At 41.5% G+C, this 72,089-nt stretch overlaps 1 protein-coding gene across 1 annotated transcript; it reads left to right on the top strand.

Annotated features, from left to right (window-relative positions):
* Window positions 1-13,017: 13,017 nt before the first annotated feature.
* Window positions 13,018-71,015, top strand: Cdh17 (cadherin 17). The gene is made up of 17 exons (XM_004657030.2): window positions 13,018-13,065; window positions 15,942-16,040; window positions 31,059-31,193; window positions 32,006-32,144; window positions 36,348-36,506; window positions 36,605-36,804; window positions 38,841-38,972; window positions 39,279-39,429; window positions 41,304-41,519; window positions 44,828-44,904; window positions 49,609-49,800; window positions 55,825-56,069; window positions 58,140-58,270; window positions 60,527-60,766; window positions 67,573-67,689; window positions 67,829-67,942; window positions 70,609-71,015. Exons 1-17 carry the CDS (start codon window positions 13,018-13,020, stop codon window positions 70,707-70,709), a joined length of 2,496 nt encoding a protein of 831 aa, XP_004657087.2. The 3' UTR covers window positions 70,710-71,015.
* Window positions 71,016-72,089: the final 1,074 nt, after the last annotated feature.

The raw sequence follows: 72,089 nt of genomic DNA, 5'->3' as shown, positions 1-72,089 counted from the left end.
ATTGTCAAGTCCATTTCCCTTTCTCTCCCTCTCTCTCTTTCTCTCTTTTGAGGTAGGGTTTCACTCTAGTCCAGGCAGACCTGGAATTTACTATGTATGTGGTCTAAGGGTGGCCTCAAACTCATGGTTATTCTCCTACCTCTGCCTTCCGAGTGCTGGGATTAAAGGCATGTGCTACCACGCCCAGCTCTCATTTCTTGAATTGTATGGGAGAAAAAGGCCTTGGTTTGTGCTTTGGGGAAAGCTTACAATTGGTAAAGTTTCATGTTTCTGTTTCACACAGACTTTGAAGGGTACTCTTGACTTTCAGGAGCAGGTGCGGCTTGCTCATGTCTTTGAGCACCCCTTCTTGTGGCAGATTGTCAATGAACTGCCCTGTTGCTCTGACTTGGTGCTCTGTGCTCTGTCTTTTGTGTTTGCCATGGAATCTCTACACATATTTGTTGATTGGCTCTCCTCTGTAGATACCAAGCTAGGTGTTGGGGGTGCAAAATATTAAGGAGACTCTCTTTGGTGTCACAGAACTCACTTTGCACGGGTGGTGGGCTTCACAATAAGCTTCTCCACTCTATCTCTCCTTGTCTTCTTATTTTTTCATCTCTACTAAAAATTCAGCAGCCTGTTTTCAATTGTGTTTTCTATGAATGAAACTTCTTCTGGTATGAACTTCTTTCTTTCCTGGACTGAATGTAATGTTGCCTTTTATGATACCCAGTGGTTCTCAAAGATCAATGAAAATATTCATGGTTAATGATTGACTGGAGGCAGAGGGAGAGGCTGGGGACACAAAGCAGGCAAAGGGAATGTGCCCCAGGATCCTCTAGTCCTAGCAAGCCTCTCCACAGCTGAATGGAGGAAAAGAACTTTTAAGCACCATTTTGCTACTTTCAGAAAGGTAAGGGTAGATATGTCTTAAAGATTTTAACAACATTTGTTTTTCAAGAATGATAATTTAGATAGGGGGTGGACTTAAGAAGTTTCTGGACAAATTTATTCCTTACAGTGGACCATGGACACTGTTAGGAAAAGTCACTTGCTCCTGGTGTGATGGGTTTGTTTGAAGAGCACAGTCGCCTCCTTTTGTCGTCCTTCCCATGGGTCTATACTTTAGAAATTCATTTGATGAAGTGGCTGTGGTTGAACTAAGGTTGGTAGAATTAAAGGAAAGTATGGGATATCTTACGTTAAGTAGCGTACCCATGCTTTGTGATTCACATGTAAAAATCTTGGACTTAAGACATTATGGACCACTTGTGTTCCAGAATTGGGGTTAGAATCTCATCCTCATATGTTGTGGCATTTCTCAGATTCTATCTTCAAAGACTGAATGCCCTGTCTACTTTTCAGAAAACAAAATTCATTTTGGGATTCTTAGGACTGTCTAGGACACAGTAGGAGAGAGGTACAGAGGAGAAGAATCGCCTTTTAAAGAAAGTACTGGAATAAGCATTAGCAACAGTGTCTACCTGCCTGCACAGGTGGAAAGGGAGGCTGAGGTTCTGGTTGGCTGGGTTCTGGCACTGTCTTTGGCCTTGTTGGTAAATGAACTCTTTGCTAATGAGTGATTTTTGAGGCTTGGGTCATGTGGCACTCCCTGGGGTCTTCATAGTTCTACTCTGCTCCCCTGTCTTGTTTGCTCATTGCAGATGATTTTATAGGGGTGGGATGGGTGCCCTTGGTCATGGGACATATCAAGAAGGAGGCTGGGAGGAAAATGCCTTTCTGATACTTCCTGTCTTTATTTTTCTTCAAAAACTTAACTAGCAGTTGAGGCAGTATTTGAACGAAGAAAGTATATGTTATATGACAAGGAGAACAGACAGCATTCAGCTCTCACCAGGAGACACAAGGAGTCATTTTACCTGAGAATCTACAGTGGATTGTGGGGCCTGGCATTTATGAGTCCCTGGGGTTGGTCGGATGGGCTGGATCGATTCATGACTGAGTGGACAAGGGGCACTGAGCACATCACTTAAATCTCTCTGAACCTTGTTTTCATCTATATAGCAGACAACCTGCCTAATTGAGCATGAGAACCAAGTGAGATAAGTAGTCAGGGAGTTGACCACACTGCTTGGCATATGGTAGGTAGATGTTTAATGAACGTTAGCTCTATTTTCCATGAGAAAGTTAAGACTCAGGTCAATCTTTTTTCTGTAGAGAAAGAAAAGACCTTGCTTTTTAGCCTAGGCTACTCTGATTTTGGGATTTTCCTGTTTCAGCCTCCTGAATGCTAAAGTTATAAGTGTGTGCTACCACTCCCTAATAAAAGCATAATTTTCTATTGTGCACACACACACACTATGAACATGTGATCCAACAAAATAAAAAGGAATGAAAAATAGGGTTTGAATGATAACATCTGAGTGTTAAAAGTTCCTCAAATGGTTACTATGTAAATTTTCAGGTGTATTGTGGGTATAGCAGCCCTCAAACTTCACTGAGTTCTGTTCAAGGTGAAGGTTACATTGCCAGTACCTTCTTGCCCTTACAAAAGGTCAATTGTGTCCTGTGTTTTACCAAAGGAAATTTCCAGGAAGTAGCACCTGCTTCACTTCTGCATCAAGGGAAGTGACTCTGAGAAGCAAAGCTGGACATGGTCCTGTTCTTTTCTGAGAAGGCCCACAGGTAAGCATGCGTATAGATGCTGAGCTTCATATGTGGAAATAGGTCTGTTTATTTGTTGGTATAAAACCATTAAAAAATTCCTGGTTTTAACTTAAGAATGGGGCTTGTGGCTGTTATTACCTGCACAAAATCTGCTCATTACCAGGCCTATCAACATGTCATCATGGATGATGGAGGAGGAAAACATAAAAAGAATCATCAAAATAAAAGAGGGAATAGTTGGGAAGAAGGGGTTCAGTGGAAAGGGGAAAAGGGATAGTAGAAAGTAATGGGAGGAGATTGTGATCAAAATACATGATGTACGTATATGAAAATTGTCAAAAGAAAAAAAGAGGCTAGTTGTTCTGTGACCTACTAAACAAGTAAATACAGGCTTCTTTTGTTGTTGTTGTTGTTTGTTTTGTTTTTCGAGGTAGGCTCTCACTTTAGCCTAGGCTGATTTGGAATTTACTTTGTGGTTTCAAGGTGGCCTCAAACTTACAGTGATCTTCCTACCTCTGAATTCTGGGATTAAAGGCATGTACCACCACACCCGACCAGGCTGAATTTTATTATGGCATATCTATCTGCCTATTAGTTAGTTGCAAGAACCAACAGTAATATTTACTTAGATATGAGAAATATTGATGTAATAAGATCAGATATTTACCTACTGGCTGAATTATTAATTATATCAGGGCTGATATATTTTTTTAAATTTTTGTTTATTTATTTGAAAGCGACAGACAGAGAGAGAGAGGGAGAGAGTGAGAGAATGGGTATGCCAGGGCCTCCAGCCGCTGAAAACGAACTCCAGACACATGTGCCCCCTTGTGCATCTGGCTAACGTGGGTCCTGGGGAATTGAGCCTTGAACTGGGGTCCTTAGGCTTCATAGGCAAGCGCTTAACCACTAAGCCATCACTCCAGCCCTAATATTTTTAATTTAAGTAGCATGTAATAGAATAAGCTGTACTTAGTGGTTGTGGTGCAAAGAAAACTTTGTTTTTCTTGAAATATTCTATGAGACGGACATTTGGGATTTTTATCATCCATGATATTTTGATTTCTTACCATACTTAAGAACATTAGGACTCATAGGATTATTTTTTCCCAATGATAGTGATCAAACCTAGGGTCTCATGCATGGCAGGCAAGCATGATGTGTAGTTCTTGAGTGAAGAGAGTCAAAATGATAGGTTCATGTTTTTAAAGATGTTTAAAAATGACTACATCTTCCTCACATGGAGGCCACCTAGCCTGTGGCTCCTTGTATGGGGTCTGCATTCAGATCAATACCTGTCCTTAACTTCTCTGAGTTTAGTTTCATGTCTTGCAGGAGAACAAGACTGACATTATAGGATTATTGTGTTTAAATGAATAGATTGTCCACATGTTTAGTCAATGTAAGCTATTAAAATATTTCAATTAAAAACAAGTAAATCACGATGAGGTTTCATAGTAATAGGGTGACCCTTGTTAGGAAGAATTAAGTTCATTTTCCCTTACTTTCCTACTCTTAGTCCTCAGTTATGACTTAATTACAGAAAGGAGAAAGTTAATCTGCTCTACATGAGCATGAGTATACATCTTGCTATCCTAACACTTGTTTCAGGGTCACCTCACAAATGAGCTGGTATTATCGCAAGTGGGAATTTGTTTGTATCCTTTAATGTCTCACTCCTATGGGATGGAATCTAAGTTACACTTACCTCTTGCTGAAATCCTAAGTCAGACAGTATTATCTTAATTATCTTGGCAAAGTGCTTATCTGTACACTTTGTAATACATAAGGAATACTGTACACCACAATAAATGGACTCCGTCACACATAAATTAGCCAACCTGTATGAGAAATAGAAATTTCTCATTCTTCTTCAGGTCAGAGGACCCTTGTGGTGGTGTTCTGGTAGAAATGTAGGAAAAACAGTCTTTCCCCTGCCTCCTTCAAAGTGTTCCTGAGGTGTAGTCCTGCCCACCTCAGGGAATTCAGCGCTAAGGTCATTTTTGTCTGTTTAAGATGGGATGGAAACATTGTCACCCCACAGTGGAGCCTCCATCCCTCCTGCCTGCTGCCATCTATTCATTCAGGACTAGCATGTCCTGTGAGACTTTGAGTTGAGGACATTTCTTCCCAGTGGGGCAAATCTTTGCTCAGTTTTGGGGAGTGCTGAGTGGAATAAGAGTCAACCAGAAAAGAGCATGACCATGTATCGAAAAATATTCCTCAGAACACTATCCTTTAATAATAATTATGCTAGCCATCGCTGCTGTTGTAATTGATCATGTAAGTTGAAGCTATTTGAAGTTCTTAGGAGAGCCATCTATGCTCTTAAGAATTCATCTATTCTATTGTGAACCTACCAATAAAATTATCACCCCAAATTTTCATAAATGTAAATCCAGATTTTCATGTTTGGAGAGATCAGCATATCTATATCATAAGTTTAGTGAGAGACAAACAAGGGTACATTTGTGTGGGGTGGGGTATGGGTGAGGGTGCCTTCTTTATCTCTTTTCCTTTCCTTCAACTCATGGTTCACCATGCTACTGTCTACCTCCGGTGGAGTCATCAGTCTGCAGTGTGAGGCAGAAGCCCTGATTTTATGCCTGGGTGATTGTTTCCAACTTATTAAGAGCCACTTTAATTGGGTCCCTAATTTGTCAAAAGTGCAAATTGGCCAGCTTCTCCTGTTGTCTTCTAAACCTTAAGTGATATAATTGGTGCCGGTGATTTGTGAGCCAGAGCAGTAAGATGGGCATGCTTGACCTGAGCATTGCTTGCTGAACAATGCTATGAGCCAGCTTTTACTCTGATCTTTATTCATATCTGGCCTTGCCTTATAATTTATGCTGCTCTTAGCAATATACAATGCCAGTGCAAAATAAATGACACAGGATATGTGGCACCGCTTGCTTCTGATGCTATTATGAATTCTAGTCACAGCCTTTCCTGCCCACACAACCCTATGATATTTGAAAAGTAATTTGTAGTCCTCCCTTCCAGAACCTTCTTGCTCTTTGGAGTTGCATGGCTCAGCCTCAGTGCTCCAAGCCTATTGGTGGTGTCAGACCCCTCAAAACCAAAAACAAACAGGCAAACACACAAAAATGATAAGCAATGATAGACTCTACCTAAGATTTGTCTAACACCTAGTTCTGTGTAAGAGTTAGAGGAAAGAAATGCTTGCATGTTGATTTTGGAGATAGGTTTGGAGATCTGAGATCTGTGCGTTCTCTATCATTATTCAGATCAATGGAGAAATGACAAGAGTATCTAAAAACTGTCTTAATTTTGGAAGCGTTGGAGTCTAGCAGGAGAATCAATCACACTGCAAGTGGTCCCTGTGAGATGCTGCGACACCATGTGTAATAGAGTAAAGTTCCCTTTGAGGTCGCCTCTTGTCCTAGGTTGGCAGTGCATTGCTCAGCCAAAGCCAGAGTTGTTTGGTAGATTAATCTGACATGGCAAACTAAGAAAATGCCACACAACGAGAGGCTGAAACAATAAAAATTTATCATCTCAGTGCTGGAGCTAGAAAAGCAAGGTGTCTGGCACTCCTCGTGAGAGCTGCAAAGGAAGGCTCTGTTCCAGGCCTCTCTCCTTGCCTCACAGATGGCTGTCTTCAGGTTCACACGCTGTTCTGTCTCCATGCTTCCTCTTCTTATATGGAAGGCAGCCATTTTGGATTAGGTTCTATCCTTATGATCTCATCTTAACTTCACTATATCTGTCAAGATGCCAAATTAAGGTTACATGAGGAACTTGGGAGTCGGACTCTGATGTGTGCATTTGGGAGGAGGATACATCATTCAGCCCATCACTTTGGGCTTGACTCAAAATTGGGAGACTGGGGCTGGAGAGATGGCTTAGCGGTTAAGCGCTTGCCTGTGAAGCCTAAGGACCCCGGTTCGAGGCTCGATTCCCCAGGACCCACGTTAGCCAGATGCACAAGAGGGCGCATGCATCTGGAGTTCGTTTGCAGTGGCTGGAGGCCCTGGCGTGCCCATTTTCTCTCTTTCTCTCTATCTGCCTCTTTCTCTCCCTCTCTCTCTGTCACTCTCAACTAAGTAAAAATGAACAAAAAAATTAAAAAAAAAAATTGGGAGACTGCTCAGGTGAAGCTCAGAGGGGAGGTGAAGAGAGTGACACAGAAATATATCCCATGTAGACATGAAATCTCCCTGGCTGACATAGCCCTTGCCTATGCAGGGTGGGGGTGTATTGAGGTGAGATGTTGCATTAGCATATAAAAGGAAGCTATGAAAGAAAGGCAGTCATCTTTTTCATGTACAGAAATATTTAAAGGATGAGATGGCGCGTTGCATCTGGTCATCACACTGTCCATGCTTTCAGGAGTAGAAGAGGATATGATGAAGGACACGGGCATAGACCTAACATAAGTCTTTTCATTGACTTCTGTCTTTTGATTTTTTTCATCTTTAATATACAGATGATGGTGTTGGCTTCATAGGGTCTGAGAGATCAGGAGAACAATTCATATGAAAGTCCCAGAGCTGTGTGGCTTATTTTCAGTAAACATGAGCTGCTTTTGTGTTATGATCCTGGTTGGATTCAGTTGTGGTATAAGTACAGATTTCGGGCTTGTGGTGGACTCAAAGAAGGCGCTTCTTCTAGAGAGGTCCATTTTTGAAGGTTGAGGCTCCTTTCAAAATTTATTAAGAACAACCAGGCCTTTGATCTCTGTCACTAAAGATATGCTTGGCCTCTCAGATAGTCACCATAGGAACTGTCTGTTCATCTTTGCACCTGAGGAGATCCTGGCACATAGCAAAAACTCCAAGCAGGTGATTGGGTCAACTCTTTCAGGTAGGTTAGATAAGATGTCACTGAATTACCTAAAAATCTACTCAAATCCTTTCCAAGTTGTATCTGGGAGGAGATCTATCATACGGATGTCGGGGTGGCTTTTGACAATTTGAGTTGTGAACAGTGGTTTCCTGTCAGCATACTCATGACCCAGGGCCTGATAGTCATTAGTGAATCATGTCCCTACAAAGAGGAAGTAAAAACAAGGCTTGTTTGAGAGAACAAAGTTCTCCTCAGCCACAATCCTAGCACTAGTGTAGTTTGCGCTGAATCATTGAGGGGAAGGCTGTGGGGGTTTTCTTTAATGGTGGCTGAAAATGGAGGTGCCACGGAGGCAAACTCAGGTTTCAGAATGACAAGCCATGTTTCAAGAATTAACTCCTTGATAGCAAAGGGGCTCTCACTGTCCCCTCTTTTCAATGAGTAAATGGGACCATGAAGCAGTGAAGGAACTCAACCAGGACTCAAACCATTCAGTCTAACCCTTCCATCCAGGTGTCTTAACAACTGCACTGCACGGTGTGGTGGTTTGCATGGGAGTAGAAAGAGTTACTTCTGTGTCCTACTTGTAACCTTCCTGTGGTAAGATTAGATGTAAATGACAAAGAATGGGTGTATTTCTATCAAACCAGCTCTGACAAAAATAAGACATTCATTTTATTTATATTTGCTTTTCTGTCATTCAACTTGTATTTCTTTGGAAGACTAAAGGTTCTAAGACTAAGGTTCCTTCAGTGAAAGGTGATGTGTTTCAACCATTTTTCAACCACTTATCAGAGCGAAATATCTTAGTGCATTTAACAGAGAAATAACCCCTTTCATCAACAATGAAAACATATTGTTAATGCTGTACACCAAAATTAAGCTTTGCACCTCATTATTAGTTTTCTTTAACTATTAAGTTATTTTTGTGAAAACAATATTCTGAAAGCTTATAGATGAGAATATATCAATAGTTTTTCCATGTTTGACATGATAAATGTTTTAGAATTTCACAAATATCTGTTGAGGGTTTAATATATATGAGATATGATTTGAACCACTCTGGGAGCCCCAAAATAATAACAACATTAAAACGAGGCCTCTGCCCTAGAGGATTTTATATGTATTTTATGTAGATACCCCAACACTAATTGATAAATAAGTGCTAAGTAATAGAAAAAGACAAGGAGGTTCAGGAGGAAGAGGCCTGTGACTGAAACCAAGGAAAACTCCTGAAGAAAGTGGAATTTGGATCCTGCTCTGCGAAGACAGATCCTGTGCTCCTTATTTTGGTATCTCAGTTCTTAGCACAGTATCTGGCACCTAGAAGAAGACTCCATTTTTAATAGATAAATGAATAAGCTGGGCTTAGGTGATAAGCAGCGCTGAGGAAGGGCGCTCTCAACTTGATTTCATTAAGTACATACTCTGTCTTCTGTTCCGCAGGCCTGTCTGTGCCAGGCGGGGCCACCAGCAGTGTGAGGCTGGGATCCAGGAGTGCAGGTCAAAGTGCATTGCAAGGGAGGGCAGGGGCCTGGGCGTGGGGAGGGAGTGGCAGATAAGCCAGGGAGCTGGGAGCAGCCTGTGAAGATTTTGAATGCCCAGGAGTTGAGTAGAGGAGAAAGATCCTGGATGTGCCTTCATTGTCTGCATGACTCCTTCTAGTAAGCAAATGTAAGCTGATGGCTGGCCATGTACATTTGGCTAATGTTAAAAGTTGTTAGATTTTTATATTTAAGAATACCAATGTATTCATTTTTCAAAAAATATTTAAGATACAGAGAGAGAGTATGTGAGAGTGAGTATGGGTGGGCCAGGGCCTCTTGCCACAACAAATAAACTCCAAAGTATGCATTCTGTGGGTCTGGCTTTATGTGGGCACTGGGGAACTTAATCCAGACCTTCAGGATCTGCATGCAACGGCCCTTAGCCACCAATCCATTTCTCCAGTCCTGTGATCTAGATCTATTCTTTTTTTTTTTTTAAAGTTTGGGAAAAGGTCCCAGTAATAATATATTTCTTTATTTCTTTCTTTATTTATTTGAGAGCGACAGACACAGAGAGAAAGACAGATAGAGGGAGAGAGAGAGAATGGGCGCACCAGGGCTTCCAGCCTTTGCAAAGGAACTCCAGATGCGTGTGCCCCCTTGTGCATCTGGCTAACGTGGGACCTGGGGAACCAAGCCTCGAACCAGGGTCCTTAGGCTTCACAGGCAAGCGCTTAACTGCTAAGCCATCTCTCCAGCCCTCTATTCATTTTTATATGCAGCCATCCCTCAGTACTCATGAGAATCCTTTTGGTGTCCAGGACCTTGATACCCAAACCCATAGACATACGAGGGTGTGGAAGCATTTGCAGGTAACCAGCCACAGCCTCCTTCACACTTTAAATCTTATCTAGATGACCAAAATACCTATTTTTTAAAAAAGACTAAAATTAAAAAAACAAAACCATTTCTTACAGTTAGCATCAAAGTAAGGGGTGCATAGTGGCATCTTTGTATGCGTGTGAGTTGTATTTGGTTCTCATTTGTTCTCTTCTTCACTGCCCTCTCCTCCCCCTCAAGCTGGTCCCTTCCCCAAGTTAGCCCTCTTTCTGCTTTCCTAGTCCATATATTCCCTTATCTTTTTCCACCTCTCCTGAGGTTTTCTCCCTCTCTGATCCCCTTTCTCATTTCTAGTGATCTGCAAACACACACATGTAAATACTCAGGTATATGCATCATTTGTCCTTTTCTTTAAAATATTTTTATTGGTTGTTTACTGGGAGCCAGAAAGAGAGAGAGAGGGAGAGAGGAAGAGAGAGGAAAATATGGGCACATGAGGGCCTTTTCCACTGCAAACAAACTCTAGCCACATGTGCCACTTTGTGCATCTGGCTTTATGGGGGTATTGGGGAAGCCAACCTAGGCCTTCAGGTTTTGCAAGCAAGTGCCTTTAACTGCTGAGCCATCTCTCCAGCCCCCATCATTTGTCTTTTTGAGGCAAGTTTATTTTACTTAGCCCAGTGATAACCAGCTTATTCACATTAATAGCAGTTTTTAAGAATATTCTCTCTCTCTCTTTTTCTCTCTTAGTACTAGGGATTGACCCTAAGAATTTGCACAGGCTAGGCAAGTGTTCTCTCACTGAGGTGTATCCCTAACCTAGTGCTTAATTCAATATAAATGCATATAGTAGTTGTTATACTATATTGTTTAGGAAATACCTGACAAAAGTCCCTAAATTGAGTCCAGACATATTCACTCTTCCCCCTGTCCCAAGTATTTTTGATCTATGGCTGGTTGAATCTGCAGACGTGGAATTTGTGGGCACAGAGATCAGGGTGTATTTCATCTTGCCATATTTAGGAAACTTGGGTTACTTGTAATCTGTTTCTGTGTTTTTCCAAACCAAATAAGCACTTTACAATTATAAAATAAAGTTTGGTTTGTGTTTAATTGTAAATGAGTTTATTCTAAAATGCTGTTTGGATATGTCCATCAAATTTATTCTGTTACAAAAAAACTAATTATTAAACACTCAATAAATTTCTCAATCTGAGAGTTCAGAAGGATATTAATCTGACCATTTATTTATTTGAGAGGGGGAAGAGGATGGATGGATGCCAGCTCCTCCTGCTGCTGCAAACAAACGTCAGATGCACACACCACTTTGTGCATCTGGCTTTACATGGGTAATGGGGAATAGAACCCATGCCATCAGGCTCTGCAAGCAAGTGCCTTTATCCACTGAGCCATCACGCTAGCCTCCTACCTTTGTCTTTAAATAGCTGTGGAACCTAAGAGTAAGTTTAGGTTGCATAGCATAGTTCATATGAGCATGTGCTTTATGTGTGTTCTCTACGTCTGTACCTGCATCTATATGTCACACTACATAGGACATAGGCGAGAAAGCTGAAAGAGGTTTTGGAGTTTGGGATCAAGAGTCCTAAGTGATGTCTGACAATGCCACTCTTAGCTGGGAGTGTTTGTGCTCATTGCTTAACCTTGAGCCTCCTTCTCCTCATGTATAAAACCAGAATAACAATTCCCTTATATGCCTTATTCAGCACTTATTATTATGTAATTGTTAGGTATTTCCATGTGAGGAAACTGAGGCACAGAAAAATTAAGTTGCTTGCCCATGGTCAAGGCAGAGCTGGGCTGCAGTTGAGGCTGGCTGTCTCCGCCTCCACCTCCTGCACCATTCTGTGATAATGTTTTTAAAGGCCCCTTCACTGGCCTGCCTCCTCCGAGGTGACACTTATTTTCTCCCCCAGGGCATTTGTGAGGCTCAAATAGTCTGGCATGTTCATCTTTTTGAAGTTCAAATACTGGGTATCTGTGTAAAGCATTTAAAAGTTTCAGTAGTGGTTAAAGTTTTAATAGTCTTTTTCTACTGACAAGTGATATATGTTCTGTGTAGAAAAACTTAAAAGAATGAAGTAAGCCAGGATTATCCATAAATAGAACAATAAACTGTTTTGGAATTTTGGTGACCTCAAATGTATTTTTTGATTACTTCTTTTTTTCGTTTTTTTCTCCTTTTTTTCTTGACATTCTAGTAAGCAGTGATGCTTCCTTACAGGGCATGTGGAATTTTTATCTCATATGTTGAAATCAGTCGTGACATGTGTCAGGGCGAAAGTTAAAACTCCTGTGAAATATAAAAAGCCTCAAGGAGCAATTGAGAGATGACATGACCGAAGGTGATGTGGGCAGTTTGGACGCCTACTTCCTCTCCTTTGGAATAACCTGTTTGCATAACAACACTTAACAGCCAAGGGGGCAGCTGATGAGGCTTCTCCCTACCTGGGGACTTGTTGTATACTTGAAGCTTTGAGCCAGAAATGCTAAAGTTATTTTGACCTAGTTACCCTGATCTTTGACAAAATATGTCATCCTCCTTAAATAAAATAAATAAAATATATTTTATAAATTAAAAGAAAGCTGGGCCGTGGTGGCATACAACTTTAATCCCAGCACTTGGGAAGCAGAGATGGGAGGATTCTTGAGAGTTTGAGGCCACTCTGAAACTACGTAGTGAATTCCAGCTCAGCCTGAGCTGGAGCAAGACCCTGTCTCAAAAAAATACAAAAAACACACAAACAAAAAAAGGTAATAAGAGCCCCTTTCTTATCACTTAAGATTCTCAAAGGAAGTGTAATAGAATGAAGTCATTATAGACATGAAATTGCAGAACTCATTGGAAGATGCTGACTTGTGTGTTACTGTTGCTGGGATCAGGAAGCTTCTAGAAGATTGGTAGTAGTTTCATATCGAAGAATAGCGGAGAGCGCTGGCCCTTAGTGATCCTTTTTTTTTTTTTTGCTTTTCAAGGTATGGTCTTGCTATAGCCCAAGGCGACCTGACCTAGAATTCACTCTGTAGTCTCGGGCTGGCCTTGAGCTCACAGCAGTCCTCTTACCTCTTCGTCTTGAGTGTGGGATTAAAGGCATGTTTCACCACACCCTGCCCTAGTGATCCTATTTCACTAGGTTGGTGACTGGATATCACACACTGGCTCTGGCTACTGGAAAGGCACAATGTTATAACAGGCTGGTAACTACCCTCTTCTCTTTGGCTCATTCACAGGAGTTTCAGTGAAGATAGCAAGATGGTCACAGCATGGCTTCAGTCTTTGTGTCTTCTCACACTTCATTTGGTAAGAGCAGAGGGTATGCATGTCGACTTCTGTGGAATATTTTCTGACAACCTTTCACTCTGTACCAAGGAAGACCAGTCATTATCACATTTTAAAAAGGTGGCCTACCTGTCAAAATTAAATTGTATAGAATAGCTGTGATGTGATGTTTTCTGATGAAATGAATACAAATCCTAGGTCTGTCCTTTGACTGGAGGGAACACTTTATCCTCAGCTCTTAAGAGCCAATATCATATAGTGGGCAACACTTGGCTTTATCATATGTTTTTAGTTAGATTTATTTATTTATTGTTTATTATGGCTCCACATGCCAGGCAAGTGCTTTACCATTGAGCTGTACTCCATGGAGAAGGTTTAAGATAAATTCATCTTTCCTTCACGTGTAGCTCAGGGACCAGAAAGAAATTATATGGGCCCATACACTAGTCTAGCTTATATTTAAAACTTTAGAGCATGAAAACTACCCACCAAAGTCCATTAAGAAGACAACTTTATTTTCAGTCCTTCTGTGCTCCGTGTGTCTGTGGTCACTTATTTAGTTAACTCTATTGTCTGACTGGTTTGGAGCATGGAACTGGATAGGAACAGGGTCCCAGCCCTTGACCTTGGTTAGGTAGTTGAGGTGTCATCCTTGATTTACCAAAGAAGATCCTGTGGTTCAGAAGCTTGCTCAAGATGTTGTTGTCTTATGAAACAAGATTGTGGGGAGTATTTGCTTTCTTTCCCTTAGAAGGAAATTTTTAGATGCTCATACCTCAAACCTTGCTTCCTCCCCCCCCCCCCCGTACCCAAAAATAATACACCAAATTTCAAGTCCCAGAAATCTCCCTAGAGCTCATGTAGTTCCAAATTTTTGCAGAGTGAAAGCGCCAGACGTGACTTGGTCGAGAGTCCTCCTCTGAGGTGGGGGTGGGGACGGCAGCTCATCGCTGAGGAGCACTGCGCCCCCTCACAGCCGGCGGGCCCCGGGAAGCCTAGGCCACCTTCTTTATTTGGCCTTGTTCTTTTTCCTATCCTCTCAAACATTTTATTTTTCTACCTGTATCATTGTGGGGAGCTTGAAGGGTAAAGTCAGATCCAGATTCAAATTTTTGGCTGCCACTTACCGGTGCTAGAAAACTGACCGAATCACTTTAAGCTTTGAACCTCAGTTTTCTACACTTGGAAATAGGCCTATGTTGCAGTCTGGTTCACATTGCTGGTAGAAATCACACAACCAAGAGCAGCTTCTGGGAAAAAGAGATTTATTTTGGCTTATAGGCTCGAGGGGAAGCTCCATGATGGCAGGGGAAAACGATGGCATGAGCAGAGGGTGGACATCACCCCCTGGCCAACATAAGGTGGACCACAGCAACAGGAGGGTATGCCAAACATTGGCGTGGGGAAACTGGCTATAAAGCCCATAAGCCCGCCCCCAACAATACACTCCCTCCAGGAGGCATTAATTCCCAAACATCCATCAGCTGGGGAGCTAGCATTCAGAACACCTAAGTTTATGGGGGACACCTGAATCAAACCACCACAGCCTAATCCTAGTATTTGACTTATAGGACACTATTGCCATCCAATGAGGCAATGCTTTCATTTTGGATCGATGACTAACACAGACTAAGAATGGCTCAGATAACAGTTATTGGTGTCATGGAAGCATTTTCAATGTTCAGTGCCTACATATATACGGAGTCTGACCTCCATGAGGAAGGGAGTGTCTTTTAGTTTGCAGCCTCAGCACCTAGCATAGTGCTGGGAAGCAGGGTAGAAATGAAGACATGATTATAGAGTTGTGTTAGGAAGCAGCAATGAGATTAGCAATGGAGTGGGGGTGGATTCGATGACAAGTCTTTGCTGCTAGTGGGCTGCTGTTTGCCTGGGAGACCTGCATTTCTCTTTCTGGAAGACAGCTGTCCTTTCACCAGCCTCTGCCATCCATCCCGGCTCTGTGGTGTGGCTTGTGACTCATAGTGTGCACATTCACTCTGAAATCTTTACAGCCTCAATAGCCATATTAATGGGCGGGAAGAAAGATTCGTTGCCCCGATATGAGGATGTGACTTTGAACCCTGGAACTGAGACCCAACTGTCCCTTCCTGTTGTTGAGCTAGTTTGTCCCCACAGGAGAAACAGCCTTGCTTGTGAGCTTAGCTGGCTCATGAAGTGTTGGCTGGGCTGAGAGACAGGCTGCCGAGTGGAGTAACTGTGCGCAAAACACTGTCCCCATCTGGGGCCCACCACAGTGATACCAGCCACTTGCGTCCAGCTCTTCTGTCCTACCTTCCAGAGGCAGTAGTGGAGCTGGACAAGAAGGAGGATTTCCCCAAGGAAGACAGTCAAATTATTGTGTTACTTAAGAACTCTTTTAGCTGTAAATAGCAGGACATTTGACTTCATAGCAACTCCCTCAGCTAACAAGAAGCCTGTGGTGACCAATCCAGAGCAGGTTTAGCAGTTCCAGATATCACCAGACCTGTGCTTCTTTTTCTTTGGTCCACCATCTTTTGAGCTCATTCTTCCCCTTATAGTTCATGGGAGCTTCTCCAGCCATCAACATTATCTCAGCAAGAACCACTGGGAGGCGTTGGGGAGATGGCTCTGTAGATAATATGTTTGCCACATAAGCCTGAGTACCTGAGTTTGGACGCCCACAACCCACATCAAAGCCAGAACTGTGGTGGGCATCTATGACCCAATGCACCTACAGAGATGGGAAGCAGAGATGGGAGGATTTTCTGGATGCTTTTGGGCTAGCCAGCCTGATGAACACAGTGGTGCTTTAACCAGATTATATATTGTTTTCAGCTTCAGAAGCCCTGATAAAATCAGTAAGAGATGCCTTTATATTTGCAATTAATGCTAATCTTCTCTTTCTTTCTTAACAGACAACTGGATTTGGCCAAGAAGGGAAGTTTAGTGGGCCCCTAAAACCTATGACATTTTCTATTTTTGAAGGCCAAGAACCAAGTCAAATCATATTCCAGGTAAATGATGCTTGATCACTCACCCTGAGTTTTCACACTCTCCCAGGGACGTTTACTACATTCCGTGCTGTACAACAAGAAATAACATGAGGTGTCACCAGTCTCATCATCTAGAGGGCTCTCCAGAGAGAGGTGCATGTGGTGTGTGAGTTGGATCTGACACTCCCTTTCAGGGTTCCCTGATGTGCCTACGATCAATGCTTTGGCATCTCCTATGAGGAGTTAGTATCTGTGGGCCCCGCCTTGCCCCAGAAGAGGAAAGGTTCTCTGGAGAGGCACTGCACTTTTGAACATCAGGCCACCTGCTTACAGAGCTTGCCATGTGAGGTGTTGAAGGTGGGACTTCTCTCAGTGTGACCACAGACCTCCTTTGTTCGATGCTTCTTCTGAACCCAGTCTGCAGCTCTAGCTTTTGGGTTGGCCAAGGCACGTGGGGCCTGTTGGTCATCTTTGTTGTTTGTATTCTTTATTAGTTACTTTCTCATTGCATGACCAAATATATAACGAGAAGGAAGGGAGGGAAGAAGGGATGGGGGCAGAAGTGTTTGTGTATTTCAACATACAGTTTGGGATTACGGTCCCTCACGGCAGGGGCGGCGCGGTGCCAGGAGCTTGAGGCAGCTGATCGCAGTGAAGAAGCAGAGAGCGAGGAATGCTGGTGCTCAGCCAGCTCTCTCCAGTCTATCCAGTCCAGGATCCCAGCCCTTGCAATGGTGCCACCCACAGTTAAAGTGGGTCTTCCCCACCTCATTAAGAGAATGCCTCACCGGCATGCCCCGAGGGATACTAACCTACCCTTCATAATCCCTCAGGTGATTCTAGGTCCTGTCAAACTGACAATCAATATGAACCAGCACAGTGACAAAAATAGCAGAGACCTAAAGATTTTGGCTCACTGTTTCAGTCCATGGTCACCTGGCCTTAGCATTCTGGGCCTGTGGCAAGGCAGGGTAGCATGGTGGAAGGATATGGTGGAGCTCCTCAGCATATTGTGGCCAGGAAGCAGAGAGCTCAAGAAGAAGGGTCTAAAGACAAGTTATGAACTTCAGAAGCATACCTCCAGTGACCTGCTTCCTCTAAGTAAGCCCCATTTCCTAATAGCCCATTCAATGAGTTAATCTACCCATGCCATCCAGGCACCTCCATAGCACCACTGGCTAGGGTATAATTAATGTAACAAATAAATGAAAAATTATAAATGTTACATTAAAAAGTGTGTTTTGATCATATAGTTAGATATATGTACAAACAAATATGCATATGTATGAAGTTAATCACCATGCATATCCACCTCACATTCATTTCAATTTTTAATGATAAACACATTAAAATCAAATGGATTTTCAATGATGATGGTAGTGGCTAAACAGACAGGTTTTATCACTGCTGAACTGACAGGTGAGAAGGAAAGCATGAGAGAAAGCAGACACTTGATACAACCAGGGTCAAACCATGGAGGTGTGCTTCTAGCAAGAAAGCAGCAAATGATGGGCAGCAGATGGTTCATGGCTGAGGGTGGGCGATGGTGAGCATCAAAGGTCTGCATGTCTGCTGAGGTCAGCATGGGATGGATTGGCCCTTCACTCTTATGTAGGTTCCTGGGACCCACTAGAGACTTTCAGCAGAAGTTAGCTAAATAGACAGGATTATACAAGCTTACTCTGGGCATGGCAAACATGGGTTGAGGGGATGAGCTGAGATGTGGGAAGGGACTTAGGTGAAGTAATAGTGTGGGGTTTAAATAAGTACAAAGTGTCTGAGTGTTGATTCCCCCCATTCATGTAGAGCCCTAACTTTCATGTAATGGTGTCAAGAGGTAATCTTTTAGGAGGAGGCTGGGTTCTCAGGGCACAGTCCTCAGGAGTGGGATTTCGTGTCTATATGAAAAGGGCTGAGAAAGCCTATTTTCACCCTTCACTACTGGAGTCGGCCAAGTGATAAAGCAAGCTGTGTGTAAATGTAAAATATAAAAGCAAAGGATAGATGATGAGAAAAAAAATGTGAAATTAAATAGTTTACAATACTCATTTTTAGCATGTGGAACAATGGGGACTGTGGTAAATTGAGAGTACATCAAAAAGGGCTCATTTCACCTCCAGACAATTTTTTTTACAAAGCAGAATTTGGATTTACCAAATTTTACAAAATTTATAAAAACTCAAACTATTTATATGTAGGTAACACTTGCTCCTTTAAAATTTTTAGTATAGTTAAAAAGCCATCCTACAAGGTCAGTGACGGAAATAAACACATAAACATAGTTGAGGTCCAGAAAAGCTGTGGCTACTTCTGTGGCCTCCATGTGGAAAGGCTGTGTCAGAACAGAGCGGGCGACCTGGGCGCGCAGCTCCCGCTCCGCCGAGTGCCGCGGGGCTGCGAATGATGCCATTCACAGCGTGTAGCCATCCACAGCAACGGACTCCTTGACGTGTCATCCCAGAGGGGCAGATGCCAGTGAGCACGCCCATCTCTCAGGTGGCTCCACTTGTACATCACCCTAGTCCATTAGCCATGCTACAAAAACCTTTCCCCTTCTTGGCAGGAAATGATAATCTAGCGATCATGGCTGACCACCTATGAGTTATGAGTGTGTATGAGTGTGTGTGTGTGTGTGTGTGTGTGTGTGTGTGTGAGCTTGGAAGGTTGGGGGAAGATGGTGGGTAGAATATGAAGGGTTATGTCCTCGAATCACAGAATATTTGTGCTAACAAGAACATGAGAGACAACTGCTTGCTTTACAGGTGAGGGAAACTGAGACTGAATCAATTAATGGCAGGACCGAGACTTTGTTCTTTGAGTCAGGACCTTTCACGGAACCTAGAATTCACCGATTTGCCTAGACTAGCCAGCCAGTGAGCCCAAGGAGTCCTTGTTTCCTCCCCCCTGGTGCCGGGATTACAAATCCACACCACCACACCCAGCATTTACAATGTCTTCTGGGAAACTGAGCTCAGGGCCTCATACTTGTGCAACAAGAACTTGACACGTTGAGTTATTTGATCATAAGATATATTGATATAAATCTATAGGAGGTCTGATTTTATTTTTTTAATCATACTTTTTTATCTGAGTTAAGACAAAGTTCCACAAATGAGTGCATAATCAGATGAGTCCTTTTTAAAAAAAATACTTTATTTTTATTTATTTGACAGAGAGAAAGAGGGAGGTAAAAGAAGAGAGAGAGAGAGAGAGAGAGAGAGAGAGAGAGAGAGAATGGGTGTGCCAGGGCCTCCAGCCACTGCAAGTGAACTCCAGACATGTGTGCCCCCTTGTGTATCTGGCTAACATGGGTCCTGAGCAATCAAACTCTGGGTCCTTTGGCTTTCCAGGCAAATGCCTTAACTGCTAAGCCAACCCTCAAACTCCCTGATTTTATTTTTAAATGAATTATAACTGACATAATGTAATAGCATTCACTCTTTAAAATGTATAATTTGGGGTTTTTAGTAGATCACCAGGATGTGCAAGTATTGTCTCTATCTAACTTCAGAGTACCCTCGTCAGCACTAGAATAACCCTTGTGCTCACTAGCTCTCTTTCCTCAGTCCTCCCTGGCCTCAGCCCCTGAAAACCATTCAGTATCTTTCAATCTCAACAGATTTGCCTATTCTGCGCCAGTCATGTCAACGGGATCCTTCTGCAGGTGGCTCATTATGCATGGCCTCTTTTACATGCCACAGTGTTTTCTTCAGTCACTCACATTGTAGCATGTAATCTGACCCTCATTTCTCTGAATAGCTGAACAATATCCCTTTGCAGGGATATGCCACATTCTGAATATTTATACATCACTGAAGAACACTTGGGTTGTTTTCACTTATGGTTGTAATGGATAATGGTGCTACAGACATCCATTTATGTACAACTTTTTGTGACAGCATGTTTTTTGTTCTCTTGGGGAGACGCACATGGAATTTCTGAAAATATATATGTTTGGTTTTTTGAGGTAGGGCCTCATTCTAGCCCAGCTGACCTGGAACTCACTCTGTACTTCCAGGTTGGCCTCAAACTCATAACAATCCTCATACCTCGGCCTCCCAGATGCTGGGATTAAAGGCGTGTACCACCATGCCCAGCTATTGCTGAGCCAAATTTTATGTGGAACTTTTTGAGGAACTGCAATGCTTCTCTCAGGAAACCAAATCATTTTACATTTCTCTGAACATTTTTTCTACACATCTTCACCACTTGTTACTTACTCTTATTATAGCTATCCAAATGCTTGTGAAGCAGGATTTCTTCTTAGTGTTGCCCGTCCCTGATGACAAGTATCCATCTCTTCATGTGTTTGTTGGCTTTATCTTCATTGGTGAAATGTTCATTTAAAGAAGTTGCCTATTATTTATTAAATTATCTGTCTTTTTTGTTATTGTTTTTTGTTTTTCAAGGTAGGGTCTCACTCTAGCCCAGGCTGACCTGGAATTCACTGTGTAGTCTCAGGGTGGCCTCAAACTCATGGAGATCCTGCTACCTCTGCCTCCCTTGTGCTGGGATTAAAGGTGTGTACCACCACACCTGGCAAATTATCTGTCTTTTTATCATGGTAAATGTTACTGGAGAGGCAATATAGTAGAGTGTTGAGCATAGTCAGTAATGTGCAAGCATGGGGACCTGATTTCAATGGCCAGAACTCACCTAAAGAAGCCAGGCATATCGCGGGCAGCCTTAACCACTAAGCCATCTCCCCAGCCCACTATAATCATTGTTAAGCTTCTATAGGATTTTCCATACATAAGATCATGTCCTTTGTGAATATGGGGTCGGGGTAAAATAATATTACTTTTATTCTTCCAATCTGGATGCCTTTTGTTGTTCTCGGTTACTTCACTTGCTAGGACTTCAAGGAGAATGTTAGGTAAAAGTGACAAGACTGGACCTTCTTGCTGTGTCCTTGACATTCTGGATAAAGAATGAAGTTAACTGCTGTAGGTAGTCTTATTATTTTATTTTATTTTTTTAAAACTTTTTATTTATTTATTTGAGAGCGACAGACACAGAGAGAAAGACAGATAGAGGGAGAGAGAGAGAATGGGCGCGCCAGGGCTTCCAGCCTCTGCAAATGAACTCCAGACGCGTGCGCCCCCTTGTGCATCTGGCTAACGTGGGACCTGGGGAACCGAGCCTCGAACCGGGGTCCTTAGGCTTCACAGGCAAGTGCTTAACTGCTAAGCCATCTCTCCAGCCCAGTCTTATTATTTTAAAACATTTGTTCTTGAGCCACTTTAAGTAGTTTTTGTGTTTCTAGGAAATTGCCTATTTTGCCCATTGTCTAATTTGTGGCAAGATAATTGCTTATAATCTCAAACGTTTTTTAAATTTCTTTATAGTTGGGCTGATGCATCCTCTTCTACACTCCATTAGTACTCATAAGTCTTTTAGAGATGATTTCTTCTAGTTTCGAGTCTATTTAAAATAGATTAGTTAAAATCTTTAATAAGCCTAACATCTGAGCTTCAGGATTTTTTATTTATTTATGAAAGGGACAGAGACACAGACAGAGACAGAAAGAATGGGCACACTGGGGCCTCTAGCCATTGCAGACAAACCCCAGATCTATGCACCACCTTGTGCATATGGCTTACATGTGTCTTGGGGAGTCAAACCTGGGTCCTTTGGCTTTGTAGGCAAGCTCCTTAACCACTGAGCCCTCCTTTCAGCCCAGGATTAATTTGTATAGGCTGATGTTTGTCCCCTTTATGTATGAGTTTTACTTCCTAATTTATTGGTATGTATCAATATAATTTGTTGAACATTAAAAAAAATTCACAATGTGGCATCGCTATATATTGTCCCCAGAGCTTGTCATACTTACCTCTCATTGCTGAGTGTCTTTCACGAGCAGAGTCGGTAGTCAGTGCTCTAGATAGCATCCCCAGAGCTTGTTGCCATGACTACCCCTTGTTGAGGGTCTTTCATGAGTGGAGCCTGCAGTCAGTGTTCTATCTTCCCAGAGCTTGTTGCAGGGACGACTATTTCTTGAGTGTCTTTTGTAAGTGGGGTCTGTGGTCAGTGCTCTAGATGTCATTCCCAGAGCTTGTTGTGGTGACTACTCCTTGTAGAGTGTCTCTCATGAGCAGAGTCTGCCATCAGTACTTTTTGTCGTGTGGCCACTGAAGTGTCCATTCAGCTTAGTGTTGGTGAGTGACTAGACAGATAGGTGGCTGAGCCAATAAATCTGTCTGTATTAAGAGGCACTGTACGCAGGCTGGGGCACACCTTCCACAGTGTGGCCCACTACTTACAATTCTGCCTGGCCCTTCACTTCCTGCCTTGCATAAGCCTCCAAGTCAGCCAAGGGTGAGAACGAGCGCCTTTCCTGGGCCTGTTTACATCTGTTTCCAGAGGAGCCTTCTAGATTCACAGTCATATGTCAGAGGTTTTCAATTTGGATTTATCTCTAAAAAAATTTTTTTTAAGTATTTATTTATTTGCAAGGTGGGGCCAAGCCAGGGCCTCTAGCCACTGCAAATGAACTCCAGACGAATATGCCACTGTGTGCAATTGGATTTACATGAGTACTGGGGAATTGAACTCAGGCTTTGCAGGCTAATGCCTTAACTGCTTAGCTATCTCTCTAGCCCTGGATTTATCTTTTTTAAAATTTAATTTAATTTATTAGTTTTCTTTTCAGCAAACACAGGCAGCTTGGTACCATTGTTTAGGCTCATCCATGATCTACCCCCTCCCAATGGACCCTCCTTGTTGATGTAAATAGGTAGTGCATTGTGGAATTAGCCCACAGTTATTGGTACGATAAATGTCTCTGCACCTGGATTTATCTTAATGACATTTTGTAAACAGTAAACTACAGGCTGATAGTATAAAAAGCATGATTTATAATACTAACAGTTGAAAACTGAAACTGTCAAAAATTAGTGAAATTATTATAGCATGCCAATGTGATAGAATCATAGCCTAGCCTATCCTGTTGGATTTAGTTTGCTAGAATGTCCTTGAAAATTTGTCTACCTATATTCAGAAGAGGTATTGGTTGGAAGCTTGTAAACATGTAAGCTTTTGAAATTTATTTTTATCAGGCTAATCTGGCCTAAGAATGAGTGGGAAGTGGTTTTTACTCATCTAGCTTTGGGGAAAGTATCTTTTCTTCTAAAAAAAAAAAAAAAGTTCATTCATTTATTTGAGAGAGACAAAAGAGGATGACAGAGAATGAGGGTATAGGTGCACCAGGGCCACTCGCCACTGCAAATGAACTCCAGACGCCTGGGTCATTTTGTCCACCTGGCGTTACGTTGGTACTGGGGAATTGAACCCAAGCAGGCAGGCTTTGCAAACAAGAGCCTTTAACCACTGAGCCATCTCTCCAGCTCTGCAAGGAAGACCTCTTATTCTTCAGCTTTTTCTTTAAAATTTTTATCTGATTCTTTTTAATTTTTTATTGACAATTTCTATACTTATAGACAACAAACAATGATATTTCCCTCTCCCATTTTCCCCTTCACAACTCTGTTCTCCATCATATCCCCTCCTTCCCTCCATTAGCCTCTTTTACTTTGATGTCATCATCTTTTTCTTTTATTATGAGGGCCTTGTGAAGGTATTGCTAGGCACTGCGAGGTCATGAATATCAAGGCCAATTCTCTCTGGGCAGTTGCATTGTAAGGAGTCGTACCCTTCCTTTGGCTCTTACATTCTCTCCACCACCTCTTCGGCAGTGGACCCTGAGCCTTGGAGGGTGTGACAGAGATGTTTCAGTGCTGAGCACTCCTCTGTCACTTCTCAGCACTCTGTTGCCTTTTGGGTCATCCCAGTGGTCACCACCATCTGAAAAGAGAAGATTCTCTAACCAAAAGTGAGAGTAGCATTAATATATGAATATGAATATTAAGTTTAGTGCTTTCAGGGTAGTTTGGTGGAAATAATATATGCATTTAGCCAGACAAGAGTGGGTTTTATACCCCTATGGTACTTGAGCTCCCCTGCCATAGGCTTTTTTTTTATTAACTAGTTTTGTACTCAGTGAATACAGTCAAGTTGGTACCATGGTTAGGCTTGTCCATGTCCTACCTCCTCCCCTTGACCCTTCCAAGTTGAGGTATATGGATCATGCATTGTGGAGTTAGTCCACAGTTATGGGTAGGAGAAATGTCTCTGCATATCATGACCCCACATGTGGCTCTGACATTCTTTCCGCCCCCTCTTCTGCAAAATTTCCCTGAACCACGTTGGGTTCATTTTTGGTCAGCTTCAGTGATGAGGTGTTGGGAGCCTTTGTGTCTATGGATATCTGATTTGGTAGGAGTTGATTGTTCTCTGTGTTGATCTCCTTCATCCTTGTGCTGGTACCTGGTTCACCAAGAAAACAGCACCCTTTCTTGTTTTGCCAATATTTCTTAGTTTCAGCTGGGGCCCTTTTGGGGTATGATGGGGTGGTTCTGTCCTTAGGATCTGCACCCATCTGAAAAAGAGAAGCAGATTCTCCAAGGGAGAGTAAAGTTAGCACCAGACAAATGGGATAACCCTTATTTTTTTTATAGAGAATTTAATAGGTATAGGCCCTCTTGTAGCCCACGATTGGTGGTAGCTTGATAATGGAGAGTGGGCTCATGTTGGGGTATGGTTCTGACTTGTTTCCCAGCTCCAGTTATGAGTCCCATTCCACTGAGCAAATCAGTTAGCCAAATCAAGAGCAGTTGTTTCCCCACCATGGCTGTGCACCACTATTGGACTTGTGAGCATCACAACAGGTTATTTGCTGCTAAGTAGGTTAGACTATGAGTTGCTTGGACAGATATTGGTCATTTTCCTCCAGTCGCCCATGTAGTACCTTCTGGCCCTAGACACACTGACTATCTGGGGACTGACTCTGTTCCAGCTTCCAGCCATGTCATTCCATTTTATGTGTCGACCACATAAGGTGTCTTCAGCAGTATGGTCTTACCACTAACCTTTGGTGGGTCAGCATGTACTCTGATAGAAATATGTCTTTCTTTTAGGAAGCCTTGTAGGTCTCTCTGATCAAAAGCTCCTTGTGGATGATAGCTACATGCTGGTATTGGGAGTTGCAGGTCAGTTTGATTAGGATTTCAATACCAGGCATGTATCTCCTCCCTTAGAACAGGCCTCCAGTTCAGTTGGTTTCCTCCAGAGCAGACATGCCACTATTGCACACGTTCAGTCATTTGGTCTGTCTGGCCAAACTTGAGGCTTTCAGTGTCCATTGTTTTCACCACTAATGACTTCTGTCTCCCATAGGGCTGCATGTAGTACAGATTTTTTTACAGCTTACATTTGGCTGTTCTATAGGGAGAAGGTTTTTGGCTCAGCACAAGCTTGATTTTTCAGTGATCTTGCCACCTGTGAAGTCTTCAGCAATAGGCTCTTCCATCTGTTACTTGTGGGAAACCAAGGGCCTTGACAAAAGCCTGTAATGTTTTGGAGGTAGCAGGGACCTCCCTGGCCAACAGCTCACTGGAAGATAGCCCAACCCTGGCACTGAAAATTTTCTAGTAGCAATCTGTGGCTTCTGGATGTGCCATTAACCAAAGAAGCAGACTTTCATATGTCTTATTTGGAATATCTTGAATTTTGGTTAACCCTTCCCCCACCCTTCTCTTATTCAATCTCTTCCCCTGGTCTCACTTAGGCCATTCCACTCCCTGTTATCTGTTCTACTACATATATGTGTGTATGTATATGTACACACGCTCACAATACCATCCCCTAAAGTCCTTCCTTCTCCTCCCTACCTTATAGCCTTTTCCCAGCTTACCAGCCTCTGCTACACACACAAGTCTAAACATTTGTAGCTAGGATCCACATATGAGAGAGAACATGTAATGTTTGGCTTTCTGGGCCTGGGTTACCTCATTTAGTATAATCCTTTCCATATCCATCCATTTCCCAGTAAATTTCATTTTTCTTTACTGCTGAATAGAAATCCATTGTGTAAATGTACCACATCCTTACTATCCATTCATCTGTTGAGGGACATCTAGGCTAGTTCCATTTCCGAGCTATTGTGCATAGAGCAGCAATAAACATGGTTGTGTAAGTATCTCTAGGGTAGTGAGAAGAGTCACTAGGATTTATGCCTAGGAGTGCTATAGCTGGGTCATATGGTAAATCTAAAGTAGCTGTCTCAAGAACCTCTACACTGATTTCCACAATGGCTGTACCAGACTACATTCCCACCAACAGTGTAGAAGGGTTCCCTTTTTTCTGCATTCTCTACAACATTTATTGTCACTTATTTTCTTGATGCTAGCCATTCTGGCAGGAGTGAAATGGAATCTCAAAGTAGTTTCAATTTTTCATTTTCCTCATGGCTAAGGATGTAGAATACTTTTTTGTTTATATGCCATTTATATTTCTTCCAGTGAGAACTCTCTATTTAGTCCCATAGCTCATTTTTTAATTGGGTTGTTTGATTTCTTATTGTTTTGTTTTTTTGAGTTCTTTATATATTCTGGATATTAATCCTGTGTCAGATGTATAGCTGGCAAAGATTTTTCTCCTATTCTCTAGGTTGTCTCTTTGCTCTGTTCATAGTGTTCTTTGCTGTACAAAAGCTTTTCATTTCATCAGATACCAGTGGTTGGTTAGTGTTTTTTTTTTTTTTTTTTCCTGAGCAACTGGGGTTATATTCAGAAAGTCATTACCTATGCCAATATGTTGAAGGGTTTCCCCTACCTTTTCCTCTAGAAATTTCAATTTCAGGTCTGATATTAAGGTCCCTGATCCATTTGGATTTGATTCTTGTCCTTGGAGAAAGACAAGCCCTTCTGGCTTTTAAAGTTTGTGTTGAGTAATCTGCTGTGATCCTAATGGCCTTGACTTTGTAGGTAACTTGATATTTTTCTTTACCTGCTTTCAATATATTTCTTTGGTTTGCATGTTTAGTAGTTTAATTATAACATGGTGAGGAGAAGTTCTTTCCAGGTTTTGTCTGCTGGTATTCTAAAAGCTTCTTGTGTCTGCACTGGCATTTCTTTCCCAATCTGGGGAAAACTTTCTTCTATTATTTTGTTGAAAACACCTACTAAACCTCTGGATTGAAATTCTTCTCCTTTTACTATACTCTGAATTCTTATGTTTGATCTTTTCATGGTGTCCTGGATATCTTGAAATTCCCATTCATACCTTCCTATTAGCTTGTATTTCTTTGTTGGACAGTATTAGATATACCTCCTGGTCTTCCTGTTTAGATATTCTGTTCTCTCCTTCATCCATTCTACTGGTGAGACTGTACACAGGGCTTTTTTTAAATATATGACTGACTGTTTTTCAGAGCTAGAATTTCTGTCTGGTTTTTCTTTAGTGTTTCTATTTCCTTGCTCATGTATTGTAATGACCTCCTTATTTCATTAAGCTGGTTTCCTGTGTTCTTGTGGAATTCCTTCAGGAGTTTGGTTTCTTCTTTATTTCCTTTATTTTCTTTGATTCCTTTGAGATAAATTCATTTTTTTTTTGAGACCTTTGTCAGGCCTTTCATCTAAAACAGTCTCATTGGGGGCCATTTCTGATGGATTTATAATTTTTGGTGGGATTTTATTGTCCTGAGTCTTTGTGTTTCTTGTGTTATAGTGTTGCAATTTTTGCATCCTGAGTTGATTTGATTGTTTGGTTTTCTAATAATCTGTGGTGCTTTTAGATTTGGAAATCCAACTTTATGTACCTTCAGCATAGGAGTTTAAAGTGCCAAGTGTAGCTCTTCTTTTTTCTTTTTGAGGTAAGGTCTTACTCTAGCTATGGCTGACCTGGAATTCACTATGTAGCCTCAGGGTGGCCTTGAACTCACAGCAATCCTCCTACCTCTGCCTCTGGAGTGTTGGGATTATAGGTGTGTGCCACCACACCCAGCCAAGTATAGCTTTTGTTCTCCAGTCCAAATGCAGAAGTAATCCTAGGTGTTGAGTTTGGCTGCTGTTCAAGTATTTTAGTGAGCTGGGTGGAGCAATTTACTGGCAAATTTTAAACTTCAACTGAGAAATATACACATTCAGCAAAAACCAGCACACAGTATACAAGTGTGGGGATTAAAAGAAATAGATAGCCTTAAATATCCAAAATTGCTAAGTGTGTGCATTGCTCTACACCCTTAATCCTGTCAGTTTGGAGGTGGAGATTTCTGCTCTGAATTGGGTTCCAGGTCAGCCTGGATCTGAATCAGACCCTGCCCCCAGTAATGACAGAAGCAAAAGACAAAATATAAATCTGAAAGCATCAGAGGCAACAATAGTCAATCCCCAAATACAGGTTATTTGAAAATGGCAAAGCCATTGCCTTTTGGGTTGGCTTCTTATCTCACCAGTGCTGAGTGCCCACCTCCATCCCTCCGCGTTGTGCTGTAGAGCTGGTGTTCTGGTAAGCTGTGCTGTATGCTCTGCTGCTGGGGCTGATGCTGGAGGGTCTCGGTTCTGATGGTGGGGGATGGGAGAGTGCAGGAAGCCTGGAGTTGTACTGGAATGGCTTAGCTGGTCCCACCTCTTTCAGTGGCTCCTTGGCTGACCTCCGCTGTCTTTCCTTCAGGTTTCTGGACTTTACAAGGAGGCTGATTAGGTTGGAAAATCCCCTCATTTGGTCTCTACTCCTGCAGCTTGGCACCTGGCAGGTGCATAGGTGGCATGGATGGGGCCATAAGTGTCACAATGGGATTCTGGCTGGTTTCCTACTTTCTGGTGGATCTTGGGCTCTCCTGATTCTCTGCTATGGCTAATAAAAAAAAAAACCTATACACTTTCACTTTTCAGAAGAAAAGTCTATTTTGGTGTGGTTTTGCTTAAATCCCTCACTAGGCTGTTTTGGTGGCTCCTTTGCCACCATCTTACCCAAAACCTCCTGATTCTTATTTGTTTCAGTTGTTCCTCCTGCCTCAGTTTCATTATTACTCATTGAAATTGTATTTCCTCATTTGCATGTGTGTGTATGTTTATGTATGAGCATGCCAGGGTCTCTTGCTGCTCCAAAAGGACACTAGGTGCTTGTGCCACTTTTTGCACGTGGCTTTGTGTGAGTGTAGGGAATTGAACCCTTGCTGGCAGGCTTTGCGAGCAAGCACCTTTAATCTCAGTCTTGTCTCAGCCCATCCATCGTTCATTCATATATTTATTAAAATGTATTTTTAAAGATTTTTATACATCTATTAATTTTTTAGAGACAGAGAGAGGAGGAGAGAGATAGAGATAGAGACAGAGAGAGAGAGAGAAAATGGGTGTGCCAGGGCCTCTAGCCACTGCAAACAAACTCCAGATGCATGTGCCATCATGTGCATATGGCCTATGTGGGACCTGGAGAATTGGACCTGGGTCTTTAGGCTTTTCAGGCATGTGTCTTAACCACTAAACCAACTCTCCAGCCCTCACATATTTATTTTTGTGAGGCAGGGGCTTGGTATGTAGCCCAGGCTGATCTCTCATGCACAGCAGTCCTCCTGCCTCAGCCTCCTGAGTGCTGAGATTATAGGCATGATCCCCCACCCCTAGCAAATTGCTGACATTCTTCCAAACATATGTTCCAAGGGGGAAACTTTCTGGTGAGTGGCCTGGTTTATGTGGAGCTGGGGACTAACCCAGGGCTTCGTACATGTGCTAAGCAGGCACTGTACCAACTAAGCCACACCCCAAGCCCGTATGCAGGGCCTTATTCCACCTTTCTCACTGATTGTCAAAGGCTTTTGTGTTTTTCGAAACACAAAGAACAATAGTTTTTATTTGTTAATAAATAATGTAATACCAACAAGCAATCATGTAGAAAAACCCTCTTTACCTCTATTACTTCAGTCACAAACTGTTTTTGTATATTTTAAAATTCCACTCCTTGCCAGGCATGGTGGCACAAGCCTTTAATCCCAGCATTTGGGAAACATGGGTAGGAGAATCATGAATTTGAGATCACCTTGAGACTACATAGTGAATTCCAGATCAGCCTGGGCCAGAGCAAGACCCTACTTCAAAAATAAAACAAAAAAATTACATTTCTTGTTTATTGGCATGCATGCTTTTGGTGCTACGAGATTCACAGCCTGGCTTTACCCTCCTATTCTTTCATTACTTTACACCATATCATTGTGTCTTATGTTGCTTCATAATGAACCTTTTAATGATTAGTAATCTATTGTATAAAATTGATATGCCATAATATGATATGGATATTAACAATCTATATATCAAATTGATATATATGTTAATCAAAAAAATTATTTATTTGAGAGCGACAGACAGAGAGAGAAAGAGCCGGAGAGAGAGAGAGAGAGAGAGAGAGAGAGAGAGAGAGAGAGAATAGGTGCCTCAGGGCCCCCAGCCACTGCAAACAAGCTCCAGATGCATGCGCCACCTTGTGTATCTGGCTTATGTGGGTTCTGGGGAATCAAGCCTTGAACCAGAGTCCTTAGGCTTCACAAGCAAGCGCCTAACCGCATCTCAGCAGCCCAATATATATGCTAATTTTGACAGCTCAAAAGTTTCCATCTTTGCTGGTATTTTAAATAATCTTATACTATAAACATATAGTTTACTGTTTAAAATTTTCGTTAAGATAAATTTTGTACATTAATGCTTATCATCAAAGGCTATGAACACAATGCCTCAAGTTATTTTCAGGAATATACACATTACATTTTCACCAGTAATATGCTACCTTATATCCTAATATATATGAAATATACTTAAAATTATTAATGAAGTTGGATAACTTTCATACCTTCTTGATTTTATGTAAACTTTCTTTCTCTCTCTCTCTCTCTTTTTTTTTTTTTTTTTTGTTTTTTGTTTTTTGAGGTAGGGTTTCACTCTAGCACAGGCTGACCTGGAATTCACTATGTAGTCTCAGGGTGGCCTTGAACTCACAGTGATCCTCCTACCTCTGCCTCCCAAGTGTTGATTAAAGGCGTGTGCCACCACACCGGCATATTTCACATTGTTTCTTAAGGAAAATGTATTTTGAATGCCATTTCTTATTAGTGACTGTACAAATATAAACTTAAAATTGGCGACTTTCTACAAATTCCACAACACTTTTCCTCCTCACAGTCTAATCTGATTTCTTTTTTCTTTTTCCTAGTTTAAGGCCAATCCTCCTGCTGTGACTTTTGAACTATCTGGGGAAACCGACGGCATATTTATGATAGAACCAGATGGACTTCTGTATTACACCAGAGCCCTGGACAGGGAAACAAGGGCTACTCATCATCTCCAGGTGAACTGAGACAAAAAGGATGGTGCTCTAACCTCTATAGCATCCTTGGTCCTGACCCTTCTGGCACGTTATCCCTGGCCTCTCATTACCCATTAGAGCTCACCATTATTGGCATACTTACTTTGCAAACCTCATATGACCAGATATTACCAACTACAGAGGGGTGTGGCAAGGTTACCCTCTTCCTCAGGCTTTTAAAAATATTTATTTATTTATTTAAGAGAGAGAAAGAGAAGGGGGATAGGAAGAGGAAGAGAATAGACATGCCAGGGCCTCTAGCCACTGTGAATGAACTCCAGACACACATGCCACCTTGTGCATCTGGTCTATGTGGGTACTAGGGAATTGAACCTGGGTCATTAGGCTTTGGAGACAAGTGCCTTAACTGCTGAGCCATCTCTCTAGCCCAGGCTTGTTGACATAGTAACCCAATTTATATAGCCAAGGTCCTCAACTGGTCTTGTTCTTTCAAATAAGGCCATATTTAGGCACTGGTGCTAAAACCCAGCCAATGTTCCTCTGGTATGGGATCTATAGTGGCCTCATGACATTGACTCTAGCCTCTTAGAACCGGGACCAGTCTGTGTCCAGCACCTTCCTATGCTAGACATCCACTTTATGATCAGCCAGGCTTAAGTGATTGGACTCCTATTGTAGCAGCACCCAACTTGAACTTTTGTGGGCTCTTTCTCTCCTGTAATCACCAGACCATTGGTCTTTTGAGCTCTAATTTCAAAAATTCAAGTGACTTTTGAGCATGCCATAGAAGAAGTCCGATCTCACCAGGGTGATTTCCTTTTCCTCAACAACAGCTTGCGGCCCTCGATAGTCATGGAGCTACCGTGGAGGGTCCAGTCCCCATCACCATAGAAGTGAAGGACATTAACGACAACAAACCCATGTTTCTTCAGTCGAAGTACGAAGGCTCTGTGAGGCAGAACTCTCGCCCAGGTAACAGGAGGAGTGTGGATAAGTTTATGGAAAGACCACGGGGGCACATTTGTTGGATAACCGCGATAGCTGCCAGTTCTGGAGCACTTCCTATGTTATTTAAATGTCATAGTGATCTTCTGTGAATTGCTTTATTAGCCCTACTGTTCTGGACCAGGATCTTTCATCCTTGGCTCCTTGACTTCTTGTGACTGAAAATTTTTGACAGGGGCTGTAGAATTGTAGGACGTTGAGCAGCCCCTCTGACCTCTATCCAGAAGATGCCAGGAACATGCCTTACACTAAGCTGTGACAACAAAAATGCCACCACACATTGTCAAATGTACTGTGAGAGGCAAAAGTTTCTTTGCTAAACTTTAAAACATCTTGCAGCTCTCGAACACCATACACTGGTCTGGAAATATGAGCTCGCTGTCTCATATCCTTGTAGGAAGCTGTCGTCATCATTAATGGTTTCCATGTCCTTTTCTTCTCTTACATCCATCTCCCAGCCATGACTCATTCCTTCTCTATGCTGTACTGACCAACCTTCCATTTCCACAGAAAACATTCCATGGAGGCATAGTGTGTGCTTTGAGTACTCCTGAACGATTATCACATCATAAGTACACATACGTGAAGATAAGACTCCCAAGTTCAGACTTTATTTCCTTCAACTCATATCAAGTAACCGTATTACTCAGTGCCCCCCTTTTTTGAGGTGAGGTCTTGCTCTAACTCAGACTAACCTGGAATTAGTCTCAGGCTAGCCTACAACCCACAGTGATCCTCCTACCTCAGCCTCCTGAGTGCTGGGACTAAAGGGGTGCACTACCATGACCTGCTCAGTCCTTTTGTTACTGGTGGTCTCTGAGTATTCCCAAGCTCTTGGTGTGTTACTCAAAGAAAGACACACACAAGTAGTTAAGAAGACAAGCACTGGATTAAGAGCAAAGTGATAGTAAAGGTTTGCATATACTGCTGAAGAGGCAGCGGGCCACTACAGTGGACAGTACTCATGGGTCCCAGAAGTGGGCTGGGGTTTCTTTTATAGGAGTTTTAGGGGAAGATGGACCAGTTGCTAGGGGTATAGTCTTATTGTTTGATTGACAGGTTGGGATTACATGTTTTCTCTATTGTGAATGTTCCTTCCCATCATACATCTGATTTTAATCGTATGTACATGTGGTTACACATAGGTATAACATGGTTAATAGGGGTTTTTCCCAGAAGTTCACTTAGAGGACCCAGTTTGACTTACTGCTCACACCCACACACACAACCAGTCATTTGGATGCCCCCACTATTCAGATCTCACATGTAAGAACATATTTCAAGGGTTTCTGATCACAAAGAGTGGTCACTAAGGGGAGGAGAAATCTAGTGGTTTGTGTGGAGCAGGATGTGCATGTGGGGCTCCAGGTTCCTCACAGGTTACTAGGTGCACCATGTATGAGAGGCGTGTGTTTACTGCTCAAGCCAAACAGTGTCCTGGCTGGCTTGCCTGCTTCCCTTTCCTTTTCTTGGTTGTCAGTACCCACAGATCATCCTGTGACAAAACGCCTTCCACTTTGTTGTACAGAGCAGCTCTCTGCTGTCCCTGTCTCCTGTCTCTGGGGTGGCTACTAAAGACTCATATTTATAGACTATGCTCCAAGAATACTCCAGACATTACCTTCTTTCTCTTCATGAATGACATACAGAGAAGAAGTGACTTTCAACTTTTGTTTTCAAAACAGAAAATTTGGGGGCAGTTCAACAAACTTTTAGACATGTGGCTTACATATGTCCTGATCAGTGTTTAACAGCTGCTTTTCTGGAGGGGAATGGCCCTGATTTGTGGCATTTGCCAAGTTTCATGGTATAAGTGTACCTCATCATGGCCTATTTCATTACCAATATTGCTAACAATTGACTCATAAAGTTTCTAAAAATTCAAAATTGACTCTCACATGGAGACTCCAATATATCACTGGTCAATATTGATCAATATTTACTGTATTAGAAATGAAAATATATACTATATCATTTAAAAGAACCATAATATTTTAACAATACTTATATTTTCTAGACAAATAAAGTGATATTATTTTAATAGTTGCAAGTTTCCTTCACATCACGACTAGCAGAAACTAGTTGGGTTATTGTTTCTGTCTGTATGTTCCTGCTGCTGCCACATGCTATTTTGGTGGTACATGAAGAAAACTCATTCTCACCCAGGTATATAGTTGGCAAAGAGTGCAATATTTTTTAAAATGTTTATTTATGCATTTGAGAGTGACAGACAGACAGAGAGAAAGAGGCAGATAGAGAGAGAGAGAGAACGGGCTCGCCAGGGCCTCCAGCCACTGCAAACGAACTCCAGATGCGTGCGCCCCCTTGTGCATCTGGATAACGTGGGTCCTGGGGAATAGAGCCTTGAACAGGGGTCCTTAGGCTTCATAGGCAAGTGCTTCACCGCTAAGCCATCTCTCCAGCCCAAGAGTGGAATATTTAAAGAGTATTTTCAAATAACTGTGGGCATTGTTTGATATAATGCCAAAACTTAAAAAGCTTGTACTCTTGTACAGTTGCAATGCAGAGCCTTAAAACCAAGGAGGTCATCCCAGTGGTCATCGCCGTCTGAAAAGAGAAGCTTCTCTAACCAGAAGTGAGAGTAGCATTAATATATGAGTATGAACATTAAGTGTAGTGCTTTCAGGGCAATTTGGTGAGAGTAATATATGCATTTATCCAGACAAAAGTAGGCCTTATACCCCTGAGGCCCATGACCTCCCCTGCCATAGGTTTTTGATTAGGTTTTCAGTACCAGGCATGTATTCCCACCCATAGAGTGGGCCTTCAGTCCAATTATAGAGCAGTTGGTTTCTCCCAGAGCAGACATGCCACTATTGCACCCATTTAGTCATTTGGCCTGTCTGACCAAACTTGAGGTTTCCAGTGTCCACTGTTTGCACTGTGGATGACGTCTGTCGCCCATAACACTGCATACAGTGCAGCTTTTTCCAGCTTTCAGTTGGCTGGGATATAGGGAGAAAGTTTTCTGCTCAGTAACAACTTGATTTCTCAGTGACTTTGCCTCTCAGGCATGTGAAGTCCTCATCAATAGAGTCTTACCATCTCTTTCTCATGAGGAACCAAGGTCCTTGGCAATAGCTTGTAATGTTTTGGAGGTAACAGGGACCTCCCTGGCCAATAACCACTGTAATGAGCCAAAAGGCAAAATAGTGCTATGGAGAAGGGACGAAGGAGTGTCCAACACTGAAACACCTCATACCCACCAAGGCTCAGGGTCCATTGTGGAAGAGGTGGCAGAAAGAATGTAAGAGCTAAAGGAAGGGTACCAGTCCTTACATACAACTGACATATATATATTGTCTCAGGAGGCAGAGGTAGGAGGATTTCTGTGAGTTTGAGACCACCCTGAGACTCCATAGTGAATTCCAGGTTAGCCTGGGCTAGAGTGAGACCCTACCTCGAAACCCACCCCCCAAAAAAACAAACCATATATATATATATAAAACCAAGGAGCAGGGAAGGGATAATGACAATGGGAATGAGAACATATGGTGCATCTTGGCATGAACTCCAGATGCATGTGCTTCTTTGTGCATCTGGCTTTACATAGGTACTAGAGTACTAAACCCAGGTCAGCAGGCTTTGTAAGCAAGAACCTTTAACTGCTGAGCCATCTTCCCAGCCCCATATTGAAATCTGAATGGATCCTTTATACATGTGTGATAATTTTAAACTTACTTCATAGATTTCATGAAACTCCCAGGGACTTGCCTGAGGTCTCTGCACCACACTTTAAGGAAACTGTGTTGGGGGCATAGAATAATGTTTCATTTCCTCACTCATAGGAATCTGGGCACCTTCCCCCATTCTATCTCTGGCTATTAGAAGACTAAAGATACTATGGTTGGTTTGCATTTCCATTTCTTTTTTGCAAAGTTTGTTTTAACCATTATATTTTTATTTATTTATGAGAGAGAGAGAGAGAAATCAAGAAAGGCAGATAAAGGGAGAGAGAATGGGTAGGCCAGGGCCTCTAGCCAATACAAACTAACTCCAGATACATGTGCTACCTTGTTCATCTGGCATACATGGGTCCTGGGGAGTCAAACCTGAGTCCTTTGGCTTTGCAGGTAGGTGCCTTAATTGCTAAGCCATCTCTCCAGCCCACCCATTATTTTTATTTTTCTGTGTATGCTTTCTTACCAGGAAAACCATTTATGTATGTCAACGCTACAGACCTGGATGATCCAGCCACTCCCAATGGCCAGCTTTTCTATGAAATTGTCATCCAGCTTCCCAAGATCAACAATGTCATGTATTTTCAGATCAATAACAAAACTGGGGCAATATCACTGACTTATCAAGGTAAGTCAAACCCTCTTGAATCTGATTCATTCAAAAAGGACTCAGCTCTGTCATCTTTAGAGACATTTCAATTTTTAATCCTCCCCTACTTACCATAGGAGCTAAGGAATTAGATCCTGTTAAAAATCCTTCCTATAACCTGGTGGTCTCCGTGAAGGACATGGGAGGCCAGACTGAGAATTCCTTCAGCGACACCACATCTGTAGATATCATAGTAAAGGAAAACATCTGGAAAGCACCTGACCCTGTGGAGGTTCTGGAAAACTCAACTGACCCTCACCCCATCAAAATCACTCAGGTACCTCCTGGATACACAGCCTTGCTATGTAGAGACCTATTCTCATGGTTGTCTTTGATTTATTTAGTAGATACAAATCAAATTAAATTGTCACTGGCCCCATCTGTGGAGTTTATCATTATGGGCAGGAATCCTGGATACAGATATGCATTTGAGCTTTCAGAGAGGATTTCATCCCCACTTTAAGGGTAGATGCCAAGGTGCTGGTTGCTCCCAGCAGCAGTGTGTGATATGACTGCCTTAGAGCGGGCCCATGTATATGGTCTAAATTTGGGGTTGCAGAGATCTTTTAAAAAATTCTTTTTCATCCTGAGGGTAAAGCATATTCATCTCATTAAAGGTTCAGTGGCAGAGATAGGGCTGGCTCAGGGAACAAGTCATAGGAGGTAGCCTCTGCTCCCATTCCATCTCCTGTGTGGGCCTCTCCTTTCATGCAAATGGCACTCTTTCCCATGTCCATGGTGAATGTCCTTACCTGGATTCCCCTCAATTATCTTAGCTCCTAGAAATCCAGTCTGGACCCTCACATCTGATCTTTCCTGGAAACTCAGGAGGTTCATGGCATGAAAACCATGGGCAGCTGTGGGAGTCTTGTGTTTGGAAGCAGATGAGTGAATCCATGTTCTTGCTCCATTACTTGGATTGACTCATCATGAGCATGTCAATTAACTCTTTTCAGCCCTGAGTTATTTGTTAGTAAAGTGGGGAAAATAGTAACTGGCAGGGGTATGTGAAAACACATTTGAGGTTGGTGTTGGTGAAAGTAGATGAAGCAGGTTGGAGAGATGGCTTAGTGGTTAAGCACTTGCCTGTGAAGCCTAAGGACCACTGTTCGAGGTTCAATTGCCCAGGACCCACGTTAGCCAGATGGACAAGGGGGCACACACGTCTGGAGTTTGTTTGCCGTGCCTGGAGGCCCTGGTGCGCCCATTCTCCCTCTCTCTCTATCTGCCTCTTTCTCTCTCTGTCTGTCGCTCCTAAATAAATAAATAATTTTTAAGTAGATAAAGGATGTAGGAATGTTAATGATATGAAGTTCTTTGGAGATCCACGTTGTTGAAAAAGTGACATTATTTGTGTTAAAGGGCTCTAGAGTGAGTCATCCTATCATATATCTATTGTATAACCTAAAGGGAATTTTATTTGTGTTGAATTAACAAATGTCATCATCAAGAAAAGTGGAATGAAAGCAAGAGTTCATTCCAGCAGCTATGACTGTAAACATTTCAGATTTGGGGCCTTGGCTAATATCTTACTATTCACTATTCATATCACCTCCACAGGGATTCATAAATGCTAAAAAGAATTCCTGTTTTTAGCTGTTGTTGGTGTCTAATAAATTCTGGGGTGCACATTTGACTTCCAGGCCTGGAAAAAGTGATTTGGGTATTCTGAAACTCATGAAGAAGAATGAGGGGCACAGCTCAAAAAAAAAAAAAAAATGTAGGTTGAGTTCTTAGAACACACAAGAGCTTGCTTTAGAATCAGGAATGAATGAAGTTTTTGGTATGAACAATGGATGATGCCTGAATAACCAGCAGGAGACATCGTTGGTTGCTTGATAATGCTCCACAAGAGAATAGTTTCATGTGGAAATTTCACCTGGGCAAGCCATTCTGTTTTTGCTCTCATTGCCTTCTCTACAAGTTGAAGACAACAAATGTTTTCTCATAGGATTATTGGAAATGAAATGAGAATACAGTATGTAAATATGTTTACAATTATGTGTGCCTTGTACCAACCCTCAGTAAATGTTATTAATATTAATACTACAATTTCTAAGAAGCCAGACTATCAGCAAAATCCTTTACCACTTAGCTATTTCCTCAGCCCCCTTGAATTCTTTTTAGCAACATAATTCACTTTTAAAAACCATTTTAAGTTGAAAAATTAAAAATGTAGTTCAATGGCCATAAGGAATTACTGACATGCAACAAAATTGTCAACAATCTAGTATTGAGGACCAGTTGTTTTTTATCTTTCCAGTCTCTTGGTCCACATGCATCTTCTCTCACAATCCACTTTGGTCCATGCAGGTGCGGTGGAACGATCCAGGTGCACAATATTCCTTAGTTGAAAAGGAGAAGCTACCAAAATTTCCATTCTCAATTGACCAGGAAGGAGATATTTATGTAACTCAGCCCTTGGACCGAGAGGAAAAGGATTCAGTGAGTAAAACAAGAAGAACCTTTCAGACAATAAGACCAAGTCCTGTGTCAATTACAGTTGAGGGCAAAATTGATTTTACATGAAAATTATGTCCCACAGTATTATTGGCACTAGTGACGTGATAATTTGATAACTGATCCACAAATCCAACCCATTTCATTTTTCATCATTCTCTAGTTCAAAGTAAATGACAATAAGATTGAGAGGTGGGAGTGGAGAGTAAATGAAATGGAAATGAAATTACTATTTTCTCTACCTTTAAAGGGGACAGCGAAGGAGTCTTAACTCTGACCTTCCTATTGTAGCATGTTTTTTATGCAACTGCAAAGGATGATTATGGAAAACTACTTGCACTTCCACTTGAAATTCATGTGAAAGTTAAAGACATTAATGATAATCCACCAACATGTCCATCTGCACTGACTGTATTTGAGGTCCAGGAGAATGAAGTATTGGGTAAGAAATGACACTTGATGCTCTGTGCCTGTCTTCTCTCTAGTCACTGTGGGGTAAGGTGGGCAGGTAGACCTGGTGGACCTAATAAGCAGTCAGTTACCCATGTCTGGCACAACACAGAGGCTGAACATACCACGAGTCATAAAGGTACACTATTTTAGCTAAATGATATCTATATAGTATTCAGCTTTTATAACTGCCACCACCACCATTATTATGCCCATGATCACTGTCACTACCATCAACAGTTCCATAACTATACAACAGTACCTTGTTTACATATCCAGGCATATCTCATTTTTAAGATTTCCTCTTAAGTAATCTTAGTTTACTTTTTAAAATCTGGAGAGAGTGTGTGTGTGTGTGTGTGTGTGTGTGTGTACATGCATGTCTAAAGGCCAGAGGATCATCTTGGGGTATTTATTGGTTCTCTTCTACTGTTTTTTGAGACACTGTCTTGCTTTTGTCAGTGGGAGAACCAATTTAACTAGCACCATGAGTTTCAGGATTCTCCTGTCTCTGTCTCCCATTTCCAGTAAAGCACCATTTTGCTTCTCAAGTTATGACTCAAGTTATGATGGGGGCTGACAGTTTGAACTTATGTCATCAGGTTTGTAGAGCAAGTGCCTTATAACTATTGAACCATTTCCACAGACCTTATTTGAGTTCTAATAAAGTTGTTATAAAGAGATTAAAACCTAATCAAGGCCAAATAGCTTAAATATTTGCATCTAAATTTGGAAACTCCACAATAAGTAGACCAATAGAACTTGAACTTGACCCTTGAGCTTCCCTTTCTAGGAAGCTGTTAATAATTAGGAAGTAGACAGATGAAGTTAAGTCCCATCTATGTCATTTTGAACTTGACTTTCTACATTTTTAAAAACCTGAATTTCATGATAACTTTAAGTCTTATATAGGAACAGCACTATAAGAATGGTATAACTTCTGAAAATTTTATGGCTTCTCCAGATTTGGGATAACCCTTGTTTATTTCCTCCTTGTTGTTGAGCCCACTGTGTAGGCTGGCATTTTTGGAAATGTTTTGAGCTGAGTAAGTTTTCAAGGTCTACAAGCTTAGCAGCTTGGTGCCTCTGTGGCCAGACCCTTTTTTTACCTTGTGGTGGATGTTTCCAGCATTTTCTTTTGATCTTTTCACTCCTGCAGTGACACACCTTTGGGTGTCAGGTACTATATGGAGGCTACTTCCTCTCTGTGCATTCTGCTTAGGCCTATTTTCATTTCATTCAACTCTTGCCTCAGCAGGAAGAGTTAAATAACAGCTTGAAAAATTTGGGGGGAATATAAAGAAGAATCTGGTCACAGTGACAGCCGTGTAATAATGGAATGCCTAACAGCAGCCAGCAGATGCTTGAGGATGCTTTGTGTAATACTGAGTGAAGGGTGAAAACCTTTGAATACCTTTCAAAAAGATACCACAAGTCACAGAATATATTTATTGTCTATGGCTTCATGACAAAATGCCGCAAAACTTATCAGCTTAAAATAGCAGTCCCTTACCACCTCAGTGTCTGTGATCAGAAATCTAACTAGTTCAGTAAGGTGCTTCTGATTCAGAGTGAGAGGCACAAGGTAAGGGGGTAGGGAGAGAGAGAAGCAACATGATAGTCAATCTTTCTCTGACCTTACCTTGGAAGTGATGACTTCATCTTGGAAGCGCTACCTCATGATTTTCGCCATGTCAAAAGGAAGGAGTCATGAAGCATGGGTACCAGAAGACGAGGGGTACTGGGAGGGAGTTGGAGGTCACTAGTCTCATTTTTCCACTGCCTAAAACTGTTCAGTGTTTTCTAGGAAGCTGCTTTACATACCACACGGAGCCTGTGTGAATGAACCTCTTTCCTTCTCCACAGGTAGCAGTATTGGGATCTTTACTGCCCATGATATGGACGAAGAAAATACTGTCAATAGTATACTGAAGTACAAAATTGTGGACCAAGCGCCCAAATTTCCTTCAGATGGACTCTTTCTCATTGAAGATTATCAGGGAAAGGTCCAGTTATCTAAACAGTCTTTGAAGAAGCAAGATACTCCTCAGTACAACTTAACAGTAGAGGTGTCTGATCAAGGTTAGTATTGTACCCATTATCAGGAGTACACATAATTGTTTTCCTTATAGTGTTGATTTGTTGGGCTGATCTAACGCCTGGCCATATTACAGAGTGATGCTTGTCAGAATGGTTTTTCTTTCATGACCTGCATACAATCCAGAAGCAGCTGTTCACACACAAGCCAGAGGTGTAGCTCAGACAACATTGTTGTGTCCTCCTGGGTATTTCGAGAAACAAATGACAAGATGGAAATTCTGTATACAACTCAAGGGACTAAGGGTGCCTTTGAGGAAAACCGGAAGAACATGGTGGAGGCAGGGCAAGCCACCATACAGCAACACCAGCCTGACCCTGAACGAAGAAGGGTTGGTGGAAATGTCCCAGACCACTGGGCAGTCTATGGAAAGTTCCACATGGCTGTCTGGGATTCCATACATTACATTATTTCTGAGCATGTGCCTGCTTTAGCATCACTGCCTTGCTCAGTAACTGGCTGGGACAGCCTATGGGAAACAAGGCATTGGTACAGATATACTGTTGAGTTTTGTAGTATAGTATTGTGGCTATCATCAGCTAATATCCTTGTTGTTCAAGGTCTGGAAGGCACATTTTCATGACCACAATGACCACAGATAAAAAAAAAATAATTGCATTTCCCAATTTGTATATTTAGACTCCAAAGGTCTATGTATGAAATTGAAGAAGAAATGTCTTTTGGAATTTCTATTTCTCTTGTCAGCTTCTAGTTACTTCTTTGATATTAGGAGACATTCTTTCACATTTATTTTGCATATTAAAAGTAAGTATTTAACATCTTTTGGGTCATAGGACTCTTGAAATGTTATGGAAAGCTCCTATTCTCACACAAAGACACATAGATAGAAAAAGACATCCCGTTAGTTTCTGAGGCACTTAGAATGAGGATCCTTCTTTGAGATAATTAGTATCAAATCTTAGATTACCAAATAATTCTGTAATTGTTATCTGAGGGATATAGGCTACATGCACATTAAAGAGAAAAGAGAATCATTTCATCTGAGATGTGGCTATCTTGGGAGAACTTGAGTTTATCAGCACAATGCAAAATGCTTGAAATCTAGTAACTTGACAGGGATCGAGGGTCTTGCATTTGCTCAGCACTTTGTTGTAAAGTGCAGCAGAGGTGATTATAATAAATGGCCCCTGTCCACAGTGAAGTGACAGGTTCACACTATTGCCACCCATGCTTTCAGTAAATAGTTATAAGCACTTGACTTATTGAGGGGCCAGACAAGATATTGGGGATGCACAGGTAAGTAAGACCCAGTGTCTGTTTGGTGGAGGAAATGGACACATAAGTCAATAATTAGAAGAAGTACATGCAAGGTAGCCCATGAAGGAGGGAGAGAGCAGACAAGACTTTCTGGAATGTGTTATTGAGCTATGTTTTGAAGGATGAACATGCTTTTTAATGAAATCATGTAGGACTTAGAGAGGAGCAAGGACGGCATGGGCAAAGAAAGACATCAGGGCCAGAGTCAGGTTGAAAATGTGAGAGTACAAAGTGGAAATGAGATTACAATTGTTTATGTGCAGGACTGCATCTAAAAACACAGACTGACACAGTTATAGACAGAAAATAACACATGTGCACTTGGGTGATGTGGCAGTTCTGATTAGAGATAGTATATGCAAAGGCCACAAAGACAACAGTGTCATGTACTTGGTGACACAGCATGTTCCCTCCCCTCCACCGTCTTTCCTCCCGCCTTTCCCTCCTTTTCTTCTTCCTCCTTTCTTCCTTCTCTCCTTCTGTCTTCTTTCCCTTTCCTATATTTCTTTCTTTTTAATTAAAGTATCATAAGTTAGACCAGAAAACTAATCAATTGTCAGCCAATATGCCATTCTCTTCAGAGGCTGCAATTGCACAAAAAGGGGAATGGGAACCCATGGAGAATTGACTTTTAGAGAGCTAGATGTAATTTAAATCAAGAATTCTAATAGGAGATAAGTTGTTACAATAAACAAGAAAACATTAAAAAAGCATAGGCCAGATTATAAAATGTTTTTAGATAAATAGGTGTGTTGACTAAACATTCACTTGTGCGCTACATAAAGTTAAAGACCCAGCTATAATGAGCATAGTTTTGCATAAACTCAAGGAGGGCCTGGTTAAAGAGATGTGGCCAAGACAGCCAGTGAGTTCAGGGCCCGGGAGCATCTCATTGTTATCTCCGAATATTCTGGGGATCAGGCCCAACTTTAACTGATATGTGCTTGTTTGTAAGTAGATTACTAGATTACCTCATGTTCAGTACAGGGAGCATACCTTCTAGAGTTGCTGACTAGGATTTATTAATCGGGGTGACAGCAGGAAATCAAGTGCTTTCTCAAAGAGGTGACCAAAAAGAGTTTAAAGGAGGGTAATTGAAAGGGCCATGGGAAGGTTAAGGGAAACTAGCAGGAGGTGTGAAGCACAGTAGGTGGCTTTTACTACCCTGAAGCCTGAAGGGACTTCTTGAGACAGAAAGCCAGGGTTCTATCCACCTTCTGTAGATGTGTGAGCCGAGGTAGAGCTAGAGGAACTCAGTCATGTTCTCACATCCCTGGTGGGGCAGAGTGGACTTCCAGGGTCTTAACCATATACAGTGTAGCATGTTGCAGTTCAAATGATGGAAGTCCCCACAAAGAACCTTTCACTTATTTCTTCTTTTGGATCTCTTCCAAGACATCCCTTCCTCATTGGCATTCCATGCTTAGCTTGGATCTAAGATCAACATGCTGGCTCTAACAAGGTCCCCAAATTATGAAACTCACCATTAAAAGCCTATGCCATTTCCCCTGAGTGCCATGAGCTATGTCAGCTCCCCTGAAGGAAGCTAATCGTGCCACCTCCTCCCTTACTTGGAGGGGGGAGCAGGTGCTTTTGAACCTCCCCATGATTCAGGACAGAACCGATGTAGGGCATATGTATTCAGAGAAGGAAAGACACCTGTTTGAAGCTTGCAGAAAGATTTTTCGAAGGGCAGTTTTGCACTGGACTTTGAAGATCATCTAAGTTTCACCAGTAAGAAAAGGGTGGCTGCACTGCAGAAAAGCCATCCTTCTCAGGAAGCAGCCATCCCCAGGATGTGGCACTGGGAAGCTCAGAAAGTGTCTCAGGTTTCTCCAGCCCCCACTTGATTGTGGGAGCCCACTTGTGGGCGTAGTTGGGGAACAGAGATCCTCCATTCATATATGCTGGGAAGCTGTGGCTGCCACTTCAATCACAAACATTTTTCCTCATAGGCTTCTGATTTCAGTGCGTGATTTACAGTGAACATTAGTGATATGACTCTGGTTTTCAGATTTCAAGACCCTCTGTTTCCTGCAAGTCAACATTATTGATATCAATGACCAGATTCCCATCTTTGAAAAATCAGATGTGAGTAGATGTCACCATTTGGTTTTTCTTAACTTTGTCCATATTTCTATCTTTGTGAGTGTTGAAGGTGCATGTGTATATATGCATGTTAGTGTGCCTGTGGGCATGCGTGTATGCAGGTGTGCATGGATTTGGTGTCTTCTTTGATTGCCCTCTATTTACTGAGGCAGGGTCTCTCACTTGAATCTGGAGCTTTGGCCTTGATAGCTAGGTAGCTTGCTGTGGAGATGCCCTGTCTCCACCTCCTGAGCTCTGGGACTATAGGTGGTCATCATGCCTATCTGACGTTTACATGGGTGATGGAGATCTGTGCTCTGGTCCTCATGGTTGTGATATAACATCTTTACACTGAGCCATATCCTCCATGATTGTATCATTTGAACCCCAATTCTGGGACAAAAACACAGACAATATCCAAGAAAAATACCAGATGTGGCAGGTAGCCTTAGGCAATGCACCAATAACAAATCCAGACACCATCTTTAGCATGAATGCTCAGGAACCATTAGTTAGTATTCACTCTTGCAGTACCTGGGAGTGTCTGTTTATAAACTCCTGCCAGCAGCTCACTTATTCCAAGGGCTGTTTAAAAGCTACATCCACAGCTTTTGGCAAATTGAAAGGAGTTGAGTAGCTATTTGTGGCTTAGTGTTGGAATACTAAATAGAGTGCTATTGAATCAATTAGGCATTTTGAGTCAAAAAATTAGTATCTTTAACTAATTTTGTATTAACTTGGTATTGCAGTCAGGTTTGCATTGCTGGTAGAAATCACCCAAACAAGAGCAGCTTGTAGGAAAAAGAGGTTTATTTTGGCTTATAGGCTTGAGGGGAAGCTCCACTATGGCAAGGGAAAATGATGGCATGAGCAGAGGGTGGACATCACCTCCCAGCCTACATAAGGCGGATAACAGGAACAAGGGAGTGTGCCAAACACTGGCATGGGGAAACTGGCTATAACACCCATAAGCTCACCCCAACAATACACTACCTCCAGGAGGCATTAATTCCCAAATCTCTATCAACTGGGAACCTAGCATTCAGAACACCTAAGTTTATGGGTTACACCTGAACCAAACCACCACATTCTGCCCCTGGCCCTCATAAACTGATAAACATCCATGATGTAAAATGCAGTGCATTCAGTCCAGCTTTAAAAGTCCTCATAGTTTTTATCCCAATGATGTTCATATATCCCCATAGTCCAAGGTCTTTTAACTTAACCATAATGCCATCCCCTCCCCCCAAAAATCCCTCAGTGGTACAGAATAAGCATTCACACTGCAAAAGATGTCATTGGCAACATCAAACTCTGTAGCTTCAAGTCCAACAACTGTAGCCAGTGACAAATCTTCAAGTCTGATAATTCTAACCAGCAATAAGTCTCTGGTATTCCAATTCCATCCCTCCAGCTAGGCTACTCACAGTCCTGGGAAACTTCATTGTGCTGACAGCTCTCCTTGGCAGCCATCTTGTGGTCCTTTTATCTCCACTGGGTCTCCACTGTAACCCAGGGTTCATCTTCATCATCAGGTCTCCATGCAGGCATCCAGCAATCCTGTTTCACACAGCCCATGACCATTTCCAAAACACAAGACCAAATTTCAAACTCAATGATTCTCTCTTTCCTGCATTTCTTATACTACATACAATACCAGGTAGGATGCCAATTTGTTAATCCAGGGGGAATAAAGCAGATTTTTGAAGACCAGGACACTCCTTGATCACTCTGGCCCCTTCACAAGAGTCTACATTCTTCCTGTTGCCCCAGTGCAGATCAGCTGGCCCAATATATCTCAAAGGTTGTACTCTCTCAATTGCAGCTGAATGGGAAGTAGTTCACCCAAAGATTTTTCTTTCTGTGTCATATCCCTCTGCTCACACCAGCTCATTTCTACTCAAAGAAACTCTGCACAAATTCTCAGGACATGGGCATAACAGCTTTCACACAAACTGCTAGCCTAGCTCAAGAAAAGCTCTTAACCTCATAAGCTAAACCTCACAGTCCATAGTTCTTACTGCATTCAGGTTTTTCAACTCTGACCAGAATAGTCCATCAAGCTGTATTTACAGCACTACAAGATGTCTTTTAGGCCAAGGTTTCAAATCCTTCCATATTCCTCCTGAAAATCAGTTTCAAAAGGTCAAAGCCACACAGTCAGGTGTCTATCAGCAACCCCACTCCTGGTACCACTTTACTGTTGCAGTCAGGTTCACATTGCTGGTAGATAACTCAAAAAAGAGCAGCTTGTGGGAAAAATGGTTTATTTTGGCTTATAGGCTTGAGGGTAAGCTCCACGATGGCAAGGGAAAACCCTGGCATAAATAGCAAGTGGACATCACCTTGGCCCATATAAGGTATACAACAGGGACAGGAGAGTGTGCCAAACACTGGCAAGGGGAACCTGGCTATAACACTCATAAGCCTGTCCCAACAATACACTGACAAGAGGCATTAATTCCCAAATCTCTATTAACTGGGAACCTAGCATTCAGAACATCTAAGTTTATGGGGGACACCTGAATCAAACCACCACACTTGGGAAGAGAAAATGAGAAGAAAACAAATGGCCTTAGCTTTAGCTAAAGAAAAGTGTGTTTCACACATTTCCAAGAATTAGAGTTTGGCATAGAGAAAAATATATATATTTTTAAAAATCAAGAAAAAGGCAAATAACCTTTGATTGTTGTTGATGCAGGCTATAGATGTGGTAATGGTGTTATCACTGCTTCCCTTCAAAGGGGTGCCTCAGGGTACTTAAAGTAAAAATAATTAACTTTCAACTAGATTGTTATGTCATGGTTAAAGTCAGTTTGAAGCAGCTCATAGCCCTCTGATGTCCATAAATCAAAATAGGAACAGGGCTATGACAGAGATGGGGGTTGATTTATGGTGGGGCTTTGGAGCAGTAAGAAGCGTGACTGAACATACCTCATACAACCGCCACTGCAGTTAAGCAAGCATGAAGTAAAGAACCATTCGTTCTCAGCCTCCCGTCTCTTGGGCATTTTATCCTTTCCCAGTGCCATGGTTTTCCTACGTTTCATTACATTGAGCAGAAGACTTCACTTTGGGAGCCTAAGAACTTCAAATTGCAAATTGGGCAAGAGTGAGCGAGAGCTTACCTCTTCCATTGCCACAGTCTGCTCTTGGGTCCTGGCCATTAGTTGCCATCTTTGAAATCATGATGCTGGAAGAGTGACAGGATCTAAGAGGTTTCAGGGACATAGGGAAGGCTTTAGACCATTGGAAAGAGCACAGAATTTGGTGTTTTCTATACGTGAGTTTGCATCCCGAGTCTGGGTGATTATACCAGCTATGTCATCCTGGCAGACTTGACCACTCCAGTCCTTGACACCTCTGTCAAATGTCACTAGTAAGGTTGACGCTCACTAGTGGGGGTTTGTTGCTTATCTTTTTGTGAGCACTGACTGTGTAGCAGCCATTTAGGGGCTTTCCACACTTTCTTTCTTTTAAGGCCCATAACAAACAGGAATTAAGCCACAATATTTCTCTTAGAGAGATTTTCTGATCAAATTCAATTTTTAAAAAGTATTTTTATTTTTAGCTAGGCATAATGGTGCATGCCTTTAATAACAGCATTTGGGAGGCAGAGGTAGGAGGATTGCTGTGAATTCAAGGCCATGTTGAGACTACATAGTGAATTTGAGGGTAGCCTGAGCTAGAGTGAAACCCTATCTTGAAAAACCAATATATGTGAATGAAATAGAGAGAATGGGCATGCCAGGACCTATAGCCATTGCAAATAAACATTAGAGGCATGTGCCACCATGTTCATCTGGCTTAACATTAGCTCTGGGGAATCAAACCTAGGTCCTTAGGCTTTACAGGCAAGCACTTTAACTGCTGAGCCATCTCTCAAGCCCCAAACTCTGTTTTAAAGAAAGGATGTAGCTAAATCACTAAACTAACAAAAAAAAAAGTTTAGAACACATACCCAACTCTTTACTCCCAACATTTGAGCTCTTAACTTCTACTCCTTCTGTGGTTTAAGAACTAAAATAATGAGCAGGGGTTAAAGGTGCTTGCTTGCAAAGCCTGCCCACCTGAGTTCCATTCTCCAGCCATTTACATAAAACTCGATGGGCATTTTTTTTTTTGCAGTGGATGAGTACTTGGTATATGGACATGCAAATTAATAAATAAATATTTTTTAAAAGAATTAATGATAGCCAGGCATGGTGGCATATACCTTTAATCCCAGTACTTGGGAGGCAGAGGTAGGAGGATCACCATGAGTTCAAGGCTACCCTGAGACTACACAGAGAATTCCAGGTCAACCTGGCCTAGAGTGAGACCATACTTCAAAAAAATAAATAAATAAAAGAATTAATGTATGTAGAGTATTTGTTATACTATAGGTATTCAGTATATTCTACAACATATTTATATCACTATTACTAAAATTAGAGTTATTAAATACATTGGATATGAGAGAGAGAATCTGTTTTAGAATCCTTCAAGCAGTCAGAGATGCTGTGTTCCTTGGTACCACAGATTTCAGTTATGAGTATAAATGATTTAAAATCAACTGTAGCATCTTCATTAACAAAGAAAAGCTTATTTGGCAATGCTGATGCAAACTATGACTTGTATCTATTGTGAGCCCAAAGAACCATTTTCCCTTTGGTGATTACCCTTAATGGCAATGGAAATTGTGTTTCTTTCCCATTTTCTCCTCAGTATGGAAACGTGACTCTCCCTGAAGATACAGCCATTGAATCCATTATCTTAACCATACAAGCCACGGACGCAGATGAACCATTTACTGGGAGTTCTAAAATCTTGTATAAGATTGTTCAGGGAGACAATGAGGAAAGACTGGTTGTTGACACAGATCTCCAAACCAATGCAGGATATGTCAAGATTAAGAAGGTAAATAGCCCATTGAATGATTTTGTGTGTTTTGTGGGTGGATTGACTCATGAGTGTGTCAGGGCCAATAAGCAGAGGGAACATAACTGTGGTGACCTCTCAGGCATGGCAGTGGATTCCTGGAACATTCTGTCATTCCTGTCCTCCTGAAAGATAGCCATGGTTCTAGTTCTCAGCTGTCACTTTACAGTGAGCTAATACTGCCCCATAGAATTCATAAAACACAGGATGATTAAGTTTTAAAATACAGATATGTTGCATGAGACATATAATAACACTTATCTGAAATTTAAATTTAAGCAGAGATTTTCTATTTCATTTGCTAAATCTGGAGACTATGTGATGGTAGAGTGTCGCTGCTCTACCTCCTGCCCATTGCCAATGTGGGGAATCAGGGTAGAAGAGTCCTTGCATCCTTCAGGCTGAAAGTCACTTACTCCACCACAACTAGAATAGAGTCCTCTTGAGAGTGATGGAAATTGTGCAGTTCTTTTCAGTGTGTTCATCTCTGCTGTATCCCCACTTTTGTCATTAAAGTCCTAAACCACAGGCATGACTCTGGGGATTCCAACATGTAAAGTCTAGCCATTGTCCCAAAGAAAGAACACAGGAAAGGATTTCACAGTAGAACTATGTTGGGGAGACCAGTGAGATTCAGAATTCAGCCCATCTTTGAACTATGACATGAACTTTAGGTTTCAATAGAGGCAGAAATGGGGGAGGAGCAGGAGGAGTATGTATTGAATCAGTCTTGGTCAAGGTATGGTTGATAATTACCTAAGTCCTGTTTCTACAAGTTTAAAGAAGTCCTTATCACTTGAGGGGACCATCTGCTGCCCATGAGATAATTCCTCCTGCTTGGAGGTTATCTGTCTGTCATACACCCTGCTATTTCTGGATCCCAAGGTGACCATAGGTTTAGGAAAATGACTAGAGTCTGTCAAGTTCCTTTTCATGGGGTCCTGGAGCAGGTTGTTATAAAAGATAAGATACCTCAGTTATACTCATCTTTGTACCTTCAACCTTGGAGGAGGATGAGAGAGGGTAGGTTTCAACAGCTTTTAAACAAACATTCTTGCAGTGGGTGACATGCCCACGTACAGAATTAATCAGGAGTCTTATCCAGAGTTTTAAGATGAGGTAGACAGATGCCAAAAAAGTCAGGGATACAGACATACATCCTGATTTTAGTTATCTTGCAAGTCCAAGTGAGGAGTGAGCACTTTTCAACAAAATCTGCTTCCACATACCTGCTATAATTTCATCTCTTATGGTGCTACAAAGCCCTTGGCTCTTGCTTTGTCCCTCCCTCTATAAAGACTAGACAGCCTGGAGATAGAGTACCAATTTAGAGTTCCTGCCCCTTTCTACAGGATCCTGTCATCCTTCCCCAGAGATGTATCCCTCTCTGGACTCTTTCTTCTGTGGTTGCCTCATCTGTGTTAGAACTCATAAAGGTTTACCATGATTCACTTGGAACCCCCACCCAGTGTCATCCAATATACCTTTCTTGGGGAGAGAATGAAACTTTCCAGTTAAACAGGGCAGAGATGCAGTCGTAAAAAAATGGCTGAAGGATTGCAGTGTCCCATGTTACAGGGATGATCATGTTCTTGGGGCTAAGCAAGTATTGGTTGTGAGCACGATGGATTTATTGTCTGCCTGTCTATCTACCCACCTACCTACCATCATCTATTTAGCTAGCTCTACTTGGTTCATCAATAACTCTCCTGAAATATCCTTGACTGAAACTTAGTATTTTGCTTTGGTCTTCATTTTTTAAAATTAAATTTTCCCTTCCCACTGTGGCTAGTCCTTTAAAATTTTGGAGTCATGAGTATTTCTCACAAGCTCAAGCATCAACTGGAAGACTAATGTGCACATTTTTTTCCTCATCTCCCATCGTTGGTGAAAATGTGAAATGTCTTCCCTCCTGGGTCCTCTCTCAGTGCCATATCTCTGCCTCCAGATTGAATCTAAATTCCTGCCTTGACCTTTCAGGCAGCCAGGTGCAGAGAAGTAATTGTGGTAAGGACAGGCTTTCCGGTTAATGTGATGGATGTGTCCCTGATGGGTCTCTTGACTTAACTTGTGGCACATCCATGTCATGAAAGAGTGTGCATGTGGACCTGGCTTTGCTGATTAACCTTTGCTGATTTAGTGCCTAAATTTAGTACCTATTTGTTCTATTTTTTTTTTTTTCTGGCAGGTCGGGTTGGGTGGTATGGAAGTTAGGCAGAGGCTGCTCAATGATAGGTTGCTCATTGTCTCTTGTCCCTTTACTCAGTAAGTGCAAAAGGACACTGACATCTCCTGACTCAGCTCCCTGTCCTGCTTTCAATCAGGACAAATCCATCCTTCATGTAGCCAGCCACTCATGTAGCTCTTGGTAAAACACGTCTGATCTTGTCAGTCAGCAATAAAGTCCCAGCTCCTTGGCTTGGCATCCCGTCTTCTCTGTCACCTCCTTCCCTCAGTTTTATATGTTCTGTTCTGCTGCCACAGGCTGCTTCTCACACACTATAGTATTGTATACATACCATTTCATTTTTTACCTATATGTCTCAGGGGCCATAGTGATGGGTGGAAAAGGCAGATAGGGGACTTAGGACCTATGTGGCAAGGAAAATCGATGGACTTCCTGTGTCTGGGTGTGCTGCCTGAGCCTGGGGTGATTGGACCGTCAAGACACTGTCATTATCCTGGTAGGCTGGTAGATGAAGTTCATGTCCCATCATTTTTGTGCTTTTGTCTTGACTGCCTGAGAGCTGCTTCCTTCCTTGTGGGTTTCCTGGAGTCTGATCCCAGCTGGACACCATTGCTACTCTCTGAGATGCAGAGTTATTAGGGCCTTGTCAGAACAAGACGTCTTTGAGGGACCACACTCTGCACACAGTAGGTGCTTATCTCTATGAACAACCTGTTCTTTTACATCCTGTTTAGCTTACAAATTTTTACATCCATATAGTCAAACAAAGTGTTTATCTTCTATCTCAAATGATAATAAGTCACATGATTCGTCCTCTTCCAATTTTCCAATGTGCTTGTGAATTAGGAATTGAGCTGTCAGGTTGTATGCCTGGGAAGAGGGATTTCTGGACAGAGGAACATCTTTTAGAAGTCTTCTCTGCACTAGAATTCTCAAGGACCCAATTTTTCTTGTGTTTATTTTATTTTATGTTATTTTTTCTCGCCAAAATACCGTAGGTACTGTGTGTCAGGGAAGAGGTGAGAAGTGAGGTACATGTACTGCAGTTCTTCTTCTCACAGAGCTGATGGTCAGTGAGGATCTGTATAATGAAGCCATTGGGTCCTGGCGTAGGTGTCACGAGATTGCAGGGTATGTGTATATGGAGCATGTTTGGGGTTAGGTGGTGTGTTAGCGAAAGTGATGAGAATCGTAAGGAGCAGTCCCAGTGGAGAAGATCTTGTCAGAGGTCAGGAAAGGCAGGATGAACCCATGAAACCGTGAATGGAGATTGCCATCTCTGGGTAATTGATGAGGAACTGAGGTGAGGTATGGTTGAAGGACCAATAGTTCACTAAGAAGTCTTGGGTCCTCCAGGGCTAGAAGAGTGAAAAAATAGTGAATGTACACTTCCATAATCCATAATATGACTCTGGGCTTTGCATCAGTTCCCTCTTAGGTTTTTGGGTCCCTTTGAGGATCCAATAAAAATCCATCCTTACAAAAGTTCACGAATACACATATATGCCATATTTAGATTTTAGCTGCCAGGGGTTCAAAGACTCTTGAGTTCAGTTATGAGGCCTATGGCAGATGCTGTACATTCTTATCAGACTCTAGCAGAATGACTTTTTCCTCATTAAAAAAATCAGGGCCGTGGCGCGCTGGCTCAGAAGGTAGGAATACATGCTGTGTGGCCATGAGGATTCAAGTTTGATCTCCAGCACTCACTCACCCCCCTCTCCCTGGTGCTGAGAGGGGCGGGGACAGAGACAGGAGGCTCACCAGGGCTCCCTGGTCAGCCAGTCTAGCTAAAAAAGAGCATGAGGTTGAGGCTCAGTGAGAAACTGTTTCAGGGAAATAAGATAGAAAAGAAAGAGGAGGACTCCCAATGCACATATGCATATACCACACACACTCTCACACACATGCATATCACAAAACAACACACACATTCAGACAAAAATTAAAGAAATATGGGCTTCTGCTTAGAGAGGGACCATATGGTTTCCTTAAGTCAGTTATTTATATGATAGTTAAGCCCTTTCTATGCAGTCACATAGAAACTGCTTAGAAATTACCAGAGTCAGGCCACTTTCTGTTTTCTGAATCAACTCTTTCCATCTTAGAAATCCCTGCTTCTTAAATACAGAAACAAAACTGGTTTTGTTTTCATCCTTTGTTATGTCTGGAAGAAGACATATCAATGGCCTCCACTCACCTCTCTCACTCTCTCTGAGTTTAGAGTCTCACATTTGAGGTTTTGGGGACTGAGGTCACTGGAAAATCATTCCACTGGGATATCACTGTAATATGAGAATTTCCTGAGCTGTGCCTGAGAACTGTCTAAAGATAATCAGTAAGTTTCTGCTCGATGGATGAACAAAGTCTCAGAGTTAAATGAATCTACCAAGTGCTGTGTTAGAGTTTTCTTTCAGGAAAGTCAAAGCACATTAAAATGTTAAGAGCTGTGGGCTAGGGCTGTGGCTCAGTGGATAAAGCACTTGCCATGGAAGAATGAATACCTGATTTCAGATCCCAAGACCACACACAAAAGCTAGAGGCTGTGGCAGGCTTCTGTTATCCTAGCACACCCACCATGCCTATGAGCTGGGAGCCGGAGAAAGAAAAAATTTCCTGGGAGGGCAAGCCAGTGGTGGTGGGTAACAAGAATGGGAGACACTGCCTCAAATAAGTGAAAGGCAAGGACTGACGCCTGAAGGCTGTCCTCTGACCTTCACATATGCATGCCCATCCATCCACATTCACACACACCATACATAAACACATACACATTCAAAATAAAGATAATGTTGAAGAGGAACTCTTATGTCCTGCATGGTTCTGCTCTAGAGAAGTGGCATTTGCTGACACTGTCTTTAAAGGTGTAGAGGAAATGAATCTGATTTTAAAAAATTATTTTATTCTCCACCATATCCCCTTCCCATCTCAATCAGTCCCTCTTTTATTTTGATGTCATGATCATCATGGGGAGGGGATATGATGGAGAATAGAGTTTCAAAGGGGAAAGTGGGGGGGAGGGAGGGTATTAGCATGGGATATTTAAAAAAAATTTTATTAACATTTTCCATGATTATAAAAAAATATCCCATGGTAATTCCCTCCCTCCCTCCCTCCACTGCTGACCCTTTCCCCTTTGAAATTCCATTCTCCATCATATTACCTCTCATGGGATATTTTTTATAATCATGGAAGTTGTTAATAAAAAAATTTGAAAAGAAAAAAAATCTAATAAAAATTTTCTTGTAAAAAAATTATTTTATTTAGCAAACAGGGAGAAGGGCAGAGAAAGAATGAGACACTATGGTATCTTACCAAACAAACTCCAGGCACATGTGCCATTTTGTGCATCTAGTTCCACTTGGATAATGGCTGGCAGGTTTTGCAAGCAAGCACTTTTAACAACTGAGCCATCTCTCCAGCCCCCATATTATTTTTAAGGTAGGGTCTCACTCTAGCTCAAGCTGACCTGGAACTCACTCTGTAGCTTCAGGATGGTCTTAAATTTATGGTGATCCTCCTACCCTGCCTCCCGAATACTGGGATTAAATGTGTGCACCACTACGCCCAGCCAGGAATTGAATCTTTTGTTTGTTTGTTTGTTTGTTTTTTTAAGGTAGGGTCTCACTCTAGCCCAGGCTGATCTGGAATTCACTATGTAGTCTCAGGGTGGCATTGAACTCACAGTGATCCTCCTACCTCTGCCTTCCAAGTGCTGGGATTAAAGGCGTGTGCCACCGTGCCCGGTGGAAATGAATCTGTTAAGGGATCAGTCACCTCTAATTAATTATCCCTCTTTTTCTCTCTTTCCACAGCCTCTTGATTTTGAAACAGCACCAGTTTCCAACATCATGTTGCATGCAGAAAACCCAGAGCCTCTGGTGTCTGGCGTCCTATATAATGCCAGTTCATTTGCTTCATTCAAACTCATTGTGACAGATGTGAATGAAGCACCTGTATTTTCCCAATATCTGTTCCAAGAAAAAGTCAGTGAAGATGTGGCTGTGGGTACTAAAGTGGGCAATGTGACTGCCAGGGACCCTGAAGGTCTGGCCGTAAGGTACAGGACAAGAGGGCTGGGTGGAACACAGCCAGAGGGCTAAAGAGGGCTAGGAGTCTGGAGAAGGAGCCTGCACTGGCTCTAAGGCTGGCCTCAAATAGGATAGCCAGCAATTGGAAGCAGAATTTCTGGCCTTGGTTCAGGCAAGTGATACATGGGCAGCAATGCTGGGTGTCTCCAGCCTCCTTGCTACAGCCCCAGCTGAGAGTTGGTGAGGTCAGGAGGAGAGAATCATACCCCAGAGGCTGGGGTTGCCCCAGGTATTCTCTGTGCCTGAACTGGACTGGGGCAAGGCCTTAGGGAAAATCCTATTGGACTTCTAGATAAAAGTGGGTGTCAGCCCAACAGAGGGAGAACATGCTACCTTGTAGGGTGAAGGGAAAAGAGGCAGATGTAGAGAGCTTAAGTCTCCCTTGCCCTCAGAGAGTTGGTCTGGGGCAGCAAGACTCATTCCACACTCTTGGAGGGGTGAGTGCTCAAAGGAGTAAGACTAAACAAGATATGTGACTATTTCCATCTTAGTTTTTCATCAAGTTTTTGGTGCAACAGAATAAATAGGTTTGCCTCAATGTGAAGTCATTAATTTACTCAATATATATGCATGTGTATCTACATATACCTGTATAACACCTATAATGTGGTCTTTGACATTTTAAATATTATAAATATTTTTAAAATTAAAACTGCTTTGAATACATATATGCAGGTAGGTTTTTAACTTCTGTTAAATTTTTATTGAGGTAGGAATGGGCAGATCTGGTTTAAGGATGCACACATCCTTATGGCTATGGTGTGTTGCTCTCCAGGCTAAACTCATTGGTTTTCTTGTTTCTCTCAAATTCATGTTTTATATACCCAACTAATAAGTTCCTTTTATTAAAAATATTTTTATTTATTTATTTGAGAAAGAGAGAAAATGAGCATATCAAGGCCTCTAGCCATTGCCAATGAACTCTAGACACATGAACCACCATGGGCGTCTGGCTCATGTGGGTTCTGGGGAATTGAACCTGGGTCCTTAGGCTTCATAGGCAAGTGCATTAACCACTAAACAATCTCTCCAGCCATGAGTTCCTTTGAAAACACAAATATTGTCAGTTCACCTTTCTGCTCAGCACCATTTGATGGCTGCCTATGGTTATGATCTGGCTCTTCAGGTCTTTGTGGCCTCATATTTCTCACCCATGACCTTCGGAGTACATTCAGCACCACTGAAGCAGGACTCCCCCATGTGCACCAGCTTATTTTCAGCCTCTCTTGTCTGGCTGATGTACCCTTGAAGCACCTTTCTTACCTATGTTAACATTGGTTTCACAAGGATATGTGTCATTCCCATAAAGCTCAGTGGGCTTCCAGCTACTCATTGTATTTACCATATTAAAAAAATATTATTTATTTATTTATTTATTTGACAGCGAGAAAGAGGGAGAAAGAGAATGGGCACTCCAGGGCTCCAACCACTGCAAACAAACTCCAGACGTGTGCGACCCCTTGAGCATCTGGCTAACATGGGTTCTGGGGAATCAAGCCTGGGTCCTTTGGCTTTGCAGACAAATGCCTTAAGTGCTAAGCCATCCCTCCAGCCCATATTTACCATATTTTAATGGAATCCTTTATGTGTCTGTTTCCACCTAAAAGCCCTTTCTATAAGCCCTTCCCTTAGTCCTGTCTATTGCATACAGCTGGTGTTTGTTTAATGAGGGGCTCACTGAACCACCAGCAGTCTATGGTCCTGTTTTACTTAAATTTGCACCTCTGTTTGTCTCCTTTGAGGTGGCAGTATACTGGAAGGTCTCAGAAGAGGTGGCTTTACATTGAGTTCTTTACTAGCTAGGAAAGTGACTAATCCTTTCTTCATACAATAGGCACAAGCACTGTGTTGCTGAACGAATAAACTCTCCTTTGGAAGAGAGATGATACATACATAAAAAAGTTAATGAGATAATGATTCTGTAAATGCATTCTACATTACAACCAAATGATAATGCTGTCATAATAGCATATTGAGATAAGAACTATGTCTATTTTCACGCAAAATAATACAACCTCTCTTTTTCTCTTTTTATGAAGCTATTCACTGAGAGGCGATAAAAGAGGCTGGCTTAAAATTGACTCAGTCACCGGTGACATCTTTAGCGTGGCTCCGCTGGACAGGGAAGCTGAAAGTGTGTATCGGGTGCAAGTGGTGGCCACTGAAGTAGGTGAGAATAAGACAATCCAAAACAAAATGGAACATGGATTAGCCGGGAGAACATCAACAAAAATGAGGGGGGGTGGATAAGAAACTTGATGGGGTTAAATTACTAGACGGGATATAACCTTAAAGTCAAGTGGGAGATGGGCACAAAACCATGGGAAAATGCTCGCCCCATCTTGGTTTTGTTAGAGAACACCAGTGTCAATCTGGGCTTCTTCCAGGCAGCGGTGTCCCTGGAGGTTGGCCAGGCATCAGGGATGCTGCCAGCTTTGGTTTTCTGCAGGGGCAAGAGCCTCTTAAGGAAAGTTCCAGAGTGCCTGGCCAACTTCTGCCCCTCCTCCAAGGAGGTTGTTGTGGGTTTCTTCCAGGAAAGGGCCTGTGGAGCCTCAAATTGCAGATCCTCAGGTCTCATCCTTTCTGGAAGCAGCACATGTTTTATATGATGTTCCGCACTTGGGTATGTGTCAAATCACCAGCCTGCTCGTTCATAGCAACCCTGGGAGTCCATCCTTGGACTCTGATTCAGGTTTGGAGGCACCTGAAGATCTGTGTTGAGATGAAATGGGATGGATTTTTTTGAAGAAAGAGCTATTATATAGATAAGCTCAGGATGTTTAAACCATCACTGCATAATTTTTGCATTCTATTTAATTTAACTATGGTGATACAAGTTGTCCACGGGTTCTGAACATGAAGTTCCAGGAAAACTTTCAGATTAAAATAAAAAGAAACTCATAGGAATAGTATGTTAATCAGAGATAAGGCTGGTAATTAAAATACTGAGTTTCCTTAAATGGAATTTTCCAATTCCCAGTAGAAATTCTGTTGATCTTATGCTGATCAAGGATGCTAATTAGTAGTAATATATCTGCTTGGTTTACAAAAAAAAAATGAGAATGGAACAAACTATTATTAAATACGGGTTTAGACCAAAAAATACTAAACTTTATGATGTGAAGCTCAAAATTGGAGATTGGGATAAGATTGGGATAAGGAATGGAACAGAGACAAGAATCATCAAAATGGTCCCTCTGTGTGAAAAGATGAAGAAAAACAAAATGACCACAATCAGGTCAAACAAAAGTAGGCAGAAGTGCAGAGCTGTGTGCTGGCTTCGGAACAGATGTGTGAGTGGATTGGCTTTTCTGGGGGTGGGTCAAGGACTGCTCTGTCAGTCACTATCACATTGTCTATGTTTAACGTGGGATCATACAACTCCCAATACATCTGTGGAAAGTTTTTGTTGAGATTTGATGATGTGAACACCTTCAGCATTTTTCTTTGTGTATGCCCTAAGGGCCTCTTCACATTTTAGAAGCTTCATGGATCAGGACCATCAATCAAAACTCTGTTCTATTTTCAGTTGTTGGCATTGAAATAATAAGAATAGTTAAAACAAATGCAAGAACAGAAGTGGGATTCTTTGTTGGTTTAGAGAAGTTAGGCACACAGAAGACAGCTGAGAAGCACAGCAACAAAACAGGGCTTACTGGAATCCAAGCTGAGTGACAACGGGGTTTCCTGGAACTGAAGCAGAGGCAGGAAGTGTGGAAACTGTCTGTGTGAGGTCAGGGAGAGAGCGTCCATGTTTACACAGCAGTGACAGCCACACACTGCGCACCTCCTGGGATTACTTACTCGTCATCCAACACTATTATGAGACTGCTTCTACCGTTAGCTAAATTTTGTGCACAAAAAAACCAAGACATTGAGCAATTGAGTGACTTATCTAAGATCACACTGCTACCACTGGCCATACAACAGAGTACAAGATTTTTCACAATAGAAACATAACACTTATGCAGCCATTTTCTGTTTTCTGCTTATATGTGAGATCTTCACAAAGAGGCTTAGAGAGCTGGGCCATCATGCCTCAGGAAGGATTGTGAGGGAGGTTCATAGAGACTCTGGCCTGTCAGCCTGTCTACTGCTCACTAGCTGTTGGAACTTACACCATATAACTTCTCTGAGCTTTAGGCATCTATAAATGTACATGACATCATATACATATACATATACATATATATATATATATATGATATTATATATAATATTATTACACATATTATATATATAATATTAGCATGCAGTTTTTGTTAGGATCATTTAAGTATTTTAACCAGAAATAAAAACAGGTCTTTGCTTCTACAGGCTAATCTGCTTTGTGCTACTTTAATACTGATTTCTAGAAAGAAATATGATTTTGTCTAATGAATAATACACACACCTGATACCATGTCCCAACCTTTCGCTTCCTTAGGTGGGTCTTCCTTGAGCTCCACAGCAAATTTCCACCTGGCCCTCACGGATGTGAATGACAACCCCCCGCGCCTAGCCAAGGATTACACGGGCTTATTCCTCTGCCACCCCCTCAGTGCCACTGGGAGTGTCATCTTTGAGGCCACTGATGATGATCAGCAGTCATTTCGGGGGCCCCAGTTTGCATTTTCCCTTGGCAGTGGAAGTTTGCAAAATGACTGGGAAATTTCCAAAATCAATGGTGAGTTGTCAAATGTACACAAAGAAAAGGAGTGATGAATGAGTCATTTGGTTTTGCCTTGGTGAATTTTCAGAATTCAGCACAGAGCCTTCTTCCCAGCTTCAGGAAGGTAGGTCATGCTTTAGAAACACAGGGAATATCTTCAAGGGAAACAAGTCCCCAGACTTTGGAGGGGGGAGTTTGGGACCACAGAGCATCTGCTTAGTGTATATGGATATACACTAACAACTTGAACATCACTTGTGAAATTTCTAGTAAAGACAAGACACAGAATTTAAAATAATTTTCAAAATGTACATTGAAACATAATTGTACCATGAATTGCATTATCCAATGTGTCAGATTTTATAAGGATTGACATGTAAATATCACTGAGATCAGCAATTCACAATGAATATTTTACCACTCCCAAGTTTTTTTCTTGCCTTAGTACAATCCCTATCCACCCCTACCAACAAACTCATTCTCTCTTCAGACAACTATTGATTTTGTTGTTGCTGTTCTTATTTTCACAAATTTTATCTAAATAGAATGTTTAGTATGGGTACTTTCCCAGTCTGGCTTCTTCCTCTCAGCATAATTTGTGAGATATGTTCATGCTGTTTCATGTACCACTAATGTTTCATGTTATTTTTTATTGTGGAGGAATATTCTACTGTCTGATAGTATCATGATTGATTAAGCACTTACTTGCTGTTGGTCATTTAGATTGTTTTCAGTTTTTCTGTTAATGCAAAGTGGCTGTGCACACACATAGGCAAATATTTTGTAGGGACATACACTCATTTTTCATGGGCAAAACCCAAGGAGTAGAATGACTGGATCATAGCATAGGTTAATGTTATTTCATTGAGAGAGAGAGAGAGAGAGAGAGAGAGAGAGAGAGAGAGAGAGAGAGAGAGAGAGAAATAGAGAGAGAGATTGAGAGAGGAGGGTGGGGGGAGAATATAAGCACACCAGGGCCTCCAGCCACTGCAAACAAACTCCAGATGCCTGTACTCCCTTGTGCATATGGCTTACGTGAGTCCTGGAGAATCGAACCAGGATCTTTTGGCTTTGCAGGCAAACACCTTAACTGCTAAGCCATCTCCCCAGCCCCTAAGTTTGTTTGTTTGTTTGTTTGTTTGTTTCTTTCTTTCTTTCTTCTTTTTTAAGTAAAACTATTTCCCAATTTGTTTTTAATATTTTACATTCTGGCTACTGTATGTAAGTTTCAGTGCTTGGTATTCAATTGCTTGGCTATTCTCAGTTTAATTATAGCCATTCTAGAGGGTATATGTTAGTTTCCCATTATAGTTTTGATTGGTATTTTCCTAGTAACTAATGTGTTACACATCTTTTCATGTGTTGGTTTGCCATTCTAATATCTGTGTTGGCAAAGTATCTGGTCAGATCATGTTCCTATTGAAAACACTGAGCTCTTTGGCTTCTATTGCTGAATTGAATTGTAGGATATGTTCATGTACTTTGTCAGCAAATTGCATTTTCAGAGCAAAATTTAAAATTTCACTAATTTTGCTTATGTGATTTTTATAATTTGTGAGTCTTAAGTGTTATGTTTAAGAAATTTTTCTAAGACTTTTAGCATTTTCTTCTCCTCAAATTTTATCATTTTAGCTTTCACATTTAGCTAAGTCCTATTTCAAATTAATATTTATATAGAGTGTGGCAAAGATCAAAATTCTTTGTTTTTAGCTACCTAATTGTTCTAACAAGTTTATTTAAAACATTCCTTTCATATTGAATTATTCTGACAATTTTGACAAGAATCAAGTGAGCACATATGTGGATGGGTTTCTGATCTTTTAAATTTTTTTTTTTAAATTTATCTGAAAGAGAGACAGACAGACAGACAGACTGACTGAGAATGGGCATGTGAGGGGCTCCAGTCATTGCAAATGAGCTCCAGATGCATGTCCCACCTTGTGCATCTGACTTATATGGGTCCTGGGGAATCAAACCTGGGTTCTTTGGCTTTGCAGGCAAGCACCTTAACCATTATGCAATCCTGTCAGCCCTGGTTTCTGATCTTTTTGCTGCATTGATTTTTTTTTTTTATGCCAGTATGACTATCTCAGTTATAGTAACTCCATAATAAGACTTGGGATCAGGTGGTATCATTTTTCCAATCCTGTTCTTTGTCAAAATTTATATTATCTCTTCTAAGGTGTCTCCATTTTGGTAAAAATTTCAGAATGTAGCTTGTACATTTCTACCAAAAGAAGTCTGTTGAGGTTGTGCCTGGACTTCACTGAATCTGTGATAGTTGGGGAGTTTTAAATTCACAAACATGGCAGGTGTCAATGTTTATTGAGGTCTTCATCATTTCTTTCAGGAACATGTAGTTTTTGATGTGTCGTTCTAGTAAAAATAATTCCTTAAGATTGTAATGTTTTTGATAGTATTTTAAAATTTGCATGTCTAAATATTTCTGGAATGTATAGATGTAATTGAGTTTCAATACTGATCACACAGTGCAACCTGTTGGTCTCACTTATTAATTGTAATATTGTTTGGATTCCATAGATTTTTCTACATAGATGATTATGTCCATGGATGACAGTGTAGTTTCTTCCTTTCTGATCTGCATGTCTTTTGTTTTATCTTGCTGTGTCACTGGATGAAGCTTTCAGTATAGCTAATGGAGGTAGTGACAGCACAAATACTTGCCTTGTGCCTGACCCAAGACAGCCAGTCTTTTGTCATTAAGTTAGCTGTAGGTTTCTTATAGGTAATCTTTATTTGAAGACTTTACTTTCTATTCATAAATTACTGAGACTTGTATATCAGAAATGGATATTAAAATTTTTAAGTGTTTTGTTTTGCCAGGTAGGGTCTAACTCTTGCCCAGGCTAACTTGGATTTATATAGTCTCAGGGTAGCCTGAACTCAGCAATCCTCCTACCTCTGCTTCTGGAGTGCTGGGATTAAAGGCATGTGCCACCATACCCAGCTCTCAAGTGTTTTTATTTTTCTTGTGCATTTGCTCATGTGATTGTATGACCAATTTGGAGATTTTTGTTGGTTGGTGGCTTATATTGGCTCTTATAAACCAGTTAATTGGTAAAATATTATTTTAAATTATTTATTTATTTATTTATTTATGAGAGAGACAGACAGAGAGTGAAAGAGGGAGAGAGAGAGACAGAGAGAGAGAGAGAGAGGGAATGAGTGTGCCAGGGCCTCCAGCCATGCAAATGAACTCCAGACCCCCTTGTGCATCTGGCTAACATGGGTCCTGGGGAATCGAGCCTTGAACTGGGGTCCTTAGGCTTCATAGGCAAACATTTAACTGCTAAGCCATGTCTCCAGCCCATTTTATTTATTTATTGTTTATTTACTTATTTTTTATATGAAAGATACAGGGTAAGATATTATTTTCATATGTTGGCTTCATTTATTAATTTTTATGTGTGTGTGGATATGCCATGGTGTGCATGTGGAGGTCAGACGACAATCTTGTATTGTTGTCTCTCTCCTACCTTGTTTGGGATAGGATGGATGTCTTTTAGTGGTTTGCTGCTGGGAAGGCCAGGCTAGCTGGCCACCAGCTTCAGGATTCTCCTGACTCTGTCTCCTATTGTCCTAGGCATGTCAGGATTACAGATTTACTACTTTGTATCTGGGTTTATGTGACTCAGGGATCTGAACTCTGGTTTGCAGGCTTGAAAGGCAATCATGTTTAATCACTGAGCCATTTTCCCAGCCTATTATTTGTTAAAATTTTAAAAATTAAAAAAAATTGTTTATTTTTATTTATTTATTTGAAAGCGTCAGGCAGAGAAAGAGACAGACAGACAGACAGATAGATAGATAGATAGATAGATAGATAGATAGATAGATAGATAGATAGAGATAATGGGAGCACCAGGGCCTCCAGCCACTGCAAACGACCTCCAGACACGTGCACCCCCTTGTGCATCTGGCTAATGTGGGTGCTGGGGAATTGAGCCTCGAACCAGGTCCTTAGACTTCATAGGCAAGTGCCTAACCGCTAAGCCATCTCTTCAGCCCAAAGAATTTTTATATTCCTTATTTTAAGTATGAATTGTTCTGTATTTTTCTTGCAGTTTTTAAAATCTGGTTTTAATATTAGAGTAGTATTAGAATGTGTTGGGAAATGCTCTACCTACTCAATTACTTGTAAGAGTGGATAAAATTGGCATTATTTCAGAAAGTTTAGGAAAATTAATTTGCCAGTAAACACTTCTGAAACTGGAAGGTATTTTTTTGGTAGAAAGTTTTAATTAGGAATTTCATTTCATTGATATGATGATTTATACATTTCTTGTTGATTGGGCTTGTTTGTAGCTTTCAAATAATTTATTCTCTTAATATCTCTATCTATATATAAAAATGATATCACTGCATCCTTATATTTCTTTAGTTTGTCCATAGTCTGAAAACACTAGCTTTTGCTTTCATTAGTTTACTCTGTTTATCTTCTTTATATTTCATTGCCCAGATGTTTATTTTTCTTATTATTATGCTTTATTTGCTCTTCTTGTTTTATTATCAGGGTAGAGACCAGGCACAATTATCTGGAACCCTTTTTCCTTTTGTGGGCTACAGACTTACCTGTGTTACTTTAGCTCAGTCCACATTTTATTAGTTTGCCGCACCACAGAATTTTATTTTATGATTGTTTTGGGACTTATAGGTTATTAAGAAGTACTTCTCCAAATATTTGGGAAATATATATTATTTTACCCTTTGTGTTTTACATTTTGAATAGTTTTTACTTCTGTCTTTAAGTTCAATGAATGCTTTTCTTCTGTGATATCCAATTTTCCATTAATCCCATCTAGTATACTTTTCATCAAAGTCTTCACTTCTGTAAGTTAATTTGTGTTATATCTTTCATGTCTCTGTTAATAAATATCCTAGGTTCTTGAGCATAAAGAATATGAATACAGTAACTAGTTTCTTCTCCTTGTCTACTGTGGGGCATTTCTAGGTAGCTTTCCATGGGTTGTTTTGTTATTTTTCTCTTCTAGCATGCCTGACATATTTTATTAAACATCAGGCATTTGGATGCTGAATATTTGTGCATTCCCACAAATAATCTTGAGTTTCATTCTGAAATGTAGTAAAGTTACTTTGTAATAAAAGCACATGAAGTTAGTATGGTTAGACAGGACGTAGTACAACATTTATTCTAGGGCCAATATTTCCAAACTGCTGAGATAAAACCTATGAACTCTATCCGAACTGGGATGTTTTCTACCCTGGCTCTTGGGAGTAAGAGCTTACATGTAGCCTTTGGTGAATTCCAAGGACTGCTCCAGTTGCTCTGTTCAGTGCTTCCCTGGGTGTGTGCTCTGCCCCATAGTGAGCTGAGGACTTTGGGCCTCTATAGATCCTATAGAGTGTGTGCAAGGGCTCTCTTCCTCCCTGGATGACTGACTGCTCTGTGGACTCTAGTTACCAGTCCTCTCCTTAGCTCTGCTTCATTGAAGCTGCAATTCGATATGAAGCCTGGGATGCCTCCCCGCATTACACAGCCACCTGGGCATACTCTTTTTATAAAGAGTAATATAATCTGGGGATTAACAGTAAACTCGGGGTATTGCAGGACTTCTCGTTTTTTGTCTTTCTTCTTTCAAGGATCATGTTTTCATGTCTAACATCCAGTGTTTTTAAAGCCATAGTTTCATATATTTGTCTATTTTTTAATTGTTTTAGGTAGGAGAGTAGGACCTGTTATTCCTTTTTATAAATGTAAATTTAGACTATAATGATTAAATCCAATAATGTTGCCCCAAATTTTGGAAAAATTTCTAGGCATAAATAAGAATGAGTTGCAACAAGATCAAAACTGTCTTTAGAAAGTTGAGACAGTGTTATCTTTACTCTTCATTTTTCTTTTAAAGAAAAGTAGTCTGAAAATCCCATGAAATGTCACAAACCAGCTTCCTTACTGAGGACCCAGAGGGGTTCTGAAGGCTACATATGTTAGGATCTGCCAGTGTTTCATAGCTCATAAGAGATAGATTTGACACCAGGATCATCATCATGTACATCTTATGTGCTTTCTAATCTCCATGCTACACCTCATCAATGCTCATTATTTATAGAGTATATATTTATAAATTCACTTACATACTAAAATTTGTAACAAAAGAATTAGTACGGGCTGGAGAGATGGCTTAGCAGTTAAGCACTTGCCTGTGAAGCCTAAGGACCCTGGTTCGAGGCTCGGTTCCCCAGGTCCCATGTTAGCCAGATGCACAAGGGGGCGCATGCATCTGGAGTTCGTTTGCAGAGGCTGGAAGCCCTGGCGTGCCCATTCTCTCTCTTTCCCTCTATCTTTCTCTCTGTGTCTGTCACTCTCAAATAAATAAATAAATAATTAAAAAAAAAAAGAATTAGTACTCCAATAAGGTTTTTGCATGCATGGTCCACTGGCATGGTGATGAAATATTTGCCCAACCAAAGTTGAAAAAGTGATGCTTAGCCCTCTGGCTTCAGCTTTAACCAATTAACAGTTGTTCTTTCTGTTCAGTATTCATTAATTCAGTGTTTGGGGGCAATTTCTAGAACACAACTATTGGAAACAATGAACTGCCTTACTTAGTCTCATTTCTCCCAGGAAATCATGAATTGAAAACTTAAAGGATACATTAGCCACCTTTCTAGTGAGAAGATGCATGTAGAAGGATGTAGGTGATACTTGGAGCAATTTAACTTATATCAAACCACTTCCCAGTCACCCTTAGTCCATACTTTAAAGGTTAGTTTTAGTTCTGCTGAGCTTGGTGCCCAAGGTTGTTTTCATGTCATTCATTTTCTCCCTGTACCCACAGGCACTCATGCCAGACTCTCCACCAAGCACACGAACTTTGAAGAGAGAGCTTATGAAATCCCAATCCGCATCGGTGATGGGGGACGGCCACCCTTGGAAGCAGTTGTCTCCTTACCAGGTAGGGATTTTGTATAGGCAAGATAGGATAGTATATCTAACCATGGTGGCATAAGGAAGTTCCAGTCTTTGATATGGAATTCTGCAACTATTATTCATTTTGAAAAAAATTGTCCTACCAATACTGTTCTACTTTTCAGTTACTTTCTGCAAATGTGTGGAAGGAAGCTGTTTCCGGCCAGTAGGTAACCAGGAAGGGATACCCACTGTGGGCATGGCAGTTGGAATACTTCTGACCACCTTTCTGGTCATTGGTGAGTATGATTTCCCTGGAGTCAAGAATTTCTGCCCCTGGCCACAGAAATGTGAGCTCATTGCAGCATCTCACTTCAGGGGTCAGTCGGGTGACTGTTCATATGGCAGCCTGAGCCCTGACCAATGCCATAGGACATTCGGTCACAGCAAACTGTCCTGGCCAGGAGATACTGCTTTAGAAGTAGCCTCAACCTATCACTGTCTTAATAGCTAGCTCGGGATTTCCTTGCTAACTTCCATAAGAATCTTTGCATTAATTTGCTTGTCTCTACCATAACAAAGCAACAACTTAGGAAGAGAAAGCTTTCTTTTTTAAAAAAAAAATTAAAAAAATTTTTATTTTATTTATTTGAGAGTGACAGACAGAGAGAGAAAGAGGCAGATAGAGAGAAAGAGATAGAGAATGGGCGCGCCAGAGCCTCCAGCCACTGCAAATGACCTCTAGATGCATGAGCCTCCTTGTGCATCTGGCTAATGGGTCCTGGGGAATCGAGCCTCGAACCTGGGTCCTTAGGCTTCACAAGCAAGCGCTTAACTGCTAAACCATCTCTGCAGCCCGAGAAAGCTTTCTTTTGGCTCATAGTTGAGAGGTTCTCGTCCATAACAGTCTGGCCTGCTGCATTGGGACCTATGGAGGGCATACCACGTCCAAACCAGTTCAGTCACCAGTGTTTTGTGAAGAGGACAGCAATGCGGTTGCGTGCTCTGCTGTGTGTCGGGCCCTGCAGGACAGATACAGTGGTGGGGAAGACCTAAAGGGACCTTTGCTCACAGAGACCATGGCTCCATCTGCCAGTTAGGAACAGGGAGGAGTTGGCTTTGCAGGGGAGATGCTGTAGTATCTGAAATGCCACAGAATTTCCCTTTGCATATCTATTTGACTATGAGCCCTGGTTCTGTCAGACTCTCTGCTGTGCTGCCCGATTCTGCCTTGGCTCTCCACTTGGCTAGAGCTAGACTCTTGTAGATTTTTTTAAACTTTTTTCTTTTTTGGTTTTTAAAGGTAAGAATCTCACTCTATTCCAGGCTGACCTGGAATTCACTATGTAGCCTCAGGGTGGCCTCGAATTCATGGTGATCCTCCTACCTCTGCCTGGGATTAAAGACATGTGCTACCATATCCGGCTTTTAATTGATTTTTTTTTTGGGGGGGGGGATGGATTTTTAAAACTTTTTTTTGTTTTGTTTTGGTTTTCTGAGGTAGGGTCTCACTCTAGCCCAGGCTGACCTGGAATTCACTATGGAGTCTCAGGGTGGCCTTGAACTCACAGCAATCCTCCTACCTCTGCCTCCTGAGTGCTGGGATTAAAGGCATGCTCCACTATGCCTGGCAAAACTTTTTGATTGTCTACTAATGATGCCCTGTAAATTGTCCTCACTAGTTAATTATAAAGGCATTTTATTAATTTATGTGTACCTGACTGAAGGTGTATGCTGTCTCATTTTAAAGATGAAGGGCTGGGATTACTTCAAGTATTATTTGTTTTTAAATTTATTTGTAAGGAAAGAGAGAAACGGGCATGCCAGTGCCTTCCACCACCACAACTGATCTCCAGCTTCTTTGTATCTGGAATACTGGGAATTAAATCTGGGCTGTTGGGCCTTACAAGCATGTACCCTTAACTGCTGAGTCATCTTACAAGCATGTACCCTTAACTGCTGAGTCATCTTACAAGCATGTACCCTTAACTGCTGAGTCAGCTTTCCAGCCCTACTTCAAGTTCTCTTGCTTAGTTTCTTTGTATCTGGAATTTTCTCACCTGACCCAAACTACCATCACTTATGGGCCCCCCAAACAATCTCCCTTCTATATACTCTTCAATGCAAACAACCTCATGAGATAAATGGAGCATTGTGGTCTGGCCACTATCCATTCTATGTGCATTGTGACCATGATTGTCATGCCTCCCTTAAGACCTCTGCTGTGTACATTTTATACCAACAGACCTGATGTGTCGCTGTGTGTCTCTCACATCTCTCTGTATCCCAGGCTGGCCTTGAACTCACAGCAATTTTCCTGTCTCAGCCTTGGAGTTGGCTGTTTAAGAGCCAACCTACACTTAGTGACAGAAGGAACTTATTTTTCCCACCTACCTTAAAAGGCTCTTTTTTTTTTTTTTTTTTGTAAGCTCATGTGCCAAATTGTAAAGTTCTTACTCATTTAAAGAATGGATGTATTTGGGGATATGTAGAACTAGAATTCATAGGATCCTACAGTTTCCTGCCCTTATTCTTTTTGAATGTATGTATGTGTATGGGTGGGGTTATTGCAAGATTATTAATGAGCTTCTGATCATCCAGTCTTCTTTAAGCTCATGGATAAGCACTTGCCTTCAAATAATTCCCCTTGTTCATCTTGGGCTTTGAGAGGACACATTAGATGTACAATGCAAAATTGTAGGAGGTCAGAGACAGAAACAAGAAAGCTTTGGCTGTCCACTCAGGGTCCCTCAAAAGCATAGTCTGGAACCTCGAAGAAGGTATCAAAGAAGAGATTGAATGGACAAGTGCTCTACCACTGAGCTGCATAACAAACCCTTAGAAAAATTTTAATTGTTTTCATTTTAATTTTGATTTAAAAGGTAAATGAATAAAAATAATCAAACTTTCAAATGACACTGCATTTGAAGACTGCCTTTGTCTGATGGTGGGCTTTCTCTTGTAGGTATCATTTTAACAGTTGTGTTTGTCCGCATGAAGAATGATAAAGGCAAAAATAATGTTGAAAATGCTCGGGTCTCTGAGCTCAGACCCCTGAGTGGCTGAATTTGAACAACCAATGGCTGAATTTATGCATCAACTGTGATTTCGGCAACACAGCTGTTGAGGCTCATAATTTTACTCTTCACCCGACATGTGAACTATAATTTTGATAGGTATTCCTTATTGTCCTTTCATATTTTACTACTTAGAAATTTCATGCACTATAGACATTAGAAATATTTTCCATCTTCCCATGACAAGCCTTAGTTGCTTAACCCAGACCAAAAAATATATGTGTTTTCCTCCTTTGGGGAAAGATGAGCTGATAAAGCTTTCTGTACATTTTTGCTTCGTAAAGGAGATTTATCAGTTGTCTACCACAGAACTCCTTGGATTCCATTAGTTTTCTTAATTCCAGCCTGTGTCGCTTTCATCCTTTGGCATTACCTGGATTGAGAATACTTGTCAGACAAAAGAACAAAGCGAAGCCCCAGGAAGAAAAAGTCAAGAGCAGTCCCATCCATCTTCAACGAAAGTCCTACAACTTGGCAATGGCACATAACTGGAAGTTATCAAACACAGCTGTTCTGTTTCTGCAAAGACCAACTTTATAAACCTGAGCACAGGCACCAATGAGCCTCCAGTTTACTCACTACCAACTGTGCTTACATGCTGCGCATGTTTTCTTTATTTGTATAATAATATCTTAGTCATGTATTTAACGTGGAGGGAAGTAAGGAAGCATGAAAGTGGTGACAAAAATCAAGAATAAATGTTTGTTAGGTTGGTTGTTTTGTTTCCCTGATCTCTGCCTGGTTCTCTTCATTTGCTGGGGGGAAGGTCCAGAAAGCAGTGGTTACCTATTTGTCAAATCACCTGCCAAGTGGGATTAGTTCAAAAGAAAGAAAGGCTACAAAATAAGTTGCTGTTCACATTATTGTAGGTTTTATTTTTTTGAGGTATTCCAGGTCGGCACACCAAGCATTTTAAATTTTAAATAAGACAATGTGAGAAAGTTGACATTTTTCTGGTTCCTGGTGTAAACCCTAAAAGCATCTAATGGTGACCCACCTAGAAGGAAGCCTAAACTTGTTGAGAGAGGGTGCTCATGCAGCAGTGTGTTTCCATACAAGGCACTCTCTGACTAGCACAGGTTTTGAAGACAAAATTCCTAAATATGGTTTTTAGACCTCAGTATTGTCCTCTTGAATAATTATATGTTTTGCCTCCATTTTGCCTACCTCTTTACCTGGGGCTCACGGGAAACCTCATAATAGGTAGTGTTATCTCCATAGTCATGTCAACAGGTAAACCCAAAGTTCAAGAGCACCAAAAGCAAATGATATTCACAAATATACCCCAAAGTGAGAGATAGTATAGCTTCTCAGCATTCCTATAGGCATTGTTTTCTTGAGAGACAGAATTGTAGGCTTTGGGAGGCTC

The sequence above is a fragment of the Jaculus jaculus genome, chromosome 2 (genome assembly GCF_020740685.1).
Source record: "Jaculus jaculus isolate mJacJac1 chromosome 2, mJacJac1.mat.Y.cur, whole genome shotgun sequence".
In the NCBI taxonomy this organism is placed as follows: Eukaryota; Metazoa; Chordata; class Mammalia; order Rodentia; family Dipodidae; genus Jaculus; species Jaculus jaculus.
The sequence above is the reverse complement of the archived record's forward strand: the minus strand, read 5'-3'. Positions and strand labels throughout refer to the sequence as shown.

Excerpts from the sequence above, each read along its gene's own strand:
- Cdh17 (XM_004657030.2), top strand. The coding sequence starts at position 13,018 with ATGGTCACAGCATGGCTTCAGTCTTTGTGTCTTCTCACACTTCATTTG. Across the intron at positions 44,905-49,608 it reads CCATCTTTGAAAAATCAGAT|TATGGAAACGTGACTCTCCC; the intron begins GTGAGTAGATGT and ends TTTTCTCCTCAG. Across the intron at positions 60,767-67,572 it reads GGAAATTTCCAAAATCAATG|GCACTCATGCCAGACTCTCC; the intron begins GTGAGTTGTCAA and ends CTGTACCCACAG.